Raw genomic sequence first — 70,244 nt, forward strand, 5'->3', positions numbered from 1 at the left:
CCCCTGGCCAGCGGGAACCCGACCCTGTCCACCTGTACGGGGGGGGGTTGGGGGGAGCAATTTATTTTCCTAAGTTTCCTCTTGGCAAGAATTATTCCAAATCCCAACCGGCTTTAGACCAAAGTGTGTCACTTCGACATCACGAAATTGTGAAAAGGGGCAAGAGTGACATTTGAGTTGTGACAGGCACTCCCATTATGCAATTACCGTGCAATTATTAAATATCACCAAATCACGTACAATGCCATGATGAATCACACAATACATCTATTTAAGTGAAGGCGAGGGAAGCGCTGCCCATCAGCGGCCCCCCTGCCTGTTCCAGGGGCCTCCCGAGGCAGGCAGACGGTCTCACCAGCCCCGGAGACCGCCCGCGGCCGAGGCGGGCGAAGGCGCGCAGAGCTCGGGAGCTTCACCGACGGAAACGCGCGAGAAGCGTCCCAGAGCATCCAGCGCGGCCTGTCTCCCGAGCCCCACCGAGACGACAGCTCATCTCGCGAGAGCACCGGCAGCGCCCGGCGGCGGCGGGCGGCGGCCGGCGGGCGGCGGCGGAGCGCTCTAGACCGCGCCCCCTCTGGCGCGGCCGGGAGCGGCGCGCACGCGCAGGGGCGGCGGGCCGGCGTCGGGGCACGAGGGCGGGGGGCGGGGCCTGCGTCGCGCCGCGGGCACGTCGCCGCGCGTCCTCGGTATTTAATGTGTCTGTGTTCCCCCGGCCCGGCCGAGCACGTGGGGGAGCGGCTGGGGCGCTGCGCTGAGGGGCCGCGCGGTAGAGGCGGGGGCCGGGGGCCGGGGGGGCGGCGGCGGCGCGAGGACTCTGCACCCTGACGGGGGCCGAGGAGCGGTGAGTGGGGGCCGCCGGTGAAACGGGGAGCACCTGCGGGGGCCCCGGGGGCGGCGCCGTCGGGGCGGCGCTCAGGCGCCCGGGCCGTCGCCGCCTGTCAGGCAGGCCCTCTCCTTCCCGCCGCCCGCGCGCCCCGCCGTCCCCTCCTGACGCGCCTCTGGTGACCGCCGCGGCCGCCCTCGGCAGCCTCGCGGGCCCCCCGCGCGCGTCCCCGTCCCCGGGGGGCGGGAATCGCGAGCACGGCGCTCCGTACCCCTCTCCGCGGCTTAACTTTCCCCGAGCTGCGGCTCACACCCTCCCGGGGCGCGGACGCCGGTGCGTCCCACCCAAGGTCGCCCGGCCTCGCGCGCGTTTCCCTTTCAAAGGTCGCGTGCGCCCGGCCTGCGCCGAGAGAGGCGGCGGCGGCGGGCAGGGCCAGGTGCTCACAAGGGCGCGGGAGTGTCCGAAGGCCCGCGGGCGCCCTTCCCCCGCCTCCTCCGGGGTTGGAGCTGAGCTGGCCACTTCAGAGAGCTCCCCCAACTTCTGGGCTCCCCCGTCGTGCCCCGGGTTTCGCCGCACCGAGGCCCCGCGGTGGCACACCCGAGCGGGCAGCCCAGCCCCTGGGAGCGGCACGCGGCAAACTCAGGGCACGGGGTCTCGGTCTGCGGGACCGCGAGGCTGAGCTCGGAGATCGGCTGTGCTTGGAACCCTGTTACGGGAGGAGGAAGGTTTAGGGTCCCGGTATCGAAGGCTTGGTGTCTCTCTCGAGGACAGTCTCTCCCAGCCCCTTTATAGGGTGTCCGGGGAGGCGGAGGCGTGCGGTCCCGGGCTCCCGCTGACCTCGCGCCCCAGGGCGCCTGGCTCCCGCGCCCCGCTCGGCCCGGCGGGAGTACGCTGGTTTCGGGGTCACAGGTCCCAGTGTGCGTGGGCAGGCTTTGGTCTGGATGCCTCGGGGGCGAGCTTTCACCAGCTCTCCTGTTTTGTGCCACCTTGGGTACGTTCGCTCCTATTTCCCACGCGCGGAGGAGGCCCAGAGAAGGACAGGAGCTGTTGGTGGCAGGTGGTGCCCAGTCGACTGGCTGGGAAGACCGCGCGTTTCGCGGTCTCCCTTTCCCGCGGAGATGACGAGGTTGGCGGGCGCCTTCTTGCCCCCTCGTCCTCAGCTAACACCAGCCCGGTATAGATAACTCCAGGTGTCAGAGGAGGCCTCTCAAGCCGTGTCGGGTGTAGGGGCAGAGCCCTGAGGTTGAACTAGCTGTCTTTCCCCTGGGGAAGTACAGGCTGTCTGGTGTTTAAATGTATCTCCTGTAGGTTAATCTGGGTTGCTGGACACTCGGTACAGTCATATCTGTTGGTTGGTTTGCTCTCCAATACCCCCACCTCCTTTGTCGAAATTATTGATCAAGAAACCCCATTCACAAAAAGCTGTCAATTCTGGGAACTAGTAACCTTACCTCGCTGCCATATTCTTTTAAGTCCTTCCCAAATAATTTTCTTTTAAATTCTAGTTAGAAGTTTGAGCTCTTAGCACTCACTGCCCATCCCCTTTGCTCTTAAAGGTACAGAGCATCTTTGAAGTGCAGAGAGGGGAGCATGATGTGCCCGTCTGTCAAATTCCTCTGTTCTTGAAGTTCAAGGGATTCACCTGCTGATGATTTAAGACATTCTTAGCACTGGAGACAAGTGAAGTAGTCTTGGGGGAGCTTTTTTTTGACTTGTGTTGAACCTTTTCTCTTTAACTTCTGAACTTCCTTTATGGGTTCTGGGTAATAACTCCTGGGTGTGTGTTTAGTTGAAGAATGGCCTTGGGCTATAGTAGGTTCTCTGGATCCTACAGGTATGCAAATCTTTGAAGCCGTGGTGCCTGTCTGAATTAAATAGGCTCTGTTGTCACACGAATTTTCAGGTGATGGCCCCCTGAAGTCGCAGATAACTGATCCCCTCCCAGCCTGTGAGTGAGACTGGTCTACGGTCTAGCTCTTTGTTTGACTATCTGTTCTTCCTTGACTATCTGTTTCTAGGAAGTACTTGGCCACTGCATGGTGTCAGTGAGGATGTCTGTTGAAAGTGGCTGCTCAGGTGCCAAGGAGATATGTCTCCATTTTAAGATTGCTCAGCGTTAATATTTTAAAGTAATTTATTCTACCTAGTAATGCAAATTATTCTTGGGCGTTGAACCCAGGCCAGGTCAAAATCATCATTTGTGGGTGTAGGCTAGTTTTAAGCTTTTCAGTCTTCTTTCATCCTCAAAACAAATTGAGATAATATTTGTGGGGCGCGGCACATGTACCCAGGGCACATGTTGGGTACTCACACATAATTTTTTTTTCCCTCCTTCTAAAGAGTCTCTGAGACTGACTTTGTTTCTCTTCAATCTGTTAAGTGACTTGAATATTAATAAAAGGTCTCTATTCCCCAACCTCTCACCTGGAAACTTGGTTGGAAGGAGGAAAAATTGGCTTCCTACACATTGCCCGCCAGCCTCCTGGCTCAAGCCACGTGCCTGGTGAGCTGGTGCTTTCCAGCCCATTCTTCCCAAGTGCTTCTTTCCTAATCTTCCCTGTGAGTCTTGAATGAGGGGTCTTCTCTGCAGTGTGGACTGTTGTGCTCTGGTGGGGAAGTTTGGGTGTGAGTTAATGCCTTCACTCTGCTATCTAGGGAGTTTCTCTCCTCTGGGGAAGAGGTTGGTCCTTATGGGCCTCTTAGCTCCTTGAAATTGTCTCATACTATTTGAGTTGCTAATCTGTGTGGGATATATTTTAATCCCAGAGCTTCATTCCTAGGGCACGTCTTTTCATCTACATCACTTTCTGCCTCACACAGATTTCACCTTTGATTATTAACATCAAGTACCGATTGTGTGTGGCATTCTCACTGAGCAAACCACCTGGCCCTCGTACCTAATTTTAAATTTGGGCAGTGCAGAAGAAGCACAGTGCTTTGGGTAGGACAGAGGGGCTGGAGAAGTCACTTGTGGAGACAGAAGCTAAAATTTAGGGGACGCCTTTTCCTTGATAGTTACTCTGTGAGGTGAGTTACAAGCAGGTGCCTCCCTAACCCTTTAATCCTCACATTTCTGAGTACAGTTGAGGAGGGTGAAGCTGGAGGTCTTTCGGGATTGTTTCAGTGGCAAATAGAAATACAAATTGAAGGATAGAGAAACTGACTAAATTTGGGTTTGGACTTACACTCGGTCCTCTGGAGGGCTTTTGTGAGGAGAACAAGGGGTCGTCAAGTCCATGGGGTTTTCACCTTTTCTGTCTGTTGCTTCCTAAGCAGATTCTTGCAGTAAAAAGAGTGTGTGTTACCGTTCAGCATTCTGAGGACTGCTTTTAGTCTTAAGGACCTTTCAAGATGTCCTTTTCCTCTCCTGTATGGTTCTACTAAGTGGTCTTTGTTCTGTTCAATTCTTGCCACTTGAATGTTTCTACAGCTCAGTTTGATAAGTTTGCAGAAGTTGATGCTAAAACTTGCTGTCCCCATCTGGCAGTACAGGTTGGCTGCCTCCGCTTAACTGGTCCTCACTGAGGCCCATGCACTTAGGAACAGAACAGGGCCCCAGGAAAGTTCTGGAAGTAAAGCTGAGCAGTGCTGAGGGCTTGTTTCATCCCTGAGGGTTTAGCTAACAGGAGTCTTGATTGGGGGTGGCAGGGTGGAGTGGAGGTTGAGGTCTCTACAGCTTTCAAGGCTGAAACCTGGCTGGAGTTCGGGCAGGTCTCCATTTCTGCAGCTGGGGAAATGAAGTTAGCATAAAATGCGTTCAGATCGTGCTTCTGGGAGCCCTGGAGTTAGTCTGCCCCTTATAGCTGCTGGGAGGCGGAGTTGCCTGCAGGGTGGGGTATATTTGGGCCAGGGATGCCAGGATAGTACAAGCCAAAGACTAAAAAATGTCAGTCCACTGTTTTAAGTGCATTTGAAGTTCACGTAGCTCTCAGGTGCTACTGTATTAAATGGTTTTATTTTTTTACTGTATCTTTATTTTCCTGAATCCATCCTTAGGGCTGAGGGTGTAGAGCTGCCTTGTCCTATAGATAGCTACTAGTTATGGGTGGCTAGTTAAATTTAAGCTTTTCAGAGCATTAAGAAGAATTTAAGAATTGGCTCCTTGGTGACATTAGCCACATTTCACATGCTCACGTAGCTTCATGTGGCCCAGGGCTGCGGTACTGGACAGTGCAGGTCAGGAACGTTTTCATCATCACAGAAAGTTCTGTTGGACAGCACTGGTCTTAGTTCTTTGCCCAACTCTAAAAGCGTCATTGTCTCACTTTGTAAAGCATCACATGTTTGGCCTTAGTCTTCTATATTCTGCAAACCCAACATCTTTGGTGACAAGTTATTTATCATCTCTCTCCATGGCATGTTCAGAAGCAAGTTCTGGTCTGCCAGTTTGGAGGGCAGTGATCAATTATGTGAGAGAGGCGTGTAGCAAGGGGTCTGGCGATGGGAGTGAGAAGCGAAGGGCGGGACGCTAAGCCTTTGGAAAGCCATCTTGGCTTGAGAGACTCTTCATCATTGTAAGGTCCTCGCTCCTCCAAGGCCCGTGTCATTGGCCTTGGCCATCCTGTCAGCAGGACTGCTGTTTGGTCCTTCAGTCGCCTGGTGACTTTTGCAGGGTCCCAGCGTGGGCCTTTCTAAGCCAGGTTGCGCGCACCTTACAGACGAGTGTTACTTTCATTCTGTCCCTGCAGCCGTCTCAGCGGTGGGAAGCCTCTCTTTACCGAAGGCTTTGGGAGAGTGGGTTCCCAGTGGGGATCCCCAAGTCTTGGTGTGGGTCTGGCTCTGGGGAGTGGGCTTTGTTTCCATATGCCCCTCATCTAGTCCTGGGTGTGCTTAGTTTGAACCCTGCTAGACTGGCCTTTGGCATATGTGAACTCTTCTTGGAGCCTGACAGTAGAAGATTTATAAGGCATTTATTGAGCATCTGCTGTATACCTGATAACTTAGAAGGGTTTTTGCAAATTATTCCCTTTTTATTCTCTCTCATCCCTATGAAGTTAAGAATTTCTAGTTTTGTGTATGTGGAAGCCAAGGCCCTGAGAAAAGGAAGCTGATTTCAGAATACAGGGCTGGGCTGGGTCAGACCCTTTCAGGCGCTTTCTTATTAACTGCCCTGTCGTTACCCTTCCATCCTCATCCAGAAAGTGAAACCAGGCTTTTAAAATGTAAATTTATTTATCCCACAAACTGAGTCAGACTGTTAGATCATTCCAGCCTCATTCAGCCCTAGGAGGGAGGTATTTGTATCTCATTTCTTTCAGTGTTATTTTATGGGAAACGGGAGTTAAGGATCTTTAACGCCCTTGTATTTCCAGTGTTTTTATCATCAGAATTATGCAACCATCCAGTGCCTTCAAGCTGTACAATAATGGCAGTGACTAAGAGGAGACAGCCTCCTAAGCGAGGTGGCCCTGCCTTAGGGCCTGGAAAACTGCTCTGAAGACTCTATGGCTTAGTTCAGTCACCTGGCTGAAAAGGCCATCATGAAGCCACTCAGTCCTTGGCTAATAATAGTGTGGTCTGTCAGACCTCGCACAGGGTCACAGGACGGTCCCCTGGCCCTCAGCAGGCTGCAGCCCAGAGCAGCTTGGTCCCTGTTGGAGGAGGCTGCCCAGCCCTCTGCCCCAGGCCGCCCCCATCACTTCCCTCCAGCCTTGGCTTGGAGGACAGGTTTCCACCCCCATCTCCCACCCTGTGGATTTCCACCCCCCTCACCTCCCCCTTCCTGTCTCTCCAAAGAGAAAGGAGTGGCTTGCCCAGAGCTGCATGGGCTGGGCCTGAGCATAGCCTCCTCGCTTTGTCCTTTGGCTTTGGTGCGGCCGCCTGGCCAGGCATGTGCTGTCGTGCTATTTTTAGCAGGCAGTTCCTTTAGGAGGGCCAAGTGCATGCGGCTTCAGTGTGTGGGGCAGGTCCTAGCGCCAAAGCCTCCGCCTCTTAATCAGGGAGGAAGGAGAAGAAAGCCCCCTGGAGACCGTGGGGGGGCTGTGGGGGTGGGGGTGGCCACTCCTGGGGCTGCCGCTTCTATCCGGACCTGTGGCAGGGACCCAGCCCTGTCTCCTGGGCAGGCAGACATGTGACCGAGGCAGCCCTCTGAGCGGACGCTTGTAGGTCAGGACTGCCATCCTGGGGAAGGATGGCCCAGTGCCTGGGTTCTGTTTCCATGGGAAGTCACCCAGCCTGAGGACTGGCCACTAAAGAACCGCAGCCTGGAAGCTGGCATCCTCTGGCTTAAGCCAAAAGAAAACCACGAGAGAAGGGAAACTCATGCCGTTCACGGGGAGTTCTTCCTGGGGGAGTCACTGAGGCCCAAAAGAGAGGACAAAGGGGGCTGACGAATACGTTTTGTCCCTCATCGCCCTCCTTCCTCACCCTGCTCCCTCGTTCCTTCTTTCCTCTGACTCGGAGCTGCCGGCTCCAGCCCCTCTCCCTGTTTCTGATTAAGGAAGCTTCGGGCCATATAAGGTCCTCTGTTGCCTATGGTTTATGTTGGCTGGAGAGCAAGATTGTTTTCGCAAAGTCTGATTGAAAAAAGCGGCAAGGGCTTCTGTGGGGCTGCGTGTATGTGTGTGTCTGTCTGTGCCTGTGTCTGTCCGTCGCTGCCCTCTGTCCCCAATCCCCCTCTGCAGAGGGGGTCTGGGCCCCCTTATTCTGACAGATTCGTTTGAAGGTGTGAAGGGCTGAGGGTAAGAGCTTAGCTCCAGTTCCCCAAGGGCAATGAGGGGTGTGCCCCCGGGGCTTCCTGGCAGATGAATTTGCTGAGGGAACCTCTTGTCACACCCTGTGGGTCCCTGCTGTGCTACCAGCCGCAGAGGCGCTCTGTCCTGGAATGGATTCTGCAGTCGGCTTCTGTTTATTAAGAACCTGCAGTCCCGTGGCTCTTGGGGTGCCCTCTCTGGAGGGAGTTGGGTGAGCCTGTTCCCCCAGGACCTTAGCCTTTAGCTCAGCGTCTGCCCAGCGGTGCCAGAAACGGCTCCTCGGGCAGCGGCCCGCAGTCCTGCCCTGCCCTCCGCTTCTGGCTGGCTCTTGAGTCAGCCAGGCTTGTGACTGCCGCAGGACTCTGGCTTGGCTTCTCCCCCTCCTTTCCCATCCTCTCAGGTCTTGGCAGAGCTACTCCTTGCTGGTCACGCTGCTGCCACTTCTGCAGAGACCTTCTCTGACCATGCTGTCTAGAGCTAAAGCTCCCCCTCTCCGGGGTAGGCTTTATCCTGCTTGCCTCAGCCCGGGCTCCTCGTTTAAACTGCTCAACACTTTTCTCAGCTCTCCTAGCTGGTTCCGTTCAGGATGCAGTTCAGTTCAGTCACTCAGTCGTGTCTGACTCCTTGCGACCCCGTGGACTGCAGCACGCCAGGCCTCCCTGGCCATCACCAACTCCCTGAGTCCACCCAAACCCATGTCCATTGAGTCGGTGATGCCATCCAGCCGTTTCATCCTCTGTCGTCCCCTTCTCCTCCTGCCCTCAATCTTTCTCAGCATCAGGGTCTTTTCAAATGAGTCAGCTCTTCGCATCAGATGGCCAAATTATTGCAGTTTCAGCTTCAGCATCAGTTGTTGCAATGAATGTTCAGACTGATTTCCTTTAGGATGGACTGGTTGGATCTCCTTACAGTCCAAGGACTCTCAAGAGTCTTCTCCAACACCACAGTTCAAAAGCATCAATTGTTGAGCACTCAGCTTTCTTCACGGTCCAACTCTCACATCCATATGTGATCACTGGAAAAACCATAGCCTTGACTAGATGGACCTTTGTTGGCAAAGTCATGTCTGCTTTTTAATATGCTGTCTAGGCTGGTCGTAACTTTCCTTCCAGGGAGTAAGCGTCTTTTAATTTCATGGCTGCAATCACCATCTGCAGTGATTTTGGAGTTCAAAAAAAAACAAAGTCAGCCCCTGTTTCCCCATCTATTTCCCATGAAGTGATGGGACCAGATGCCAGGATCTTCATTTTCTGAATGTTGAGCTTTAAGCCAACTTTTTCACTCTCCTCTTTCAGTTTCATCAAGAGGCTCTTTAGTTCTTCACTTTCTGCCATGAGGGTGGCGTCATCTGCATATCTGAGGTTATTGATATTTCTGCTGGCAATCTTGATTCCAGCTTGTGCTTCTTCCAGCCCAGTGTTTCTCATGATGTGCTCTGCATAGAAGTTTCATAAGCAGGGTGATAGTAAGGATGCACAGGAATGTGGTTAATCCATCGCACGGGGGATGCCCAGGCCTCGGCGCTCTGAACTTGTTGAGAGGCTGTGGGTTTCTTACACGCGTTCCCACATCTCTGCAGTGTTATCTTGTTCCTTGAAATGTGACTCCCTACCCCTCCCTCCATCTTTGCTTCCTGAGGGCTCCCCCATCTGCAGTGGAACCTGGCTCCCTGTGGGTATTTAATCTTTGTTAAACTGCTGGCTCTGAGGGGTTCTGCTGCCTGAGGCTAGCTTGCCCTCAGTAAGCATGTTCTCTTTCTGATTGTTGCTGTGTGTCAGGGGGCAGTTGGGGATTTCTTGAAGTGAGATTGCTATCAGTTAGTATTTGAAAATAAAGCAGTATAAGTTTGTACATAGTTGGATTAGCACTAACACATATTAATCACATAGGTAAAAGTTGTATGGTAATAGAACATCCATTGTAGTTAACACTTAGGGATGTATTAATTTTTTATCATAGGGTTACTTGTAGAAAGATTTGACTTGACTCTGCTGAGGTTTGAAAGAACAGCCCTTTGCCCAGCGTGCTCGCCCACCTGTCCTGACCCCTTCTGGAGGGGGCTGGCCTCCCTCCCGAGTACTTCTGCACAGCAGTCTCTGGGTCTCCTGGGAGTCGGATCCAGACCTCTGCAGATCCAAACCCGCGCACATTCACGGCCGTGTAGGCTCTGTCCTCGGGTTCTGCGTCCACTACTCTGGAAGATATGGACTTGGCCCATTCCTACCCATTTCCCCCCGTCATCGTCTCAGTAGAGGGGCAGCTCAGCATTTGGTCACGTTACAGAGTTGTGGTATTTATATTGCCATGGCTGCAGAGTTCTTGCTTCTCCGAGTTTCCTCTCTGGTCGTCTCCCTTCCTCCTCTTCCCCTAGTTGATTTCCTGTGTTTCTGTAGGTTGGTGTTCTTTGAATCTCTCCAGCCCCTGGCTCTCCCCTGGGCCTTGGCCACTGCGGTCTGCTTGTGGGAAGCTCTCATGCACACCGCGTGCTCAGCATCCCCGGGCCTCTGCGTCCTGGAACCTCCTCCTCCCCTTCTCTTGTGTTGCTTCCTTCCCCTCCTTTCTGGTTTTACTCCCTTGTCTTGGTGAGGACACGTGTGAAGGTGGGCAGCCAACCAGAAGCAAGCTGCTCTGAGCACAAGGACAAGCCCCTTTGAAGGCAGGAGTTGGGGCTGTGCGGCTGAAGGCGCAGGGTTGGTGGAAAGACGGCAGAGAAAGCCAGGCCCTCGGATCCCTTCTATCAGTCCTCGCCTGCAAAAGACCGGCTTCACTCTCGGAGTAGTTGAAATGAGAGGGGGTCCAGATTTGGGTACCGGGTAGTGGCGGGCATGAAAGTCTGTGTGCTGAACGGGCACCCCGCCCTGCTCGACTGTCTCAGTGCTGCCGTTCATGCTCGTGGCTTCCCTTACCCCAGGACAGTCAAGTTTGGGACATGTGGCCAGATCCACCCCCAACCTCTCGAGCTGAACTTGTCAGTTGGCCAGTGGCAGTACCAGACCAACTGAGGAAGAGGTCACTGGGGGATTTTCCCCTGAAGAAACCAAAAGGCTTGGAAGAGGGCCGTGTTTCTGTCTGGTTCATGTCTGTGCCCCGCTGAACTTTGTACCTTGTTGGCACCAATGAATTTTTTGTTGAGTAGAAATTACCTTATGCGTTTGGGTCATTTCTGAGTTGGTCCTGTCGCACTGTCTGCCATTTGGGAAGTCAGTGTCTTAGCCCTCTGTGCGACTGTTGCCTCTCCTCAGCATCTTTTCTGCTCCCTCTTGCAGGCGTGTGCCGTCCTTCCTGGCTTTTGGGTGAGCTTGCTATCCACGCGCACCTGCATATCTTGGGGCAGTCTTGCGTTCTGCGGTCATGGGTGGGAGCTCCGCGTGCCTGGGGGCACTACCCTGGCACCTGATCTGTCACCGTCCTCAGAGATCTGTCAGAATTCACTGGTAAAGCAAGAAGGTTGCCAGAAGCCAGGGATGAGGGGCAGGATGGGTGTGACATCGTTGTTCAGGGATGCAGTGGGAAGGTTTTTGTAGGAGATGCTGATTTTATCTCCTGAAGCTGAGAGACGCTAGATGGTTGTGGGTTTAGTCAGAGGAGTGGGGGGATTTGGGGTGTTCCTTGCGTGGGTTTCTGAAGTTTTGCAAACTGGAAGTTTAATTTTGAATTGAGCTGGAGGAGGGCTTGATTTGAGACCATGTCCAGATGGGATGTTTTGCTTCTGACTTCTTACTGGAGCTCTGGTACCAGATCCCAAGTTTCTGCTTCAGCAGGAGAAGGCTTCCCTGAGCAGATCCTCTCACCCAGACATTACTGGGAGAAGGCTCCAGTCTCCTGGAGGGCACCCGGGATGCGCCCTGTGACTTGTGGGACCGTGGGTCCCGCCAGGGTGGGCAGTGTGGTGGGGCTGGCCACGCTGGCTGCCTGCTGCTGCGCTGGACCATCACAATGGAGGGTGTGGAGGCAGCCTCTCTGAGCTAGTGTGGAATCTCTAGGGTGCCGACATGAGTCAGCCCAGCCAGTCCCCCTAAGGATGAAGGTAACAACCCTGTGAGCACGGGCTGGGCGAGACCAACCGCCTGAGCATGGCCGCGGCACTCTGATTGCGGGGCCTCAGTCATGCTGCTGAGGGTCCGCGGCCCAGCGCACCATCATCCCCCACCCTCAGGGGGAGGATCACACTCTGCCCGGCAAGGTAGGCGCTGGCCATTGTGGCATTGATCCGGCCCTCGTGTCTCCTTCAGGCCCTTGAGGACGCCCTCTAGCACCGCGTCTGTGCTCAGGACGCTAGGTCGCCACTCGCTGCACGTGGCTGTTTGGGTTTAAGTTGACATTAAATTTAAGGTTCAGTTCCTCTGTCGCCCTGGTCCCATTTGCAGTGCTCAGGAGCCCCTTGTGACTAAGTGGCCTCCAGTCCTAGCCTGCGATCGCCCCTCGGGGATGGCCCAGGCCTTTGCGTCTTGCCACCTGCTGTGCTCTGGCTGAGTCTCAGCTGCCACAACTTCTTCCTGCCTTCCTTGTCCTCACAGCAGAGGTCACAGAGGTGTCCTCCCCCACCAGCTTTTGGCTCTGGCTCCTGACTCTTTCTTCCCCTCTCTGCTGCCCCCTTCACCTCCCAGCGTGTGTTGGTTTAGAAGCTGTTTCTCTTGTTAGCCCCATTACAACCTAAGGAGATCCTGGCCTTCTTTGAGACAGCCTCCTGGGGGAGTTCTCTTTGCTCCTTCTGAAGTGGGCTCAGCTTGGTGCAGTTCTGTGTGTGAGAGACACCCAGAGTCTTCCATCGGCATTGTGAGCTTCTGGTGACAGGAAGTTTTTATTTGCATGGTTTAAATGTATGTGCATAACCTCAGCCTGGTGAGTAATTGGGTAAGTCCGTCCTGTACAAATCCAGAGACACCCTGGTAGTCCTATACAAAGACCTCTGTGTGTGACCTTTCCCCGGGGTGGAGGGTGGTGAGTGGGGCGGGACGGTGGGGGTGATGTTGGCCCAGCCAGCAGCCTGCTGTTCTGTGAAGGTGGTGGCAGCAAGTGCTGGGTCATGTAGCTATTTCCTGTCCTTGGAAGGGACCCCTTAAGAGGAGAAGCTCCTTAGCAAGGGTTTGATGTGCTGGACACTCTATAGGTGGGGTGTCTAACGCCCCCTGTTGGTGAACACCCCGGGACCGTAACACATCATGCTGGAATAAGGGAAGAGACGTTCTGGTTTCCACTTGGAGAGTGTATGACAGTCCATTCAGAACCCAGGAGTGGGTCTAGGCCCAAGCCCACACTGGACTTGTCTCTCGGTGTTCCCTCGGCTCTTGCGTTACGATCAGTTCCCCCGCCCCACCCCATCATGAATCACATGCCACTCTTTTTCTAACAATAACCGCAGCCAAGTTGACTTAGTTACTGGGACCAACGCTTGTTTTCTTGTTTAATAAATCTGGAAATTTGCCTTCTTATTTAGCAGAAGGCTCTAGACTGCAGTGACTGGACTGGTCATCAGGCTTGGGGGTGAGACCAGTATTTCTCCAGGGGTAAGCTCTTCTGTGGAGAAGGAAATGGCAACCCACTCCAGTATTCTTGCCTAGAGAAACCTGTGGACGGAGGAGTCTGGTGGGCTGCTGTCCATAGGGTCACACAGAGTCAGACACGACAGAAGCGATTTAGCATGCATGCATGCATTGGAGAAGGAAATGACAATCCACTCCAGTATTCTTGCCTGGAGAATCCCAGGGACAGAGGAGCTGGTGGGCTGCCGGCTATGGGGTCGCATGGGGTCGGACACCACTGAAGCGACTTAGCAGCAGCAGCAAGCTCTTGTGAGAAGCTGCAGGTGCCTCTGGGAGAAGGAAGAACTCTCTTCAGATCCTAGGGCTGCTGCTGCTGCTAAGTCGCTTCAGTCGTGTCTGACTCTGTGCGACCCCATAGACAGCAACCCACCAGGCTCCGCCTTCCCTGGGATTCTCCAGGCAAGAACACTGGAGTGGCTTGCCATTTCTTTCTCCAGTGCATGAAAGTAAAAAATGAAAGTGAAGGCGCTCAGTCGTGTCCAACTCCTAGCGACCCCATGGACCGCAGCCCACCAGGCTCCTCCATCCACAGGCTTGTCCAGGCAGGAGTACTGGAGTGGGGTACCACTGCCTTCTCCGCAGATCCTGGGGAGTCCAAGTGAATGCTGCAGTCTTGGGCTGTGGCACGTGCCCGCCTTGGGCTCTGTGTGACCACTGGGAAGCCAGCCAGCCTGCATCTATTCCCTAGCAAATGGACCTGCTAAAAATAAACAGGCAGTTATTCAGTTCCACCAGATTCAAAATAGCCAGGCCGTCCTCCCCACCAGTGTTAAGGTCCCTTCTGCATTCTTCTGCGAGCCTGTTTCCAAGGGGAGCCAGTGTCCTTGGCCTCCCAGATAGGAGGCCCTAGGGGAGGAACCTGCCTTCCCAGTGAGTGAGTGTGAAGGCCGCTAGACCTACGGTGCTAAATGCTACTTGTATCCTCAAAGGTTCAGGTTAAAACAGCAAGTCACACATGCACAGAGCCAGGGCCCAGAGAAGGAAGGTAGCGGTGGGCCGGCGGAGGCTGCGGAGCGTGTCTGTATCTGTGTGCGTGTGTGTCCGTGTGCAGGTGGTCGGTGTTCAGGAGAGGCTGGCGCTTCCTACACCACCTGTCCAGGCCTGTCAGGCCTTGTGAAGCAGGGAAAATCGGCACCTCACTGATTCACAAGCCCATCCAAGTGACATTAGCTCAGGTAGGGCCCTTCCAGACTGAAGAGCCAAGGAAGTGAGGGACAGTTCTTGACTGGTGGGAAGTGGGGCTCCTTGTGAGGTGCCCCCAGGCCGCCCTGCCCTTGGTGAGACCCACTTGCCTCCTGAGCGCGCCGCCTTTGGGTGGAGTGGCTGCTGGCCCAGGGGCTGCTGGCTCTGGTCCCAGTGCCCTAGCTGCTCTGCGCCCTGCTTCTGTCTGGGGGTCTGCTCGCTCTGAACTCAGGAGCCGGGAGCGGTTCCTGCGGGGGACGGGGCAGTGCAGGGCCAGGTGCTGCTGCTCACGTGGAAGCCGTGGCTCCTCGGCTCGAGGGCCCGGTTGAGTGGTGGGCGCTGGGGCTCCGCTGGGACATCCCGGGTCCTGTGGGGCGGGTGACATTGCTTCACGGGAGCAGCGTTTCCCGCCTTCTCTGAGTCCGGCTTGGCAACGTAGAAAGTGTTTCCTGAGCTGTCATTAACTGAGTGGCCTCTTGGGCTGAGTGGGGCTATAGGTGGTGACTCTGGCTGGGAGCTTGGGCCGCAGTGTGTGCGGACCCAGCTGGGCTGGAGGGTGAGGTAGGCAGGTGGCAGTGGTGTCCCTGAAGGACAGAGTGGCAGGCACGTGGCGCCTGTCGTGGCCCCAGTCTGCACTAGGAAGGAGCAGAACGGGGAGGCGGCAGGGGAGGCCTGGCACGGGGCGGGTTGTGGTGTGCGTGTCCAGGGTGCAGGACCAAAGCTCGACGGGGGTCTGTGTCTGACCTCTGCCTCATGGTAGCACAGATCTGATCCAGGAGTGGGGCGGGGCCTGCGGGAGAGCAGACCCCTGCCATCAGCTTCAGTTCCAAGGGAGTGGGGAGTGGGTTCTCCCAGCTGTTTTGAGAAGCAGTTTGTATCTTGGATAGCAGCTCCCCACTTACACCCTAATTTTCAAGACTGTAAAAGTTGGGCCCCTGGTATATAAAGTGAGGAGACTGCCCACTCTGAGTTGTTAAGACGTAGGATTCTTTTTTTTTTTTTAAGACGTAGGATTCTTTTTCTTCCTCTCCGTCCCAATCCATTTAACCTCTTACCTGGGAGTAGAGAATGGCTAGAATACGATGGGAATCACAGCTATGAACTTTGGGATTGCCGAATTAATGAAGAAGTAGAATATGAATTTGCTGATGAGAAGAAAACCTAGGTTCATACCCCAGCCCCAGAGTCCCACTTCTTGTTGCATGCGATCTGTTGGGTGGGACTTGATCTGATAACAGGCCAGGGACGGACTGCCTTATCCTGAGTACCCCCTTCCCCCCTAACCTGTTTCCTTTCTTAAATTTCATTTTTTAAATTTTTTATGTGAAAGACATTGAACACAAAGCAGTTCTCCTTAATCTCTCACCTTTTTTGGGGTGTGCGCAGGTTGTTAGGGAACAGTGATTCCCCAACTTGACTGCACATTGAAATCACCTGGGTTGATTAAAAAACAAAACCTGACATCCAAGTCTCACCCTGAGATTCTGATTTAATTGATCTGGATGCCACCTTGTGGTTTTAAAGCTTCCCAAATGATACCAACAGGCAGCCAAGTTGGAGAATCTCTGTTAAAGAAGTTTAAAATTCTCTTCCTGAAAGAAAGAAGACTGTCTCTACTTACAGATAAGGATAAATAAATAGACAAGTCTGGGAAGATTTGCAGGATGCAAGATCAATGTACAAACCTCCCCCCTTCCACAACCAGGAGGCCTGATGTGGATCTTCCCCAGGTCTTCCTTGAGATTATGTGAACGTAATCACAAAGGCATAGTGGTCTGCAGCTTTTGTTTTCTGTATCATGGCAATTTTCCCATGTCAGTACATGAGATCAGCTTCCTTCTCCAAAACTGGTATATGCGTAGGTTCTGCTATATACTTAGCAGTCATTCCTCTGAGTTTTGCTTCAAATGATACCCCAGTGAACGTTCTTTTTTCTAACCTTTTATTTTATATTGGAGTATAGATGATTAACAAGCAATGTTGTAGTAGTTTCAGTTGAACACCTGTGAAGAGTCTCCACCCTTCATATACATGCATCCGTTCTCTCCCAAACGGAGGCTCCCATCCAGGCTGCCATATAGCACTGAGCAGAATTCCATGTGCTATACAGTAGGTCCTTGTTGGTTATCCATTTAAAATAGAGCAGTGTGTATGTGTCGATCCCAAACTCCCTAACTATCCCTTCCTCCCACCCTTCCCCCCCAACAACCCTGAGTTCCCAGTGAACATTCTTAATACATACAGACGTCTGCCTGTGTTTTTTTTTTTAAGGAAAGATTCTGGGTGTGGGATTTGGCCATCATAGGGTAGGATCATTAAGTTTTAAGAGAAGTACAAACTTCTTTCCTTGTTCTGTACGATGCCTTGTTTGCACACACCCTTGGGTTCTGGATTTAATGTGGAGTAGACCCAAGTTCAGCCCCTTGAGGTATTTTGACCTTTAGGATGGTAATATGTATTCCAAACCAGGTAGTTGAGGATTAAGCAGTGCAGGGGAAGGCATCTGGTGAGGTTGTGTTTGAAGCTGAAGCTCCAAGGTAGCATCTTTGAAGCTTTCTGCCTGAAGGGATTAATAGTCTTCTGAGCCCCGGCCGTTGCTTAGCTTTGCTTTTGTGTTTTCCAGTCCCATTGCTTCATCTTTGAATATTAGCAAGGTTTCTCTTTATAGACACGGGAGTTTCTGGAAATGACTGGTCCCCAGCCCCTTCACTTCGGAGCAGAACACTCTTTCTTGGAGCCCTTCCCCGGCTGCCGTGTGCGGGGGAATCCTTGGTGGTCCTGTTAAATGACAGCGTGTGATTCAGTGGGGCCAGGGTGGGCAGCAGGTTCTCAGGTGATGCTCAGTGCTTCTGGTCCATAGACTACACTTCGAGAAGCAAAGTTTCCAGGCCTGTTTTTGCAGTGGTTGAACTTTCTTTGCCTTGGCTGAACATTAAAACCACCTAGGAAACAAGAGCATGCTCTGGTATTTCCAGAGTGCACTGATGTAAATAAATTCAACTAGTTGTTGTTTAGTCACTAAGTTGTGTCTGTCTTTTTGTAACCCTGTGGACTGTAGCCTGCCAGGCTCCTTTGTCCTTGGGATTTCCCACACAGGAATACTGGAGTGGGTTGCCATTTCCTTCTCTTGGCCATCTTCCTGTCCCAAGGATTGTGACCCACATCTCCTGCTTTTCAGGTGGATTCTTAACTGCTGAGGCACGGTTCAGTTCAGTTCAGTTCAGTTCAGTCGCTCAGTCGTGTCCGACTCTTTGTGACTCCATGAATTGCAGCACGCCAGGCCTCCCTGTCCATCACCAACTCCCGGAGTTCACTCAGACTCACGTCCATCAAGTCAGTGATGCCATCCAGCCATCTCATCCTGGTCGTCCCCTTCTCCTGCCCCCAATCCCTCCCAGCATCACAGTCTTTTCCAATGAGTCAACTCTTTGCATGAGGTGGCCTGAGTACTGGAGTTTAAGCTTTAGCATCATTCCTTCCAAAGAAATCCCAGGGCTGATCTCCTTTAGAATGGACTGGTTGGATCTCCTTGCTGTCCAAGGGACTCTCAAGAGTCTTCTCCAACACCACAGTTCAAAAGCATCAATTCTTCGGCGCTCAGCCTTCTTCACAGTTAAACTCTCACATCCATACATGACCACAGGAGAAAACACAGCCTTGACTAGACGGACATTAGTTGGCAAAGTAATGTCTCTGCTTTTGAATATACTATCTAGGTTGGTCATAACTTTTCTTCCAAGGAGTAAGCGTCTTTTAATTTCATGGCTGCAGTCACCATCTGCAGTGATTTTGGAGCCCCCAAAAATGAAGTCTGACACTGTTTCCACTGTTTCCCCATCTATTTCCCATGATGTGATGGGACTGGATGCCATGATCTTCGTTTTCTGAATGTTGAGCTTTAAGCCAACTTTTTCACTCTCTACTTTCACTTTCATCAAGAGGCTTTTTAGATCCTCTTCACTTTCTGCCATAAGGGTGGTGTCATCTGCATATCTGAGGTTATTGATATTTCTCCAGGCAATTTTGATTCCAGCTTGTTTCTTCCAGCCCAGCATTTCTCATGATGTACTCTGCATAGAAGTTAAATAAGCAGGGTGACAATATACAGCCTTGACGTATTCCTTTTCCTATTTGGAACCAGTCTGTTGTTCCATGTCCAGTTCTAACTGTTGCTTACTGACCTGCATACAGGTTTCTCAAGAGGCAGGTCAGGTGGTCTGGTATTCCCATCTCTCTCAGGGGAAGCCCCAATTAAACTAGTCCAAATTTAACAAAGAATTGTTAAAGCATTCACTTATATCCACAACAAAGCACAAACCACATTAAGGAATAATTCACCATAACAGTGGAGGATTTTTCGTTTTAAGGATTCTTGTCATTTTTGCAGACAAAATAAATTTTGCTGGTAGGGAGGCAATGCATGCAAGTGTGTATTGTAGAATACGTTAGTCACGTACCTCTCATGAGAGCTAACCCTGCTTTACCAGCATTTCATGTCTGTCGCAACTGATCTTATACCAGCTATTCCTTACAAAGCGTGTCCCCATCTTACAGGTGGAGAAAGCTGAGTTTTTTTCCTGTCTCTGGTCTACTGCCTTCTTCTGGGCTCTTATTCCTCTTTGCCTGGATCTGACAGACTAGGTATTCAGCTTCCTTTCATTTGACATGCTCCTGTAATAAGCTAGAAGCACAGTTTGGGAGTGTGTGTTCTTTGCAAACCAAAGCTGGTTCTCTGTTGACTGCAGAACAAAGTGCAGCCTCTGCAGTGGGTGCAGGAGCCGCATTGAACCCTTGGAACAGCTTGACTCTCAAATGACTTGATTTCCACAGCCCTGTGTGTGTTGCTGGTCCCTCGCCTTGGGGCACCCCCATCCCTTGAAAAATCTCACTCGTCCTTTGTTCTGACTTAATTGTGGCGTAACTACTGTTTCCTTGGCTGGTGATTTGGGGGATGCTTGCCAGGGACGTGTCCACATGGATTTCCATGGGTATTTAAAAGTGCTCCAATACCACCTGAATAGAAGTGTTCTGGGAGTTCAGAGAATGAAAACACTAAACACAGCTAGTCCCTTGGGGTGGGGGTGGGGGGGCGAACCTAGGGAGAATTGGGCATCAAGAAGTGATGCAGGAAAGGATTTGGTTTCAGGAGCTGGCTCAGTGTGTTTCAGGGGAGTGTGCCTGGATGAGCGGGCAGCAGGCCGGGGGCAGCGCCTCCACCACCACCCCCGCGTAGGTCACAGGCCGGGGTGCGCCCAGAGGGAAGGCCGCGCCTTCCGTGGGCCGTGGGCGCAGCTGGCCTCCCTGGGCGGAGCCCCATCAGGAGCCCTCGCCAGCTCTCACGGCTCCCCCTTGCTCTCCTCTCCCCACAGGTGTAACTGCTCCACGCCTCCAGGATGACGATCCAGTTCCGCTCACTCTTCCCCCTGGCCCTGCCTGGAGTGCTGGCGCTCCTCGGCTGGTGGTGGTTTTTCTCCCGTAAAAAAGAGCCCCTCGACAGCCACGACAGAGCAGCGGAGGCCGGTGCCGTGGCGCTGCGGGCCGGCCCTGTGGCCCAGGAGGCGCTCGCAGCAGAAAACGCGCGGCCTGGAGTAGCCAGCCCGCCGCCCGAGAGGGAGCTGTGCGGCAGCGGCAGGCCCTCGCCGGAGCCGCCGGCCCTGTTGCGGGCACAGCCGGCGTGCCGGAGGTCCGAGTCCTCGGGCAGCCTTCCCAACCCCGCGGACACGAGACTCCGCCCGGGAGCGCGCAAGGAGGTGGAGCTCGCCCTTTCGGGCGACGAAGCCAAGGCTGTCCCTCTGGAGTGTCCTCTGCCAGCTCCCAAGGGCCTTCCGTTCCCCCACGAGGCAGTCGAGGTGTGTAAGCGAGAGGCCGTGCTGGGCCGGCCGGGGGGACAGGGCCTTCAGGGCCAGCCTGCAGCCCCCGTGGAAAAACCATGCATCGGAGAGAAGGCCCGGGAGACAGGGGGCACCGAAGGCACCGGGGACGCAGTGCTGGGAGAGAACGTGCTGGAGGAAGGGCCGGCGGCCTGTGAGCCAGCCCCTGAGTTAGAGTTACAGAGTGGCCGGGAGGCCAGAGCGGGAGAGAAGGGCCCGGGCTGCCTGCTGGATGAGGCTGTGGCGGAGCCGGTGCCTGAGGAGACGCTGGCGCCGAGGGGCCAGGCGGGCCGAGCCTGGGATGGAGCCTTTCCCCAGGAGCAGGGCGGGGAGGAGACCTGGGACAGAAGCGAGAAGATCGAGCAGGCTGCCTTCCAGATCATCTCCAAAGTGATCCTGGAGGCCACTGAGGAGGTGCTGGCCACCACCATGGGCAGGATCGCGGGCCGGGTGTATCAGGCCTCAGCCGCCCAGCCCCAGGGGCCGAAGGAGGAGAGCTGTGCCCCCGCCAGCCAGAAAACCCCCCTGGGCCTGGAGGCCTCGGAGCCCACCCTGGCTGAGGCGGAGGCAGCCGTGAGTCTTGGGGACACGGCTGTCCCCTCCGCAGAGCCTCCGGCAGGGGGCCTGCCAGCACCAAAGACCTACGTGAGCTGCCTGAGCAGCCCTCTGTCCAGCCCCACCAAGGACAGGAAGCCAAAGAACTCTGCACACCACATCTCCCTGGCCCCCTGCCCTCCGCCGGCCGCCCCCCTCCGCGAGTTGCTGGACAAGGCAGGCGGCCCCGGGGAAGAGGCCACCCGTGTCCCCTGCGTGCCTGATGGCGGCCAGGCTGTCCCTGGAGGGGACAGTGCTGTCACCTCCGGGAAGCACTCAGATTCTGCCAGCACCTCGGGGCTTGAAGACTGTTGTCCGGAGACTGCCCCCAGCCCCAGGGGCGAGGCCGCCACCCCACCGCTGCCTGAAAGTACTGTGCCCGTAAGCAATGGGGTGCTGAAGGGGGAGCTGTCAGACTTGGGGACCGAGGACGGATGGACTGTGGACGCGGAAGCAGACCATTCGGGAGGTAGGCGGGCCTCGGGTGTCCCCTTCATTCAGCCGGGAAAGGTGCTGGTCGGCCTCTGCTGCTTCTGTAGCCACGGTGCTCTTCCATACTGTGTCCCAGCGGCTTGCAGAAATCGGGGTACAGTGGAGAGCTGGTGGGCAGCTGAGAAGTGAATGCTGCCCCGAACCCCAAAGCCGCGGGAGCTGTAACTTGGTTCCGCAGCCAGGGACCCTTCCCAGCCCTTCCGAAGGAACCAGCTCCAAGTTGGGTTCGCCCAACTCAAGTATACTGATCTGTCTTTACGCACTAACTTCCTAATAGCTTTTTTAAAGACGGAGAGGCCCCTTCAGCTTTAATCCCCTTGAGTACCAAGAATGGGCGAGCTTTTTCAGTGGATTATTTCCTTTTAATTAATGTGCCTGTTCCCATGTCTTCACCTGCTTTCCTTCTCCAGAAGCTCTTTCGGGGTTAGTGCCCAGAGATGGCCACAGCCTCGAATCCTTGCGGGAGGCTCACGCCTTCCTGCCTGTTGCTGTCACCTATTCCTTCACAGAGAACCTCAGCCATTTCCTTTCTGTGCAGCTGCAGTTCCACCCCCGGGAAAGGGGCACTTTGGTAATGAAGTGTCCAGTGGGTTTTTCGAGTGCTGACCCCAGCGTAGACAGTTCAGACCGCTCACTTACAGGTCAGCAGCTCCTGACCCTGGTTTTGCAGCTTCCCTAGGGTATTTGCACTTGTCTCACAGAAAGAGGCCGCGGGTTCCTCTGCGGGCCTCCAGCCTGCTTGTCCTGGAGGTGTTCCCTGTTGTTTCAGCCCCAGGACGGTTGGGGCCCTTGCTGGGGATTTTAGTGCTCTCAGCATCTGCTGTGCCGCACATGTTGCCACCTGTAAGGTGCTGTCACTGACTGAGACACTGCTGTTTCGTGTGTACCTGTGATAGGAAGGTGCTGCCAGCCACCAGTGTAGAAAAGTCAGAGGCCGTAAGATGCACCCGACTTCAGGGATGTTAAATTACTTTTAAAAAGTTACTCTAAAGCATCTTAAAATGGATGGAAATCTTTTGGAAATAGAGGAGGCCCTCAGCCTCGTCATGTGGACCCCAGTTTGGCAGTGGCGGCTGCTGGGATGAGTCTAGGCCGCAGAGGAGGGGTGGTGGGCGGGAGTGGGGCCTGGGCACAGCAGGTGGGGGCTGGTGGGAGTCGCGGTGTGGTCTGAGCCCCCTCTAAGTGTCATCAGGGTGGAGGCCTGTCCTGCTTGGTCGGTCAGCAGTTGGGGGCCGGGTACAAGCCGCGCCTGCATCGGCCAGGTCGGCTAAGCAGACTTCTCTCCAGAAGGGTGGTTTTCCCAGCGTGAAGCCCCTAGTGTCGAGGGAGGCGCCTCGCCGTAGCTGGGAGGAGTGCCTGCTTCCTCTGTCCAGGCAGGGCCGGGGTCGCTTTGTAGGGGATTATGTCCAGGGCCTAGAGAAACCATGTGGAAGATAGCCTAGTTAGTAGCCTCTCAGGAATGACCTATTTCTGGCAGTCGAGTCTTCCATACTTCAGCCAGAGCCACTTTTCTGAAGCCGTCTGACCCGTGCCTGGGTTGTGGGCCCCCTGACAGACCCTGAATGGGGGTGTCCTCTCAGAACTGAAGACCCACCGGGAGCCCTGAGAGCCTTCAGCAGTGCGCGAGTCAGGCCTCAGCAGAGGGAGGGGCCCTCCTCCTGTCGCCCACTCTTCCCGGCCTTGACTGGGAAAAGGGAAAGTGGGGACTCTGTAGTTCTGCTCGGCTGAAGGCCCCCGCCGGAGTGCCCGGGCCTGGGACCTTGGTGCCCAGGGGCCCTTCATCGGAGGGGCCGCTTGGTTGTGTGTGGACCAGCTATGACCAGTTGGGCTCCACCAGGACTTACACCAGGCACAGGCCACCGAGACCTTGGGGACCGGCTGGCCTGTCCCCTCCCCCGCCCCATGGACTCCCCTTGCTGAGCCAACATCAGTTTCTTCCCAGTTCACCACTTGTCTCTGCTCCAGCAGCTGTGCTGGGCGCGCCTGCCAGTTCAGCAAGTGGGGCTGTAAGTGACAGGCTAAAATTAGGTGTGTCTACACCCCCAGTCCGCCTTTCACTGGGGCTGTTCTGAGCCTTCTAGACTGCGAGCTGACAGTCACCTGCCAAGCCTGAGGAGGGGGCGTGGGGCGGGGGCCTCCGGGGAGTGCACGTTTGGAAGTAGTACGTTATTAACTGCTCTGGGCCCGTGTCTGTGCGCGCTGCTTCCTCCCCTGCAGGTTCAGACGGGAACAGCATGGACTCGGTGGACAGCTGCTGTGGCCTCAGGAATCCTGACGGTTTCCAGAATGCCCAGGCAGGCTCCAGTCCCAAGAAGGTTGACCTGATCATCTGGGAGATCGAGGTGCCAAAGGTAAGGGCTGCGAGCACTAAGTGGCCCCGGGCCCCGGGTCAGCAGGCTTGGGAGAGGGGGCCAAGGGTGGCACCTAAACCAGGAGAAGCCCCTGGGGAGCCGGAGGCCGAAGGGGTGGGAATGCTCTGCTTTGCCCAAGTCTGGAGAGCTCCTGCAGCGCGGAGTACCTTCAGCTGCCCTCGGGGGTGGCGTTCTCACACTCCCCGGCTCCTCCCCTCCTCTGGGCTCTTCTTGGTGTGCAGGGCTCAGATCAGTTTGGAGATGCTAGCAAAGTGAGGCTGAGGGCAGGGGCTGGCCAGGAGTCCCCTCAGCATGCTCTCCTCGCGCTCTCCAACGCAGACTGCATTTTATAATTGAGAACAGCATAAATCCGTATTTTAGAGAGCTTGAAGAATATAGCAGTGTAGGAAGAAAACAAAAATCAGCTTAACCCTACCCCCGGGAGTGACTAGGAAGACTTTTATTTCCTTCTCATCTTGCACCCTGTGGTTTTTAAACAAAACTAAGATTATGTTGCTTTAATTAATGCTTTTAAATATTTAACAACTTAATTTTCCTGTGTTATTCTTTGAAAATGGAATTTTAACTGCATGATTCATTGTGTGAATGTGAGTTTACTTCACCAGTCCCCCAATTCCTGGGTACTTAAGTGATTTCTAGCTTCTTGCTTTTCTAACTTACATCTTATTAGCTTGATCTTGACATTTGTCTTAGGGGCTCAGAAACAATTGCCCAACTGCATTCTCCTGGGCTCTTAGCCTCCTGCCGAGGTGGAGACTTGGCCTGGTGTGACCTCGAGGACAGGCAGGCTGCTTTGACCCACATGGCTGGCCCCCTTGGTTATGCCTTTCCCCCAGTGACCCTGAAGGCAGAGCTGCCCTCTTTTCTCTCCTTCAGGGCTTGCAGAGGGCACACCTCGGCAGCTTTGGGTGCAGAGTGACTGTGTCTCTAGCAGCTCCACCGGGTGGGGTCACTGGGGATTGCTTCAGGGTTTGTCTTATATTGGGCTGAGTTTGGCTCCTCTGGCCCGCAGGGTACGTGTGCTCGAGTTGGCAGCAGGAGCCCAAGGGTTTTAGACCTTTGTTTTCGATCTGAGGCCATTCTTTGGACCTGAGCAGACTTGGAGAGGTAGAGGCCTCAAAAATCCAACCTTGTGCTTAGAAACATCCCAGTGTCTAGGAGGAGAAAATGCTGCCTTTGCAGCCTCTGAGTGTGAGCCCCATTGCTGGGGAGGAAATGGAAACTGCCTGTTGCCTGGTGCAGCTGCTCAGTAGCTGTGTGCAAGGGAAAGGCGCTCAGTTGAGTCCGAGTCTATGCGACCCCATGGACTGTATCTCCATGGATTATACAGTCCATGGGATTCTCCAGGCCAGAATACTGGAGTGGGTAGCCTTTCCCTTCTCTGGGGGATCTTCCCATCCAGGGATTGAACCCAGGGCTCCCACTTTGCAGGCAGATTCTTTACCAGCTGAGCTATCAGGGAAGCCAGTAGCTGTGTGAGCCTGGCCAAATTAACTTAACCTCTCTGGGTTTGTTCCATCAACTGTAAAATGGTGATAAACTGATGCTGTTTGTTTTGCACTCAGAACAGTGCCTGGTGAGTGAGTGCCGAGAATACGTGTGAGCCTGACCTGGTGTGAAGCAGGGACGGGTCTTGGGGATGCTCGAGTTTGGCTTCTTGTTAACCCTCTCACCTCTCTCTCTCTCCCGAAGCACCTGGTTGGTCGGCTGATTGGCAAGCAGGGACGCTACGTGAGTTTTCTCAAGCAGACATCTGGTGCCAAGATCTACATCTCCACCCTGCCTTACACCCAGAACATCCAGGTCTGCCACATCGAAGGTCAGTGGCAGCCGCTGCCTGGGTTTTATGACAGTTTTCTTACCTGGAACATAAGTGACTTGAAGCATTTGAGTCCCACTTGCTCCCTTTTGAAATCTAAGTCTCTGAATAGAAAACCCTGCTTCTCACCCCAGGTGAAGGGAGTGGGCGAGTCTTCCTGTTAGCCTCATCACTTCCGGGATTTGAAGGAGACTTGTGATCCCCCAGATCTTCTGGCGGGAAAGGGGTGGGCACTCGGGGACTGGCCAGGGGTCCTGGGCTGATGGTGGACAAAGGCCGGCCCTCCCCGTCAGCTAAGCTCCTGTTGCATTAGTGCAGTCATAAACAGTAGAGGCCAAATGTGAAAGGGCGACAGGCTTCCAGCCTTAGATGTGTTTCACCCTAAGGCGAGGCTTGGCATTTTGGCACCTTAAAGGTGCACCTGAACTCTGGGGAAAGTCCAGTGCGGTGCGGGGTGGGCCTGAGTTCAGTTTTGCTCTCTGTCTGAGCCCTGTGACTGTGGTCTGGCCCCACATTCAGGCTCTCAGCATCATGTGGACAAGGCGCTGAACTTGATTGGCAAGAAGTTCAAAGAACTGAACCTCACCAACATTTACGCTCCCCCGCTGCCTTCGCTGGCACTGCCTTCTCTTCCAATGACTTCCTGGGTGAGCATGCCCCTTCCTCCAGGCTGGCCCTAGGTGGAAGCCCCCGAGGCCGTGGGCAAGGAAGGCTGGGGCACACTGCGGCCTGCCCTTTCACCTCTGGCCATCGGTCAGCTCTGCTTTTAGTTCTCTGGGTTGGGCTGGGGGCCAGGGTGCTGTAGGAAGCCAGAGGCTTCTCGGTCCCTGCTTGGAAGGACCGTTCTCCCCACCTCTGCCACCTGGGCAGTCTGTTCTCTAGGCAGTTGCCTGGAAAGGACTACTCCCTCCTGACTGGCCATGTGCAGGCTGGCTTGGGATGCCTTTGAGCTGTGCCTTGTCCTGATAACCCTGAGACCTGGTTCAGGGACCCCTCCGGTGGAGTCGGGTCCAGTGGTGGCCCTGGTGAAGGAGGCCCTTCCCCTTGCATCCTCACGAGGGGCACCTGGGTCATAAAGGGAAAGAAGCCCCGCTCCCCCTGCACCCCCGGGAGCCCTCGCAGAGGAGCTGGCACTGTGGGGCCTCTGGGCCTGTCACCCCATCCTGCTGTGCGCCTCCAGCCCTGGGAGCCTCGTCTCACTGGGAGCAGAACTGTAGGTTTCTGAAGGCTAAGAACACTGCATTTCACATGTAGGGTGGGTGTGCGCTCCAAGAAAACGTTTAGGATGCTGGCCTTTTCATCCTGTGTCTTTCCCCCTCCCAGTACCCTTGTGCTTTGGGGGAAGGGGTGGGTGTCCCTTCCTTTCTTGTGGATATCCGGGAGTAGGCTGAGCCCCACTCCACGCTTCACTTCTGAATCCTCGGGGTTTCCTGTGAGGCTTGGCCCCAAGCCCGCGCTCTCTCTTTCAGGTAGTTGAGCGGTTGGTGAGGCCTCCTCTCCTTGGGCTCTGAGTGGCTGGAGCCATGACTGTTGGCCCGCGGGGCCGGGGGTCAGCGCGGAGCTCTCACCCGAAGCTCTTTCTGTGGCCGCCTGGCTGGGAGGTGGCGTGGATCCCCTTCTGTGTCCATAGCACCTCGGTGTTGCCTTAGCTTGGAGAGAGGCCGACGGTCACGCTGGCGCTCCTGGGGTCAGCTGCCGTTCCAGGGAGCTGGCGGAGCGGCCCTCAGGCTTGACCATCTCTTACTCTTGTTCTCAGTGGCCACCCCATTCCTGTTTGCCTTCCCTGGGCCTTACAGAGTCTGGAGAAGAGGGGGACTGGGCAGAAGCTGTGCCCAGGCCCGTGGGCGGCCAGACGCTCCATCCACTGTGGACGCCTGGGGGCCTCCCTGCCCAGCTGAACTGAGGCCACCTCTTGTGGTTACGTGGGGTGTTGCAGGGCCAGGGCCACAGGGGAGCCAAACACTTTGAACGGCGTAAGAGAGCTTTCCTTACACCTCTGTTGTCTAGGAGCCACGTTGCTTTGGTTTGCTCTGCCTTTTCCGAAGATGTGCCAATTCGGAGTCTTGCCCTGGGGCCTCAGTTTATCCCAGGTGTGAGAAGGGTTGCTGAGTGCACACGCCCCTCCCCTCTCTGCAGCTCATGCTTCCGGACGGCGTCACTGTGGAGGTCATCGTGGTCAACCAGGTCAACGCCGGGCACCTGTTTGTGCAGCAGCACACTCACCCCACCTTCCACGCGCTGCGTAGCCTGGACCAGCAGATGTATCTCTGCTACTCTCAGCCTGGCATCCCCACCTTGCCCACCCCGGTGGAGAGTAAGCGCTGCCCTCGGGGCCGGAGTGGGGCGCCTGCACTCTGGCCAGGCTCGGGGAGAAGTTTGGGGAGTCTCCTCTTGTTCTGCCCATGGTTTTAACCAGCAGGAGGCTGTTCTGGGGCTCTTCCTGGGAATAGCGTCCCTGAGTTCTTGGTGTCAGCCTGGGGTGCGCTGGGCTCCATTTCCTGGCTAGCTCAAGCTGGTGTTTCCACAGGCTGATGGAGAGAAGGGGTCAGAATAGAGTTGGCACGAGGGTTCTGGTCTCAGCTCTACTGCTCGCCTGTTGAGGGAGGTGGAGCCCATGGGGTCTGGGAATCGGGGTGGCTACTGTGTGTGTCAGACATGCACAGTGCCTGCTGCGGACGCCGCTCTCATAAATGGTCCCAGTCTGGTGACGGCGGGTTGGGGCATTTCCAGTCAACGGGTGAGAAAACAAAGACTCTGGAGTCAGTGACTTGCCCAGGTGGCCCCTGCCCCAGAGCTCAGTTTCCTTTGTCGCCCTCATTAGCAGAGATCTAATGTCTCTAACCTGCCCCATCAGAGACTCCTGACCTGAAGCCCCCAGTGGGCTTTAAGACATAAGGAACACTTGAACTTTGGGGGGCATTTTATATTAAGGTTTTCCTTTTGGAGGAATAGTGTCAGGTTCCCTGATGTTGCTTCAACCCAGAAGTGAAGACAGAACTGGAGGCCAGGAGGCGACTGGGCTGTGCTGGAGCCTGCCCTTCAGGGTCAGGACACAGCGTGGCCAGCCGTGCCACAGGTCCCGCCCTTGCCCCAGGCCGGGGTTGGTGGCGCTCAGGGGGCACTTACTCCCTGGCCTGGTTGGCTGCCCCAAGCATTCCTGCTCTCAGCACCGTCCTGAAGCGAAGGCCAGAAGTGGGCTTTGGGCTTGGGAGCCCTCGGTCTGGTCTGCGGTGGGCCAGAGCAGGCCCTGGCAGCTAGCCAGGGGTCTGCTGCACTGGAGGCTCTGGATTCTTTCTGGGACATTCCCTTCAGAGTAGAAGGCAGGTGCTGGTCCATTCCCTGAATTCTGAAATTTACCTGGCTTAATATCTGGGAATCTGTGTCTGCCTTTGGCCTCAGAGAACGTCTCAGAGAAAGAGGTGCGGATGGGTACTCTCTGGTCTGGGGGCGTTGGGGGCAGCAGAGATGCACGGCTGGCAGGCCTTGCCCTTGGTCCGTGCTGGGCCCGGGAGGGCCTGTGGCTGCCCTGCCCTGTGCTGGCTCTGGGCACACGCTCTCGTCTGCCCGCAGTAACGGTCATCTGTGCTGCCCCCGGTGTGGACGGGGCCTGGTGGCGAGCCCAGGTGGTGGCCGCCTACGAGGACACCAATGAGGTCGAGATTCGCTACGTCGACTATGGCGGCTACAAGAGGGTGAAAGTGGACGTGCTGCGGCAGATCCGGTGAGTCCAGTTGGTGTCTGCAGAGCGGGCGCCTGGGACGTGGGCGGGTTCTTCTGCTGCTGCCCACTCTGTTTGAAAGAGGATGATGCAAACGAATCCCGTCCTCGCCTCAGCGAGACAGAGCAGAGAGGCCCGTCCGGTGGAAGAAGTCCAGGTGTTGTTGGGCACAAGGGAGGCGGCTTCTCTTGGGGCGCTCAATGCAAGCAGCGCCTCCACGGCCAGGCCTGCGCAGGCGAGGCCGTGTGTGCCTCTGTGTGGCTTCACTGGGTTTCGGGGTCACGGCGCTGAGCAGGAGGGGCACGTCAGCCTGGGGTGAGGCAGCATGGCGTCCAGGCTGAGCTTGGGCCTTGCTTGTCTTTCAGGTCTGACTTTGTGACCCTGCCGTTCCAGGGAGCAGAGGTGCTTCTGGACAGCGTGATGCCCCTGTCAGGTAACAGGTGGGGCCGCGGGCCTGGGCGGGGTGCAGCAGGTGTTGAAAGGAGGTCTTCTCTGTGAGACCCTTGTTCTCACCTTCCAGGCTTAAGCAGCGCATGTTGCGGCCACTTTGTTTCCAATGGACTGGTCTGGGTGGAGGCCCGAGAACTTGCGTTTCTACCAAGTTCTCCTGTGGTGCTGGTCCCTGGACCCCCGCTTTCAGGCCCACTGCCCTGGCCTCCACCTGGGCCTCCGGCTTTGAGAGGCTTCCTGCAGAGACTGCTCCCTCCCTAGGTGCTCCCAGGCCTTGGCCCTGTGCCCCCGTCCTCCCTGCCTCTCACCCTGGGTGTGTCCTTGTTCGGGAGTGTTGATCCGACAAGGAGTGCTGTCCGCGCACCCTGCCCGCCTGGGATCGCTGTGCAAAGTGCACTGTCTGGCCAGCTGCCGGGGTCTGAATTGCACCTGCATCACTGTGGGAGCGGGCTGACCGTCAGCCACTGACCCGTGTCTCTCGTGTTCTCACCTGTGACGTGTGTTCCTGATTCCATGAGGTAGCAGTGTATTCAGCCCCCGATTCAGTGTTGGTGGCAGCGATACTTCACTGGAGGCAGCATCTCTGTCCCCCGGGGGTGGCGTGCAGCAGGCACCCCGAGCGTACCCAGGGAGGCCTGGGGCTCTGCACTCGGCACGGGTGTCGCTCTGTCCCGGGAGGTCCTGCTGCGTGGCAGCGCGTGACGTCTGCTTGGAGAATACTTGTGAGCTGTGTGGCAAGTGCCGGGCCTCAGTGAGAGTCGAACGCTGCTTTTCCCTCTCCTCAGATGATGACCACTTCTCCCCCGAGGCAGACGCGGCTATGAGCGAGATGACGGGGAACACGGCGCTGCTGGCTCAGGTGTGTGGTGCAGGCAGGCTGGCGAGTCTGTCCCGGGAGCCCCTGCCCGGTGCCTCCAGCTTCTCTGAGCTCTCCCGGCTTCTTGGGAGCAGACCTTCAGTGCCTGCCTTCCCGTGGCCCACGCCCTGGGTCGGCCAGCAGTCTTGAAGGAGAGGGGCCTGGGGTAGCTTATTAACACCATGGGGGGTTTTGTTCTCTCAGGTGACGAGCTACAGCCCAACCGGCCTTCCTCTGATTCAGCTGTGGAGCGTGGTTGGAGATGAAGTAAGTCCTGGCCTCCTCTCCCCCGTCACGCCCAGAGACGCTCTTGGTGGGCACAGTTGGAGTGGGCATGCCGCTGTCATCTAGGGGGTGGCGGCTGGAGGTGCAGCTGACGATCCCCGCAGAGCTGTGGCGGCCCCGTAGCAGGACGTCCCGGGGCTCTATTGGACCTTGTCCCTTGGGGTTTTCCCCTCTGTCTCTTGGTACTAGAGTGTGGACAGCCTGCTCGCCCGCTGGCAGAGCCTGTCCATGAACCCCTGGCGGGCCCGGCCCGGTCATTCAGGCGCCGGGGGTAGGGCCTAGGCTGAGGGGGAACCGCGCCGGCCCGGTGCTGTGGCCGCACTCTCCAGGACCTTTCTCTCCTAGGTGGTATTGATAAACCGGTCGCTGGTGGAGCGAGGACTCGCTCAGTGGGTGGACAGCTGCTACTCAAGCCTCTGACCTGCCCCACACTGCCTCTGGAGTCTGTTTTGCACTGTTGGAATTGGGCTTGGCACTCAAGGCAAAGACTTTACAGCAGAATTACAAACATTTGTCGTCTCCAGAGAGTCCTTTCATTCTGTACTGTAGTCACGTTGAGCTGTTTCCGTCTCTGAGACGAGGGAATTGTGGGTTCTTTTCAAAGCCATCAGATGGCGTGTTACAAGCCAGTCGGCTTAACCTGGTTCCAAGCTGTTTATAAAACAAAAAAAAAAAAAGAAAGGAAAACTGCCTCAACTAGGTTGTCCTGCCCTCCACCCCCCCAACCCCGCCCCACCAATTCCCTTCCTCCCTTCTTCCTGCCTGTATTCTATTTCCTCCCAAACCCAAACCCCTGTAAGCAGACAGGCCAAGGGGTGTTCTTGCTTTTGGGGAAGGGATTCTTTTACCTTCAAGTCTTTCTTCAGGGAGCAAGACATGAACTGACTGATGGGCATCAATCGCTTGTATAGCTTACAAATGAATTTATGATTGTTTAACCATTTTTTATGAACTCCATCTGGGTCTCTAAGAAGACAGACTTTTTAATGCATCTGTAAATACAGAGCAATCGTACCTCTGGCCTTAGTCAGTGATAGAGGAGAGGGGAAACTTATCTTGCCAAGCCTAGTTGTAATTTGTAACCATTTTCTATTTGTGCAAACTCTGTAAATATGTTTAAAAAAATGTAATTATTTTGTACAAGATACACTGGAGAACAAAGGGAACTCGCGGTTTTTCCACATCCCGGGTCATCTATGGCCGCTGCCTGTCCCAGCTCCCATCACTTTCTGCATAACCGGACAGGGTGAGCGTATGGTAGAGAGTGTGACCCGGGGATTTTTTTTTTTTTTTTTCTGTACAAATTTGTTAAAAAAAAAAACCAAAAAAAAAAAACCTCATTGGATTACCCTGCAGTGGTGTGTGTTGATTCTTTTTTAGACTGAGTTCAGGCATCATTGTGCAATTTAAGTAACTTAAACATACAAACATAGACATCTCAAATTGTATACACCGTAGCTTCCGTTTCTTCCCCTGGTGAACACAGCTGGGGAGTCGTGGGGTGGTTGTGAGTGTGGTGGGCCCTAGGGTGCCACTTAAACTAGGAGACTCATGGCTTTCTGAAGACAGTTTAGCCAGAAATTTCCGTCCGGCTTTTTCCTCCCCTTTGCTCCACAAGGTGGCGGCCAGCCTTCCCCTGGCTTCCTCTTGTGATAGTCTCAGACAGCCAGGCTTGAGGAGAAAACACTGGTTGCCCAAATTCTTTGTGCATTCTTAATAAATCTGTGAAGTGATTTAAGAGCAGAACCAAGTCTTGATCGAAAGGCCTCTCCTCTTAAACATAGGCTCCGGGCCTTGAGCCCTGGCCTCTGGGCCTGCCCACCCCTCCAGGGTCTCTGGAGTGCTGAGAGAGCCCCAGGGCACAGAAGGCATTTTTCCCAGAGCTGCAGCCTCTCTCCCTGGCTTTGGGTACCAAGTGGGTAAAATACAGGCTTCAGTTTCCATGATCAGATACTGGTGGTGGTGGTGGTTTGGTTGCTAAGTCGTGTCCGACTCTTTGTGACTCCATGGACTGCAGCATACCAAGCTTCCCTGTCTTCACTCTCTCCTGGACTTTGCTCAAACTCAAGTCCATTGAGTCAGTGATGCCATCCAGCCATCTCATCCTCTGTTGGCCCTTTCTCCTCCTGCCCTCAATCTTTCCCAGCATCAGGGTTTTTCCCATGAGTCAGCTTTTTGCATCAGGTGGCCAAGGTATTGGAGCTTCAGCATCGGTCCTTCCAGTGAATATTTAGGGTTGATCTCCTTTAGGATGGACTGGTTCGATCTCCTTGCAATCCGAAGGACTCAAGAATCTTCTCCAGCACCACAGTTCCAAAGCAGCAATTCTTTGGGGCTCAGCTTTATGGTCCAACTCGTGTCTGTACACTACTACTGGAAAAACCGTAGCTTTGACGATATGCACATTTGTTGGCAAAGTGATGTCTGTGCTTTTTAATTCGCTGTCTAGGTTTGTTATAACTTTTCTTCCAAGGAGCAAGTGTCTTAGTTTCATGGCTGCAGTCACCATCCACAGTGACTTTGGAGCCCAAGAAAAAATCTGCCACTGTTTGGTATCAGCCTCATAAGGCAATGAAATGGAAATATCCCTGCTGGAATGGAGCTTGGCCCTCAGCGAGCTCTCATGTGGTCTTAACCGCCAACAGCCCTCAGTCCCAGCCATAAGTGGGTTGTGACTTTAGTCAAGTTGGGTTATACACAGGGCTAAGCTTTTTCTTTACAGCTTGCATCAATGGAATGGAAAGTGGTGTGTGGCAGCCTTTAGGCTAGTCTGAAGAGGTCTGTCACCGCTGGGGGTGCAGGCGTGGCTTCTCTCTTGGGGGGCAGTGGAGGGATTTTGACAGCCGGAACCCATGATTCTGTGCAGGGCAGAGGGCAGGGGAGGTGACGGAGTGGAGGCCAAACCAGAGCGGTCTGGCCGAGACAGGCTTCCTCTGGGAAGGCTCTTGGGCTGACAAGTGATGGGGTCAGGACCAAGGGCCCGGGCTCATGGTTGGGAGGTTGTGCTTGGTGTCTCAGGGCTGGAATATTGGAGAAAACATAAGTTACTGAGGAGCCTGTACGCTTTGGATAGATACTGTTTAGGTTGCCATGGGCTTTGGATTAATTTCCAGACTTCTGAAAAAGTTAATTTTGACCATTTTGCTGCTACTCATGTTGCTTTTACCGAGGAGCGGATTTCTGGGTTCATGGAGGTCCTTATTCTGCCAGGCCAGATGGCATCCCTCTGGTTGTTGGTATGTTCTTGGAATTACCCGAGGGAGTCTGGTGGGCTGCCGTCTATGGGGTCGCACAGAGTCGAACACGACTGAAGTGAGTTAGCAGCAGCAGCTTAAGTGTAAACTTGAACTCTTAAATGGGAGAAGCTGGGGCTGGAGATCTACCCCAGGGATGATCTGCCCTGGGTGTGGGCGAGGTGGATGGCTGAGCACGGGAGCCGGAGAGCCAGCCTGTTCTCGCTGCAGGTGCTTGTGTGGGCTGTAGCCCCTCTCTGGTCCTTGGGGCGCTGCTGTGGGAGAAAGAACTGGACCTAGTAGGGTGTCGGTGTCTGTTCTGGGGTTACTGCTGCACCACTGTAGGCTTAAGATCAAGGTTGAGCTGGAGTTGTGGAGAACTTACTGTCAGATACCATGCTGCTTTACAGGAATCCTTGGTCCTCAAAAGGCTCAGTGGTGAAGAATCTGCCTGCCAATGCAGGAGACACAGGTTCCATCCCTGTCTTAGAAAGATTCCCTGGAGGAAAAAATGGCAACCCACTCCAGTGTTCTTACCTAGAAAATCCCACGGACAGAGGAGCCTGGTGGGCTACAGTCCATGGGGTCGCAAAAAAGGTGGACGTGACTTTGCGGCTAAACATCACTTGGTCCTCATGCCCACCTCTGGGGTGAGCGAGGGTTGACCCCAGAGATAGACGGTGGGGACTGTGGTTTGTGGGTGGAGCGGACGTGAGGCTGAAAGCCAGGTTCTCGACCACAGCTCCTCTGTGACAGTGAGAATGATCATTCCCCCTCCTGTGTCCCCAGACACCACAGTGGCTCACTGACCAGCCTCTTAGGAGAGTTTCAGAACTGAGAATTGGAAAAACACGGGAGAGATCCATCATTTTGCCTCTTAGAAAAATTAAAATTTATGTAAACAAACCCAGGAGAAACTCATGGCACCTAGGCCAGACAGGTGATCTAAGAGGCCAGACAGGTGATCTGAAAGGAAAACAGTCTCTGTGGGCATCAAAGAATGCGGACAGAAAATTGGAAACCCAGACCCGTTTCTAGACCAGCTTTGTCCAGAGACATGGAGTGAGACACGTGTATAGTTTGAAATTTTCTAGGCGTCTCAATAAAAAGGAAAGAGCAGATGAAATTAATAATGGTTTATTTAACCTATTTCAGCGTGTAATGGGTGTTGGGAATACTGAGATATTTGGGTGTTTTTATATGAAGTCTGGAATCTCATGTGTGTATTTGCACTCAGAGCAGCTCGGGTGTTCCACAGTCACTGGGGGCTGGAGGGGCTGCTGGTCTGGGCAGCTCAGGACTGGACTGTCGCCTTCATCACTATCACTCCAGTACTGACAGCCTCATGGGTATATTCTTACTCAGAAAATTCTGGGTTCTTTGGTGCATTTATTTCTCCAGATAAACTCTAGAATGATTTTTTTGGGGGAAGGGGACTGTGGAAAATGTTGTGCCACCCCTGAAAATAATGATGCTTTATTGTTGGTTTGGTATAAAATTTTATGTGACCTATTAAATTCAGCTTGTAAATTCAATCTGTTTCCCTTTTTTGCTGTCTCCCTCCACCCCCTCCCCCAGTTTTTCCCTTTTTTGCCTGTACTGTCCATTTCTAAGAGAAGTACATTAAAGGATTTTGTATGTATTGGCATCGTGGTTTCCTGTCTTTCCTCGACTGCTTTCCTTTTTGGTGAAATCTGGAAAGTCAGTAGGTGGATTTCACTTGAGTGTGATCACTGTTGTAACATTATTAGGTGTTTAGTTCATTTTCCTGTTGCTTTCTGATTGGCTCTTTTTTTTTTTTTTGCTTTCATCGTTTGCTTGGTCAAAAATTTTCAGCTCATCAGTGCCCTCTTTCTAGATTCCATATATATGGGTTGATATACAACGTTTGTTTTTCACTTTCTGACTTCACTGTAATAAGCTGTAGGTTCATCCACCTCATTGGTACACACACGCAGGCACCTTAGCATTGACAGGAGGCAAGAGCATACAAGGGGGCAAAGATAGTCTCTTCATTAAGTGGTGCTGGGAAAACTGGACAGCTACCTGTGAAAGACTGAAATTAGAACACTTCCTAACACCACACACACAGAGAAAATGGATTAAAGACCTAAATGGAGGATCAGAAATAATCAAACTGTGAGGAAAACGGGCAGAACACTCTTTCTTATGTACCTGTTCCTGAGTAATTTTGATTCACTTTTAAAGTTATCTTGGGTTGTGCTGGCTCTTTGCTGTGGGGAGTGGGCTCTCTAGCTGCAGCGTGGGGGCTCGCCTTTTCTGCGATGCCCAGGCTCCAGGGCGCGCGGGCCTCAGCAGTTGCCGCACGGGTGCCGGTGCCCAGGCTTGTGGGATCCTCCCAGACCAGGCATGGAGCCTGTGTGCCCTGCGTGGGCAGATGGGATTCTTGTCCACTGGGCCACCGGGGAAGTGCTTTTGATTCACTTCTGATTGTTGTATTTCTTCTGACTTGTGTGTTTTCAGAACACGTATGACTCGTTGGTCATTGGAACCTCTCTTTTTGTCCTGAGGTCAGCCTTAGTGTCTCTACTGGAGCAGATGCCTGCCAAAAAAACTGCCCTCCCTTCCCCTCCGCACAGTAGGATCGCACATTCTGACACCGGGTGTCGTTAGCGAAGGGTGAGTCGAGGTGCCCTTGGTCCCAAGGCTGAGGCTTCAGGAGGCAGCGTGTGCCCCGCTGGCCCAGCATCCGCTGAGTTCCGGGTGGAGACTAGCCGCTTGCCCGGGGGCCCACAGGAAGATGGTGAGGAACGGAGCTGCAGTCACCCGCAGAGGGAGTGTGGGGTATCCCAAGTGGGTCTGTCGTGAGTCAAGAGGTCTGGGGGCTACATGTGGCTTATCCTGATCAGTGGTGTCGTTCTGGCCCCAGACTTTCCTCTGAGAACACTGAACTCTGGCCGTGGCCTTGGGGGCAAGTGCCTTACTCCCTAGCCCCCGTCTGTGAAAGAGTGAATTAGGTGCGGACAGAGGTGTCTGCCAGGTTTGACTTTACACTGATCTCTAAGGACCTTCCTGGCGATTCCTCTTAGGGGGCTAACTTACTTTGTATTTTTACAAAGCGCATTATCTAGGAGAGATCTTGGCTGTTGCTTGCAATAGGCCCAGCTAACATAGGGTGGGGACAGATGGCCCCCTCCTGTTTCGACCCGGGGTGGCTATCTTGTCTTTCCTGGCCTCTGGCTTGGTGATGGACAGAAGCTCTGCCGGCTCCCACTGGTCTCTTCTCTCCATTGAGCGCCTGCTGTATGCCAAGCGTTCTGCTGTGCTGTGCTTAGTCACTCAGTTGTGTCTGACTCTTTGCGAGCCTTCCAGGCTACTCTGCCCTTGGGGATTCTCCAGGCAAGAATACTGGAGTGGGTTGCCATGCCCTCCTCCAGGGGATCTTCCAACCCTAGGGATTGAAGCCAGGTCTCCCACACTGTGGGCAGATTCTTTATCTGTTGAATCACAAGGGAAGCCCAAGAATACTGGAGTGGGTAGCCTATCCCTTCTCCAGGGGATCTTCCCGACCCAGGATTCGAACCGGGGTCTCTTGAATTGCAGGCAGATTCTTTACCAGCTGAGCTGCCACATAAGCCCAAGTATCCTGCCAGGAGGCTGCAAAGATGGAGCACATTCTGGCCCTTTGGAGGCACCTCTACCTGGGGAGGCGGGCTTGGTGGAGCCACCCTCCCGCACTTTGTATGGGATCCTGACAACTGCTGGTGAGGTGGGCACCAGGGGCTGAGAATCAGCAGAGCTGGACTGGAACTCAGGCCTTCCAGACTCCAGGTTGACCTTTTCTCTGCATGTGGTGCCTCAGCTTCCCTTTTTGAAGCCAACTCGCCTGTGCCCAGCAGGAGGCGGCCTCCACCAGGCTCTGCTGAAGGAAGGGGAGGCCAAGGGAGGTGGGCAGCGGGCCGGGGGGGAGAAGCCGGGCGTGCTGCTGAGACGGAGTTGGCCCGCGGGACTGGCTCCCGGGCACGAGGAACGAAGCTGGTAAAAGTGAGAGCAGAGGAGGCCTCACTAGAGGCAGTCTGCAAGTACGTCCTATGTGCAAGTCTTGTCTGTTTTTTGTTCTTTAACAGGTGATGAACACAATACACGATTCCAAAGAAAAACGGAGAGAAGAGGGCACGGCCACCTCCTGTCCTGTCCCCCAGACACACGTCTCCTCTTTGGGGGACTGTTAGGAGGTTCCCTTGTTCCTGCTCAGCACATGTGAGCGATAGGGCGATGCAAACCGCAGTCACAGGGCAGGCCTGAGTCTGTGAACGGTGTTATCTGCACAGAGCAGCAGCTGTGTGGATGCTGTCTAGGGCTGCTTTGCTGCTGCAGCCACGCAGCTGAGCACCTTGGATAGAGGCCACCCCGCAAAGCCCCCAATACCCAGTCCTTTATAGAAAAAGTTGGCTGACCGCCCCCCACTGTAAACATTTGTGCATTGTTCCCCCCCACCCAAAATTTAAGTCACTATGTCCTGCCTCTTTCAACTAGAAATTCCTTTGTTGAGAATTCCAGAGCCTCAGTTTCCTTGGGATGGTGTCTTGGCGGCGGCCCCTGCTGAAGGTCTTGTTCCTGAGCAGGTGACCAGGCCAGAGCCTGGGGTGGAGCAGGCAGCAAAGACTGGGCCACCCCTCAATGCGCTGGCAGCACCTGAAGGGACGCTCAGGCCCCCCACTGACCCACGTCTTCCTCTTAATAAGACTCCCGGTGATTCGTGTGTACAGCAGGGTCTGAGAATCACTGATCCAAGGGTTGTCAGTCATGTCCAATCTTGGCTATGTATTTGGAATCGCCTCAAAAGCCACCTATGCCTGGGACCCATTCTCAGAGATGCAGATTTTTAAAAATTGTTTATTTGGCTGCGCTGGGTCTTGGTTGAGTCACACGGAATTTTTCCACGCGGTGCACGGAGCCTCTCCAGTTGTGGCTTGCGGGTTTTGTTGCTCTGCAGCATATTAGAACTTTGTTCCTTGACCAGGGATCGAACCCTCGTCCCCTGCATTGCAAGGTGGATTCTCAACCACTGGACCACCGGGCAGTCCCCAGAGATGCAGGTTTAATTGATCTCAACAGCCTGGGCATTTATTTTATATATATTTAATATTAAATATATATTAAAAAATATATATATATATAATCTTCCCTGGTGGCTCAGCTGGTAAAGAACCTGCCTGCAATGCAGGAGACATATGTTCGATCCCTGGAGACGGGAATGGCAATCCACTCCGGTATTCTTGCCTGGGACATCCCTTGGACAAAGGAGCCTGGCAGGCCACAGTCCATGGGGTTGCAAAGAGCTGGATGTGACTGAGCGACTAACACTTCCACGACTTTCACTTTCCGTATTAATATATATATAATATACAAACGCACATATATAAATGATTGCCTTTAGAGTATAACGTATACACTATATTTGTCTATAGAGTGCACAGATCTAGAGTAGAGAATGCAGACATTTTTTGCATAATCACACCTAGGGTAGCCATTATCCAGTGAAGAAAGAGGAACGCTTTCCGGGCTTCTCTCGCAGCGTTTTCTGGTTGGGACCCCTTTCCGAGTAATCATCATTCTTCTGTCACCCTAGGGTTAGTTTCACCTGTTGTGGAGGGGTCACGCAGGAGGTGCGTGAGGTCGCGGTGCTGTGTGAGAGGTGACGTGCCTCGGTGGTGCCTTGCTGTGCGAACTCCTCCCCGTGAACACGCCACAGCTCTCTGATCCAGCCTTTGGACGACTGTCATTCCAGTTTCCACGTTCAGGCTGTAATGAATTGAAGTGCTGGGATTCCTTCTTGTGTTTTTAGTGGCCACGTGTATCCATTTCTCTTGAGCCCGCACCTGGGAGGGTGCTTGCTGGGCCATGGGGGAGGACCAGGTTTAATTTCAGTAGTTACTTGTAGGCTGCTGCTGCTGCTGCTAAGTCGCTTCTGCCATGTCCGACTCTGTGCGACCCCACAGACGGCAGCCCACAAGGCTCCCCCGTCCCTGGGATTCTCCAGGCAAGAACACTGGAGTGGGTGCTCAGCAAGTGACTCTGATGTCCTGCTGTTGATTCCCAGTCACCTTCCAGTAAATTCCTCATCCACGTCTGTTTCTTGCCACCTGTAAGCCCTGTCTACCAGACGCTGGGCAGTTCCCACCCGAGCCCTGAATCCCCTTCAGTGTTTAAATCTCTCCCCATCACCCCTAACAACGGGATTCTGTTCAGCCTCCCTCAGGTATCTCCCCTGCCAGCAGCCTAGCTCAGACTCTTGACACAGTTCTTCCTCCTGGGCCCCCCAGGCGTGGACACAGTAGCAGTCGACCCCAGGGATGTGGTATCTGTCGATTCCCAGCACCCTCCCTGTCTTGAGAGCCCTAACACTGGGTTGACAAGAGGGTGAGCAGGCATAAAGCCTATAAAGCGCTTTGCACAGGCACTGGTGGATAGTACTCAATAAATGATGCCCAAATGCGGATAACAGAACATTTCTGTCCTCACTCCAAGTTCTGATGGACACTATGACGTTGAGAGCCTCACGATCTGATGGGGCAGCCTCTGACCACAGGCAAAGAGCTCTTGAAAAGTGACTTGTCCAAACTGAGGTGTGTTGTAAAACATATACTTTGTGAGAAAAATGATTACATGTTGAAATAATATTCTGGATGTAGTGGGTTAAAGAAAATATACACCCTGTACTTTTTTTTCTTAAATTTTTTTTTTTGGTTTTTCTTTTTAAGTTGGATAATTGCTTGATTTGTTCTTCCTAAACATTTTTATGTTCTTTGTTTTTGGCTGCGCTGGGTCTCTGCTGCTGCGTGCGGGCTCTCGTTGCGGTGAGCAGGGGCTGCTCTCTGGCTGCAGAGCACGGCCTTCTCACTGCGGTGGCTTCTCTCGCTGTGGAGCCCAGGCTCCAGGGCGTGCAGGCTCGGTAGCCGTGGCGAACTGGTTTCATTGCTCCACAGCATGTACAATCTTCCCAGACCAGGGATCGAACCCGCGTTCCCTGCATGTCAAAGCGGCTTCTTAACCGCTGACCACCGTGGAAGTCCTGGTGTTTTAAAATTTTTAATCAATTTTTTTTCTTTTTGTCTTTCTCTTCTTTCTTTTTTTTGTGTTTGTAAATGGCTGATGGGCACGTGAAGGTGGCTCACGTGATCACAGGTTTCTGTTGGACCGCGCTGGGGAGAAGCACGTCGTTACAGGAGGTCACTTTTTCATACAGTCTTTCTCAGATTAGGGGCTCATGTCTTTTGCTTCAGCATTTATCTGGAGTGACTCTTAAAAATGCAATGTGCGGGGCCCTAACCAAAAACTCTTATTGAGAGTGAGACTGGGAATCTGCATTTTCCACAACCTCCTCAGCTAATTCCTGCCCTCTTAAATATGAGATCCACTTCTCCTAGAACTTGGGGCATTCAATATTCCTCTTTAACAGGTGTGCTCCCTTGCTTCAGATTGTGAAAATATGGAACTCTTATTTCCTACTTTGACTTAGCTGCCAGGAAGTGCTGAGGACTGCTTTGCGTTAGATTAAATCAGCAATTAATTCCTGTGTAACCCAGGTGGCTGTTTTGCTGTCTGCCAGCATGTCGGAACTGTCATGCCTTAGGTTGGAAGCATCTGGGGGACACACACCAAAGTTTGTATTGTTGAGATTCTGGCTTCAGAAGACTTGTCTTCCTGTTGCTTTTCTGCCTGTTGTTGTTTGGAGGATGAAAAGAATCACTGAACTTAAATAAGAAGTTTACCTAAAGAAAAAAAAAAAGGAAGAAAGAAAGAAGAGTTAACCACGGGAAATGCACTCCACACAAGTCAACAATTTCTTGAGTCATTTACAAGGGTCTGCAATTCATCCTGCACAGATTGCTGCCACTGTGGCCTTAGACCACTAGATGGCACCATAGCACCAGTTTCTGGAAGTGTTACCTCCCTCCTACTTCCTCTCCCAACTGATTGTCTCTGAACAGTGGTTCTTCAAGTAAAGTCTCAATCTCAGAATTTATTAGAAATGCAAATTCTCAGGTTCTACCCCAGATCCAAATGGCATCCCACTCCAGTATTCTTGCCTGGAGAATCCCATGGACGGAGGAGCTTGGTAGGCTACAGTCCACGGGTCGCAAAGAGTTGGACACGACTGAGCGACTTCACTTTTCTTTCATTTTCACCCCAGATTCACTGAGTCAGAATCTACTTTAACGTACCATCCAGGTAGCTCTGCTGCACGCTAACGTTTGAGAATCACTGTCCTAAAATCTACCTTGGGGTTCAGTTCAATTCAGTTCAGTCGCTCAGTCGTGTCCGACTCTTTGCAACCCAATGGACTGTAGTACACCAGGCCTCCCTGTCCATCACCAACTCCTGGAGCTTACTCAAACTCATGTCCATTGAGTCGGTGATGCCATCCAACCATCTCATCCTCTGTCATCCCCTTCTCCTCCTACCTTTAATCTTTCCCAAACGACCCAGAGGGTCTTTTCCAATGAGTCAGTTCTTCGCATCAGGTGGCCAGAGTATTGGGGTTTCAGCTTCAGCATCAGTCCTTCAAATGAATATTCAGGACTGGTTTCCTTTAGGATGGACCGATTGGATCTCCTTGCAGTCCAAGGGACTCTCAAGAGTCTTCTCCAACACCACAGTTCAAAAGCATCAATTCTTTGGCACTCAGCCTTCTTCACAGTCCAACTCTCAGACCCATACATGACTACTGGAAAAACCATAGCTTTGACTAGACGGACCTTTGTCAGCAAGGTAATGTCTCTGCTTTTTAATATGCTGTCTAGGTGGGTCATAAATTTTCTTCCAAGGAGCATGTGCCTTTTAATTTCATGGCTGCAGTCACCATCTGCAGTGATTTCCGAGCCCCCAAAATAAAGTCTGACACTGTTTCTGCTGTTTCCCCATCTATTTGCCATGAAGTGATGGGACCAGATGCCATGATCTTCATTTTCTGAATGTTGAGCTTTAAGCCAACTTTTTCACTCTCCTCTTTCACTGTCATCAAGAGGCTTTTTAGCTCCTCTTCACTTTCTGCCATAAGGGTGGTGTCATCTGCATATCTGAGGTTATTGATATTTCTCCCGGCAATCTTGATTGCAGCTTGTGCTTAATCCAGCCCAGCATTTCTCATGATGTACTCTGTATAGAAGTTAAATAAGCAGGGTGACAATATACAGCCTTGACGTACCCCTTCCCCGAATTGGAACCAGTCTGTGGTTCCATGTCCAGTTCTAACTGTTGCTACTTGACCTGCATGCAGATTTCTCAGGAGGCAGGTCAGATGGCCTGGTATTCCCATCTCTTTAAGAATGTTCCACAGTTTGTTGTGATACACACGAAAGCTTGGGCGTAGTCATAAAGCAGAAGTTTTTCTGGAATTTTCTTGCTTTTTTGATGATCCAGTGGATGTTGGTAATTTGATCTCTGGTTCCTCTGCCTTTACTGAATCCAACTTGAACATCTGGAAGTTCACGGTTCATGTACTATTGAAGCCTGGCTTGGAGAATTTTGAGCATTACTTTGCTAGCATGTGAGATGAGTGCAATTGTGCAGTAGTTTGAACATTCTTTGGCATTCCCTTTCTTTGGGATTGGAATGAAAAATGGACCTTTTCCAGTCCTGTGGCCACTGCTGAGTTTTCCAAATTTGCTGCCATATTGAGTGCAGCACTTTCACAGCATCATCTTTTAGGATTTGAAGTAGTTCAACTGGAATTCAAATCCCTCCACTAGCTTTGTTCGTAGTGATGCTTCCTAAGGCCCACTTGACTTCACATTCCAGGATGTCTGTCTCTAGGTGGGTGATCACACCATCGTCGTTATCTGGGACATGAAGATCTTTTTTGTACAGTTCTTCTGTGTATTCTTGGCACTTCTTCTTAATATCTTCTGCTTCTGTTAGGTCCATACCATTTCTGCCCTTTATCGAGCCCATCTTTGCATGAAATGTTCCCTTGGTATCTCTAATTTTCTTGAGATCTCTAGTCTTTCCCATTCTGTTGTTTTCCTCTGTTTCTTTGCATTGATTGCTGAGGGAGGCTTTCTTTTCTCTCCTTGCTATTCTTTGGAACTCTGTATTCAAATGAGTATATCTTTCCTTTCCTCCTTTGCCTTTTGCATCTTTCCTTTTCTCAGCTATTTGTAAGGCCTCCTCAGACACCCATTTTTCCGTTTTGCAGTTCTTTTTCTTGGGGATGGTCTTGACCACTGCCTCCTGTACAACGTCACAAAACTCCGTCCATAGTTCTTCAGGCGCTCTGTCCATCAGATCTAATCCCTTGAATCTTCTACTGCATATTTGCACGGGGTTTGACTTAGGTCCTACCTGAATGGTCTCGTGGTTTTCCCCACTTTCTTCAATTTAAGTCTGAATTTGGCAATAAGGAGTTCATGATCTGAGCCACAATCAGCTCCCGGTCATGCTGAAGAAGCTGAAGTTGAACAGTTCTATGAAGACCTACAAGACCTTCTAGAACCAACACCCAAACAAGATGTCCTTTTCATCAGAGGGGACTGGAATGCAAAAGTAGGAAGTCAAGAGGCATCTGGAGTAATAGGCAAATTTGGCTGTGGAGTACAAACGAAGCAGGTCAAAGGCTAACAGGGTTTTGCCAACAGAATGCACTGGTCATAGCAAACACCCTCTTCCAACAACACAAGAGAAGACTCTACACACTAGCAAAGTTCTGGTCAAAATTCTCCAAGCCAGGCTTCAACAGTACGTGAACCTTGGGGTAGTTTGAGTGAATGAAGGTAAGTGGAAGTGGCTAGAGGCCTTTCTGGAGAAAGGTGAGGTGAGTTGGGGGAGTGGGGAGGCTGGGAAGGGAGACAGTGAAGGTCAGTGGTGCAGGGACAGGTCCACACTGTCCATATTTGGATAGGGCTGGTCCAAATAGGGGAACAGTTAGGGAAAAGGGAATGGGTGGCGATTTTATATCTTTCTTTTCAGGTTAGGCATGTCAGATGGTATCAGCTGGATGGGGGTAGAAAGGGAGTCACTAGGGAACCCCCACCTTAGATGAAAGGTCCTGAGCAGCGAAAAGAAGTGCAGGCTGCTCAGCCTAGGTCTCCATTATGGATGGCTATTTGTTTCTGCCCATTCTGAAATTTCACCAAAGCAGCCACTGTTAATGAACTAAAATCTTGCAACCCTCTCGAGATGATCCACAAAAATGGATGCTCAGAAATCAAAAAGAACCTTGAGACGAGGGGGAAAGGTCACTAGTATATTAAAATCGTGTCTCTATCAAGCCTATCAGTATCCTAAGGGGAGGCCAGTGCCAGAATTAATTCATATCTTGTTTCCTTTTTTTGAACGCAGACAAAAATTCCTCTCGCAGGTGGTTCCTGCTCTTTCAAAGGAGCACTGCATCATGCAAATAATTTTTTTTTCAGCTGTGACGTGTACAGTTTAGTTTGATTTATTTTTGATGTCAGAAACAAAATGGAAAGTTGGCGCTTTAAAAACGAGCGTGGCTGGCTGAATAAATAAATAATCTGCTCTTGGCCAGAACCTGCCAGTGCCTCCTTAATTGCCCATTGATTCTTTAATTCTCTGCACTTTAACATCTGCGGAAATTAAGAGGCCACAGAGCATGGCGATGTCTTTTGTTAAACAAATGAAGGAAGCTGGGTTTTAGAAGGTGTAGCTCTTCCCGAGCTCTGACCTGGCATTTAAAGGCGGGAGGGGGAAAGCCAGGGGCCCTCCGGTGGTTTCTTCCGGAGCAGGCGGGCCTCGCTTGTTTCCAGCCATGAATATTTATGGTCCGTTTTCAGCCCTGAGAACACGGAGCGACTTAGTACCGGGACATCGTGCGTGCCTCCTGGGGTTTCCTGGGCACAGGGAGGAGGCCTGGCAAGGTCTCCCTCTGGAAGGTCAGGGATTGATGTTTTACCCTCACCCACTAACCTGAGCGGACAGGCCGCACATCCCGGGGAGCCACCTCCATTTCTCGCAGGAAGGGAAACCTCCCCGGAAGATTTCTTTATCCTCATTTCCAGGCTGGATGGAGACACCAGCCATTCTCACCACCCTCAGGAGAGACCCTTGGTGTGTCCCCAAAAGGCTTCCAGAACCCCGTGGCCTCCAGAGCATCCGAGCTCACCACCACCCTTAACCTTCATCGGTTATTCCAAACTTTGTGGAAAGTTCGAGCGTTCTCTCTCCTCCATGCCTCTGCTAAGACGGTCTCTGGCGCTGCTTGTCTCTTCTCCTGACACGTGAGGTTCTCACTTCTAGGAAAGTATTTCTGGGTTCTTCCCATCCCCGGACTCCCAGCCTCCTACCCAGATGTGGAATGGAGGCCTTCCCACCCCCGCTGGGCCACTGAGGCACTCGGAACACCCTTCTGCTGAGACATTGCCTCTTACTATTTGCGAGTCCCTAGGGAGCAGGGCCCATCTTCTATTTCTGCACCTGGTCTATGAGACGCCCCAGAACGTCATCGGCACTCAGAAGTGTTTGGTTGAATGAATGAATGATGAAGTGCATCAGACCTCAAGTGGATACTATAGAAACTCAGTTAACAGAGGATGGAACCCTCCAAAGGGAATTCCATGGCTGTTTTCTAGCTTTTTTGGCTGAGACTGGCTAAAAGCTGTGTGATCTTAACTCCCTGGGCCTCAGTTTGCTCATCGGTGAATTAGGGTCAATAATAACAGCACCTTCTCAAATTGTGGGAGTTTAACATAGTTTCTGGCATCTAGGATGCACTTGATATTTTGTTTATTATTTATACCCTTCAGCTGTTAAATGGTGTACAGGCAGCACCAGCTGAGTGATCCTCTGAAGAAGTCTCTCAGAAGACAACACCATTGTCAGCTGCTTCTGTGGGTTCTTACAGGGTGCAGTCCACCCACTTTCCCTGGATCCAGGGGACCCATCGTTCCCTTCCACACTCAAGACCCAGCTCCTGGTCCTCTCGCCACTCCCCCCTTGAGCCACCGTGGGATGCCTCCTGGGCCGTAATTATGGCTCCAGGGGGACCCCGCTTCCAGATGCCCTTTCCTTCTCAGCTGGGAAGCCCCCCATCCGGGCACACGTCCTCAGCTGGCTGCCTGCAGAAGCCTCCCCTTTCTCAGTCCCAATTCCCCTTTCCATCAGCGTCTCCATTACATTCGAATTCTCGCCCTTCCACTTATCAAATCAGCATCGCACCTGCCTGTCTCTGCCACTGTCAACATCCCTGCCTGTGTGCCGCCTGCAGCCTGGGGCCCACCGCTCCCCCCTCTCCAGCAATTATGATTCCCTCCCCAGCTCACGTCGAAAGTCTTTGTTCTTCTCCCTGAACGTTCAAGTTAATTTCTACCGACTGTTTATTCAGCCTTTGTACTGGCGGGCTCCCTACTTACTCAGGAAGCGAAGCCCCTGGAGGGAGAGAGTGGGGGCGCTGCACAGCACTTTAGGACAGGAAGGAGACACTTCAGAGAGAAGGGAGTGAGGCAGGCGCTGGGGGGGTGCCCGGACGCGGGCGAGGGGCCGGGAGATGGGCCCAGGCACTGCTTTTGGGGTTAGCATCCCAGTGGTGGATGAGGGTGTAAGCGTGTGTGCATATGCACGTGGATGCACACGCACGTGCGGTTACCAACCTGTGTGTATCTGTAAGAGGCTGCAAAGCATAGCTGTCCGTGGCCACAAGTGCCTCTCAGTTGCTCTTTTGTTCCACCCAGCGTTTGGAGTTTGGAAAGGGATTCTGGGCAGGCAGCCTCACCCTGCTCTGGAGCAGAGACGAGGTGGTCCAACAGGGAGGGGTACAGAGGCGAATGGGAAGCCGTGATGGGGGAGGGCTGGGCGGGGTGGCCCAGGAGAAGCCCCGAGCAGGGCGGCCTGAGGAAGAGGAGGCCTTTTCAAGCTGCCTGCTGGGAGACGCTGCTGAGACGCTGCAGCCTTCACTGAAGACTCAGTTTGGGGAGCAGCAGCTTTGTATTTGAGGTTGCTTGGAGGGTAGCTGTGTGTGCAGAGAAGACGTGTCTCATTTATGAACTAGTGCCGGGGTGCGGATTCAGCCACAGCCAGGGCTGGAAGCCTACAACTTCCAACAGCTGGGAATTTTGAGAAATCTTGGTGAGAGCTTCGGCCTGTGCGATGAGGAGGTTGAATCAATGTCACCCCTTAGGGAGCCTGGGATGCTCTCTATAAACACATGTGTACACATCAGAATATGTTAATATAGAAAATGAATAAATGCAGAATTTTATATAACATGTATGCACACTAAGTCGCTTCAGTCGTGTCTGACTGTGCTACCCCGTGGACTGTAGCCCTCCAGCCTCCTCTGTGGGATTCTCCAGGCAAGGATACTGGAGTGAGTCGCCATGCCCTCCTCCAGGGGATCTTCCCGACCCTGGGATCGAACCCGCATCTCTTACGTCTCCTGCTTTGGCAGGCGGGTTCTAGGCACACTAGCGCCACTGGGAGGCCCTGTATAACATAGTCTGTATAAATTAAGACCTCTCTGGTGGCCCAGTCAAGAATCCGTCTGCAATGCAGGAGACCTGGGTTCGATCCCTGGGTCTGGAAGATTCCCCTGGAGAAGGGAATGGCAACCCACTCCAGTGTCCTTGCCTGGGAAATCCCATCAGCAGAAGATACTGGCAGGCTACAGTCTGTGAGGTTGCAAAGATTTGGACACAACCACCACCACCATGTATAAATTATACACAGCATGTTAAATATAAATGTACAAACTCATATATGATAAAATATAAAATACATAAAAATCAAATATATTTGTATAATACAAATATGTCAAAGTTATAGATATTGCAGTATATAATCATGTCTATAATTATACATGAAATACAGAACGTGCAATCATGTTTTAAATATGTATAAATGTGGATATATACATAAAATATAATAAAACCTTGGACCATAAAATAAAGTCACTCTTTGTTTTTCCCCTTCTATCTCTAACTTTTATTTGGAGTGTTTACTCCGTTTACATTTCCCAACTCTGTGTATAATTGATGCATGATTGGTACGCAGTAAGTTGCACATGTTTAAAGCACACAACTGGATAAATGTTAACATGTGGGCACACCTGCGAAGCCATTGCCAGCCAAGATAATGAACATGCCCATCACTCCCCAAATTTTCTCCAGCCCCTGTGTGACCCCTCTGCTTGCTCCCCACCGCCCTCCCATCCCCAGGCGATCAGCAGTCTGCTTTCACTGCAGATCAGCTTGTGTTTCCTGGGACTTGTACAGTGTGTGCTCATTTCTGCCCGGCTCCTTTCACTCAGCCCCTTTGTGGAGACCGTGTTGGTGCCCGCGTCAGGGGCTCCTTCCTCTTTGTCGCTGAGATTCACTGAACAGATGGACCACACTTTGTTTATTCAGCCACGTGCAGGAGGACACTTGGGTTTAATATTCACGAGAAAGTATCTCTACCCCTACCCCACCGTGCAATGAATTGTAGGAAGTTCCTCTCGCTTCCCAAGTTTCTCTTTATTTCTCAAGGGCCCGAAGAGGTGCAGACTTCATTTCTCCAAGGTAAGTTCAGGGCCTGCCGCCAGCCCAAGGGCACCTGCCTGGGAGGTGCCCCGTGTCACTTCACCCCCATCAGCTCCTCCCGGGGGCAGGCTGGCCATGGGAGGCTGCCTAACACCACGCCTTGCGTCTGCAGCTCCCCAGTCTCAGGGAGCCGGGTCAGGAGAGGTGCCAGCGGCTGGCCTGGCATGGTACCCAGGTCACTCCTCCTCTCCCGGCTGTCTTCATGCAGGGACATATCTGAGACTCCCCACTGTGTGTCGGGGTGTATTCTGGGCTGTACCCGGGAGTCACACGTGGTTACACTCATGTGAAAGCTCACACTACGGGTGCTCAGCCCCTGCTGCTGACCTAGAGCCTCAGTGCGGCCCAAGAGTCTCTAGCTGTTGTTTCTGGAAGGCTCCGGGCCGCCCCTCACGTTCCATCCAGTCTCCTAAGTGGCTCCCCGCCCCCACCCTCCCTGCAGCCTCACGAGTGCTCTTGCTGTTTCTCAAGCACACGGGCGAGTTCCTGCCTCAGGGCCTTTGCACCTGCCATTCCTTCTGCTAGAGCGTTCTCCCCCTGACATCTGCTCCTCCTTTGCCTAAACTTTCACCCCCACAGCTTTTCATATCTCCTTTCCCACTCTTTTTCCCTCTAGGCCTCACCATCTAACACGTCGTGCAGTTGGCTTCTCTCTCTCTTGTTTATCATTGTCTCCTGCACTAGATTCTAAGCTCTGGGAGGGCAATGATTTGTCTGCCTGATCCGTTGGTAGCCCTAGCTCCCAGACTGCCGGGCACGTAACAGGTGCTTAAATACTTGTTGAAAGAATGAACAAATAGGTGGATGCCTGGCTCATGTCTATTCCACTGGAGAAGAGCATCCCAGTCCCTTCAGGACGAATAGCCTGAAGAGGCAATTTCAACTAAAAAGGGTGTGAAGCTTCCACACTAAAGAGCTGGGGACTTGGCTCTTTTTAGCAAGTCCTGGTAGAGCCAACAGTGCCGGAACTGTGCCCCCTGGGGCTGCCAGGGTCGAGTCAACTCCATGGGTCAGCTCCTCCAGGTGTCTGCAAACTGTTTACAAAAACAGTGAAATCTGAATAAAATCTAGCTTTCACTCAATAGTAACACACCCAGGTTGGTTTCTTATTTCTGACAAATATGCACTGCAATGCATGATGGCAAATATTAGGAGAAAATGAAATTAATTGGATGCACGTATTCAGGAACTCTTGGGACTATAAGTCCTCTGTGAATATAAAATTAGCAAAAGAAAAAGGTTATTTTAAAAAATTTTATTGCGTTAGTAAATGTGAGTGAGTGTTAGTGGCTCAGTTGTGTCCAACTCTTTGCAACCCCATGGACTGTAGTCCGCCAAACTGCTCTCCATGGGATTCTCCAGGCAAGAATACTGGAGTGGGTTGCCATGCCTTTCTCCAGGGGATCTTCCTGACCCAGGGATTAAAACTGGGTCTCCTGCATTGCAGGCAGATTCTTTACCATTTGAGCCACCAGGGAAGCATTAGTAAATTAAATTCATAAAAAATACAAATTTGAAATTATGGGCAACCATTATCTTCTACAATAGGGAACTTATTGCTATCTGTTGCTTTGGTTACACAGCACTGGAAAAAAACCTCGACTTCCTCACTGGAGCAGTTGAAAAACGGCAACAGATTTAACAGCTGCTGCCCTGCGGTCTCAGGATGTACTGGGCTGAAAGGAGGAAGGTGGGGATCTCACTCTGAGGTCAGTGAAACCAGCGGCCTGCGAGGGGTTAATATTTTGTACAAAGCACACTGGAGTATGCTTGTTGTTTCCTTCAGTTTCAAAACAGTTTAAAATCTCTTTGAAAGGTGACATTTGCATCTAAATTTGTAGAGCCCACCTGAAGCCTCTCTAGGGCTTTGCCAAAAGCACACTTTGAAAACCACAGGTCTAATCACAAGTTCCCATTTTACAGAATAAACTGAGGCCTGCAGAGAAAGGACTAAGGTCTTACAACAAGTCCAGGGCCCATCCAGGTTTTCCTTTTTCCAGCCATGAGGTTTATTCCTGTGGATGGATGTGACCAGATTATTCTTTCTAACTGCTGGATAGAAAGTCTTTGAATGCTTCAGCTTATGTTTTTCTCTTGATGTCATTGACTCTATTTCCATTTTTTCAAAGCTTCAGTGAAACATCTTAAGCATATTTCCTCATTCACACGTCTAGAGCTTCTCTGTGTGTGTTAGTTGCTCAGTTGTGTCCGACTCTTTGCACTCCCATGGACTACAGCCTGCCAGGCTCCTCTGTCCAGGGAATTCTCCAGGCAAGAATACCAGAGTGGGTTGCTGTTTCCTCCTCCAGGGCATCTTCCCAACCCAGGGATCGAACCCGAGTCTCCTGCATTGCAGGCAGATTCTTCACTATCTGAGCCACCAGGGATAGAGCTTCTTTCTGTAGGACTCAATTTCTAAATTGCAGGATATACATACTCTCAACTTCACCAGAAAACACCAGATCATTCTCTGAGTGCTTGTAAGAATCACACCTCGGGACCTCCCTGGCCATCCAGTGGTTGAGACTCTATGCTTCCAGTGTAGAGGGTCTGGGTTCAATCTCTGATCGGAGAACTAGGATCCCATAGCCTGCAGAGCCAAAAACGAAACAAAGCAAAAAAACAAAACAAAACAAAAATCTATGCCTGTTGTAATAGTTGCACAATTCTGTAAATACACCCAAAATCACAGAATTGTGCAAATGAAGCAAGTGAACTTGCTTGCTATGGTATGCAAATTGTAACTCAAAAATTTAAGAAGAGAAAAATTACATGCCTCCAGAGCAGAGCACACCCCCTGACTCCCCCTCCACCTGTATCGGAGTTGTCAGGAAAGAAGGGAGCAGAGCCCCCCAATTCCTCTAGTGTGATACCTTCCCTCTTGAAACCTTGATGGTCCCAGGGCTGAGCTCTTGCCCTAAGCTGGTCCCCACTTGCTGGGTGGCCTTGGGTGAGTCAATTCCCAGCCCTCCAAACCAAGTCTGACTCTCATTTGTGATGTGGGGACGAAGGCCTAGCTCAGAGACTCATAATCTGAGTGTTTTCACTCAAAATTAAAACGTCACCACCTTCCCCATAAAAACAGACATACTTACGGATTTCCATGATTGAGAAAATACGCCACCATCCTAGGCTATTCTGAGCTCATGAATGATTTACAATGAATTTGTATTTCATTAAACACGGCAACGTGCATTACATTTTGAAATGGTCATAAAGGTATCTGTGATCAACTTGTTTCTTCATCACCATGTTTTATACACACCTGCACCCCTGTGCCAGCGTCCTCAGTCACCTCTCCATCCGTGGCCGGAAACTGTTGGACTAGAGACGTCAGTGACGGGGAAGCTGGCCTCATCTCTTCAGAGAGGACCTGAATCCTGCTTTTGCCGTCTGCCATGTTGCCTAGCTTCCTGGGGCCCTAGTTTATACTCACGTGTGCATGCGTGCACAGGGCACTATTCTGAGCACATGTCATGTACTAAATTACACGCGGAAAGCAGTCTCTGACCCCGTGACCTCTAAAGGCTAGTTCTTCTTATTATTGCAATTAATCCTCCCAACAACCCTACAAGGGAGTTATCATTCATTCATTTATTTGGAGATTTATATCTCATTTATTTGTTAGATATTTATGGAACGTGACCGTGTTCCAGGCTTCGATTAGGCACTGGAGAGACATCAGGGAACAAAAACGGTCGCAAATCTCTGCCTTGACGGAGCATACCATTATTCTGGTTTTACACTTAACGATGCGGGAGCACAGGGAGGTTAAATGCCTTTTCTGAGTAAGAGAGAAGGTAAAATCCCTTCACTTTCACCCGGGAACTGCTTCTCCTCACACCCAGTCCGTCCATGTCCTGCCTGCAGGAGCTGCTCTGGTCTCTCACGGTCCCGCTTATGGCCCCTGGACCAGGCAGAGGACAGGAGTTCAGGTCCGTGGGGTTTTGGACCTGGGATCAGAGAAACACAGAGTCAGCCCCTGGAAGCAATGAGAGAACTTGGGGACGTTTTCTTCTGTGTGGAGAATGTCACTCTGGAGGGACCCGGAAGCAAGGCATGGAGAGGTGCCAGAGAGACAGACAGACACGCCGGTGTCATCTCTCCAGACTCAGCCATTCCTGAGACCCGGCCATATTCCTCTCTGGATTCCCGGACACCCCAGTACTTTTAGACCAAAATCTCCCTTTTGGCTTCAATTTGCACCCAAAGCGCTCCTAGTTAGTTAGCAGACCGGGAGCAGCCAGGGCCTGGAGAGAAGGTGCTCCAAGCCTCTGTGAGCGCCTGCCACACCCTAGCCTTGCCTTTTGGCATCTGGAGCTGAGATTGTCCTGTTCTTAGATAACTTTGCAATAGATTCTCTACCTCCGGAGCATGTGGCTGCCACCTAACTCTTAATAAATCAGACGGGCGCTTTCTGCATGGAAAAGGGCCTCAGCCATACATCATTTTTGTTTTCCTCTTGGGGAGAACAGCCATGCTACAGCAATAACCTGCCACGTATATGTCTCAGAGCCCTATTTATATAGCCATATGGATAAATGTATATAAATAGGACTGTGGAATAATAGATTAAGGGATCTGCTCATCCATAGAAGACTTATGGGGCTTTCAGGACCTAATGGCGGCCTGATTCAGTAAGAAAAATGGGTCTTCAGCAGGATGTGGCCAAGAATTAGATGAGCTCGTAACCTGATGGAGAGCCCGCCCAGGAGATGGGGAGAAGGGGAGGACCGGACGAGGACACAGAAGCTCCGGCAGGACGGACTGCGGGGGCTGGGCCACGCAGGGCTGCAGAGAGCCACGGGCCCTGAGCTGTCTTCCCAGCTCAGCCCCGAGTTTGCTTTGTGACCTTGGGCAGGTCGCTTGCCTTCTCTGAGCCTCGGTTCCTCCTTCCAGTGGTTCCCAGCCTTTGTGGCACCACGGGCCAGTTTCCTGGAAGATAGTTTTTCCACAGATGACTGAAGGGGGTGGGGAGTGGTTTGGGGATGACTCAAGCACATCACATTTACTGTGCACTTCATTTCTATTATTATGACATCAGGGATTACATCCCAGAAGTTGGCAAGCCCTGCTCTAAGTCCTGTTTTTCCCGCTGTGACATTAAAATGCCTCTGAGCTGCAAGGTTGCTGCCCTCGGAGGTTGGGCCGACCTCAGGAAGGTGGAGGTGTTCTCCCAGGCCTTGAAGCATCACTGGTGCGTCCCCTGAAGCTGTATTTCTCAGTAGAGACCTGCAGCCACAGGCCCAGATGCCCTGGGGCCATCTAAATGGCAATAACAACAGCTGACACTGCTATTTGTCATTTAGTTGCAAAGTCGTGGCCGACTCTTTTGCAGCCCTTCGGACTGTAGCCCACCAAGCTCCTCTGTCCATGCATTTCCCGAGCAAGAATACTCAAGAGGGTTGGCATTTCCTTCTCCAGGGGCTCTTCCTGACCCAGGGATTGAACCCGCATCTCCTGCATTGGCAGGTGGATTCTTCGCCGCTGAGCCACCTGGGAAGCCCGACGCAGCTACTACAGACTCATTATTCTGCAAGACTGTGTCTGGGTGCTCTATGCTTGTGCTCAGCAGCAAACATTTATTGAGTACTTACTATGCCAGGCACTGTTCCGTACATATATTACCATGCTCACAAGAACCCGGGAGACAGGGGTCAGAATCTCCTCCATTTAGAGACGAGGAAGCGGAAACACAGGGAGCTCCAGTGCCTGTCCCGGGCCCAGCAGCTGGGAAGTGATGGTGTGAAGACACCCCCTGGGGTCTGACTCCAGCATCTGCATTCCCAGTTTCTGCCGGCTGTGTCCCTCATACAAGCGGAGAAGCAGAGGCTGCAAGACGTTAATGAATGTGTGAACAGCCGGGCTCCTTGGAGTTCTCAGACCCATCAGTTCCATGGGAGAGGTTAGAGAGAAAAAGTATTTCTCCCCACTCCTCGTCTTTCTTTCAATTTTTCCAAGTCAGTCATTTTTTAAAAAACAAAAGTCTATTTACAGAAGCGACATATAGGACCCAAGATAACCACATGTCCGCCATGCTTCAGCGAACCTCCAAATCAGAGATGGGCTGGATAACGTGTACCTGGAGCTATCGGCTTTTTCAAGATTTCAGGCTTTTTTTTTTTTTTTTTTTTATCCTGTTCCCTCTGCAGGTTGAAGCCAGGCTTTTGTGACTTGATGAGGACACATTTCTCCTGGGGTGTAATAAGGCAGCCAGAGTTAGACCTAACGCCAAAGAGAGAACATTTGCTATTTTGGAAGAGTTAATCCTAAAGCTTCTTTCTTTGGCTCCTGCCTTTAGAAAAGGCATTTCTAAGGCAGGTCCAGGCAAGACTGCACCCACAATAATCCGCCCTCAACCATCTTAAGGCTAATCAGGAAACTTTACTGAGCACTTGTAATGTGCCAGGCCGGGTGCTGGTGGCGGATTTAACTCTCCTGACACCTTCTCTGGGGTTGTTTAAACTGTTACCCTCATGTTGCAGCCAAGGAGCTGAGGCACAGAGGTTCATAGCTCAGCTGAGATGCCTTAGCCAGCATGGGGCTGAGCTGGGACTGGAGCCCAGACTGGCACCCCAGGGCACCCTCCTGCCCCGCAGGGCCACCGCGCGGGCGCTTGGGCAGAGCCTGCCCCCTCCCCGCTGCCCGTCTCCAGCTGTGTGCTGGAAGTCCACAGACCTCTCCCGCCACCTTCACCTGTCCTGGGTCTGCATCCAGCACAGACCTCCCAGAGGTTCCCAGGGGCCCTTTCTTTAAGCTGTGGTTTATTACCCAATGATGACATGTCAAAATGGCTTGTAAACATTGTAGTGTATTTCAAATGTAAACATGTTTAAAGTTAAGCCCATTAGCACAAAAAATAATATAAAGCAATTTAAAAGTGCTTTTCCAAGACAGTTACTGGATTTATTTGTTCACAGCTCACACAGACAGTAGAATCTGGTAAAGGAATATAAGCATTCTTTTGTTTTTATTGGAATATAACACAAATAGCAAAGTATTTGTGAAGTACACTAATCTGAGGGATACTACTTGATGGCGTGCACACACACACACTCACACACGTATATATGTTTCCCCAGTGGCTCAGCAGTCAAGAATCAGCAGAAGACACAGGAGACGCCAGTTCAATCCCTGGGTCAGGAAGGGCATGGCTACCCACTCCAGTCTTCTTGCCTGGAAAATCCCGTGGACACAGGAGCTTGGTGGGGAGCAGTCCATGGGGCTCACAAAAGAGTCAGACACGACTGAAGTGACGGCGTGAGCACGACATATCCCCGTCACCCTACCAGATCAGGATGTTTACAGCACCTAGAGGGTCCTCTGTGCCCTACCCCCCAAGAGATAACCACCATTATGACTGCTATCACCATTGACTGGTTTGGCCTATTCTTGAATTTCATATAAACTGAGTAATGCAAAGTACATTCTCCAGAGTCTGGCTTCTTTCACTGAACATAATGTGTGCGACCATCCGCGTCTTTGTGTGTAGCAGTGGTTTATTCTTATTGTTAGCGTTCCAATCGTATGAAAGTGCACAATTTATCTACCCATTCTCTTGTTGATGGGCATCTGGGTTATTTCCGTTTTGGAAATATTACAAATAAGCTATTATGAGCACTTACTGTACATTGAATGTTTGTTTCCCCCAAAGATTCGATGCTAGAACTGAACCCCCAACATCGTGATGTCTGGAAGTGGGGCTTTGGAAGGTGATTATGCTGTCGGATTAGTGACCCTATAAAAGAGACCCCAGAGTCCCCTTGCCCCTTCCGCCACGTGAGGGTAGAGCAAGAAGATGGCTGATCACGAACCAGGAGACAGGTCCTCACCAGACACCGTGTCTGCAGAACTGTGAGGAATAAATTTCTGCTGTTTCCTCAGGGTGTATGCTCAAAAGTGGGATCGCTGGGTCATATGGTTGTTTTATTCCTAGTGTTTTAAGGAATCTCTATTCTCCTTAGAGGTTCTACCAATTTATATTCCCACCAACAGTGCAGTAGGGTTTCCTTTTCTCTGTATCCTCTCCATCATTTATTATTTGAAGTTTCTGTGGGTTTTTTTTTTTTTTTATGATGGCCATTCTGATTGGTGTGAGCTGATATCTCATTGTAGTTTTGATTTGCATTTCTCTAATAATGAGCAATGAAGGAATGGAGACGCAGAAGCAGAGAAGTAGAGAACGGCAGAGCAGGGGAAGGAGAAGGCGGGAAGGATCGAGAGCATGGCTTGGACGCGTAAATGCTACAGCGTGTAAAGCCGAGAGCTAGAGGGAGGCTGCTCTGTGACGCTGGAGCCCGGCCTGGCGCTCTGCGATGACCTAGAGGGCTGGGGTGGGAGGCGAGAAGGAGGCTCAAGAGGGAGGGAATATAGATGGATTTAATTATGACGGATTCACTTTGTTGTACGGCAGAAGCCAACACATCATTGTAAAGCAATTACCTTCCAATTAAAAAAATTTCTGTTGTTCATGAGCCGCTTAGTCTGTGGCCTGATCAGACTAATGTGACGTTCTTGCCTGCCTTTTGGTGGCCCTCTGCACTCGTTTCCCATGGACAGGGTGTGTGCGTGTTCAGTGTTATACGGCGCTATCATTCTGACAGCCGCGCGCGAGCATGGAAGCGACATTTAGAGATGGAGGGCGGATGCCACGTCCTGGGTCGCGTCAGTGTCAGGATTTGAACTGAACATTTTGGAGAGATGTCCAAGTTTACACAAGACTTCCTTGAGGCCTGGGCCTCAAGGTGCCCCCACTGGGTCCCTATCTGTTAAGAAAACCCCACTGAGGCACTGCTTTGTTTTAGGGATTGGCTGTGTTATGATTCTCCTGAGAACCAGAGTTGAACGGATGTTGCTCTATGTTTGTCACAGGTCTCAGCTCCCATGAGGCACCCCTGGCTGCTCTCTGCCTACGGGAGGCGGAGGGCAGCAGGCGGTGTAATTCAGTCTGAGCCCGAAGGCCTGAGACCCAGGAACACTGATGTCTCAGGGCAGGAGAAGATGGGTGTCTTGACTCAGGCAAAGAGAGCACGTCCACTCTTTCTCTGCCTTTTTGCCCCACTAGCGCCCTCAGTAGATTGGAGGGTCCCCACCTCCATTGTGGAGAGTGATTTTCTTTACTCTTGTCTACTGATTCAAATGCTAATCTTTTCCAAGACACACCAAGACGTGATGTGGTTTTTAAAAATATTTATTTACTTATTTACTTATGATTGTACAGTGGAGGTAACGAATAGATTCAAGGGATTAAATCTGGTAGACAGAGTGCCTGAAGAACTGTGGACAGAGGTTTGTAGCGTTGTACAGGAGAAGGTGACCAAGACCATCCCCAACAAAAAGAAATGCAAGAAGGCAAAGTAGTTGTCTGTGGAGGCCTTACAAATAGCTGAGAAAAGATGAAAAGTGAAAGGCAAAAGAGAAAGGGAAAGATACACCCAACTGAATTCAGAGTTCTAGAGAATAGCAAGGAGAGATAAGAAAGACTTCAGTGAACAATGCAAAGAAATAGAGGAAAACAGTAGAATGGAAAAGACTAGAGATGTCTTTAAGGAAATTGGAGATACCAAGGGAACTTTTCATATAAAGATGGACACAGTAAAGGACAGAAATAACAAGGACCTAACAGATGCAGAAGAGATTAAGAAGAGCTGGCAAAAATACACAGAAGAACTGTACAAAAAGGGTCTTAATAACCCGGATAACCACGATGATGTGGTTACTTACCTAAAGCCAGACATCTTGGAGTGTGAAGTTGTGGGCCTTAGGAAGCATTACTACAAACAAGGCTAGTGGAAGTGATGGAATTCCAGCTCAGCTATTTCAATTCCTAAAAGATGATGCTGTTAAAGTGCTGCACTCAACATGCCAGCAAATTTGGAAAACTCAGCAGTGGCCACAGTTCTGGAAAAGGTCAGTTCATTCCAATCCTAAAGAAAGGCAATGCCAAGGAATGTTCAAACTACCACATAAATGTGCTCTTTTCACATGCTAGCACAGTCATGTTCAAAATCCTTCAAGCTAGATTTCAACAGTCCGTGAACCAAGGACTTCCAGAGGTATAAGCTGAGTTTGGCTATCTGATGCAAAGAACTGACTCGTTGGAAAAGACCCTGATGCTGGGAAAGATTGAAGGCAGAAGGAGAAGAGGACAACAGAGGATGAGATGGTTGGATGGCATTACCAACTCGATGGACATGAGTTTGAGTAAGCTCCGGGAGTTGGTGATGGACAGGGAAGCCTGGCATGCTGCAGTCCAGGGGGTCACAAAGAGTCAGACATGATTGAGCGACTGAACTGAACTGACTGAAGCTGAGTTTAAAAAAGGCAGAGGAACCAGAGAACAAATTGCCAACATCCGTTGGACCACAGAAAAAGCAAGGGAATTCCAAAAATATCTACTTCTGCTTTATTGACTATGCTGAAGTCTTTGTGTGGATTATAACAACTGTGGAAAATTCTTAAAGAGATGGGAATACTAGACCACCTTTCCTGTCTCCTGAGAAACCTGTATGCAGGTCAAGAAGCATCAGTTGGAAACTTACATTGAACAAATGACTAGTTCAAAATTGGGAAAGGAGTACGTCAAGGCTGTATATTGTCACCCTGCTTATTTAACATATATGCAGAGTACCTCATGTTAAAAGCCAGGCTGGATGAAGCACAAGCTGGAATCAAGACTACCAGAAATAACAACCTCAGATATGCAGATGATACCACTTTGATGACAGAAAGCAAAGAGGAACTTAAGAGCCTCTTGATGAGGGTGAATGAGGAAAGTGAAAAAGCTGGCTTAAAAGTCAGCACTAAAAATACTAATATCATGTCATCCAGGCCCATTGCTGCTGCTGCTGCTGCTGCTAAGTCACTTCAGTCGTGTCAGACTCTGCGACCCCACAGACAGCAGCCCACCAGGCTCCGCTGTCCCTGGGATTCTCCAGGCAAGAACACTGGAGTGGGTTGCCGTTTCCTTCTCCAATGCATGAAAGTGAAAAGTGAAGGTGAAGTTGCTCAGTCGTGTCCAACTCTTAGTGACCCCATGGACTGCAGGCCACCAGGCTCCTCCATCCATGGGATTTTCCAGGCCCATTACTCCATGGCAAATAGAAGAGGAAAAGTGGAAACAGTGACAGATTTTATTTTCTTGGGCTCCAAAATCACTCTGGACAGTTACTGTAGCCATGAAATTAGAAGACGCCTGTCCTTGGAAGGAAAGCTGTAACAGCCTAGACAGCATGTTAAAAAGCAGAGACATCACTTTGCCAACAAAGGTCCATATAGTCAAAGCTACGGTTTTTCCTGTAGTCACATACGGATGTGAGGCTTGGTCCATAAATAAGCCGGAGTGCCAAAGAATTGATGTTTCGGAACTGTCGTGTTAGAGAAGACTCTTGAGTGTCCCTTGGACAGCAAGGAGATCAAACCAGTCAATCCTAAAGGAAATCGATCCTGAATAGTCTTTGGAAGGACTGATGCTGAAGCTGAATCTCTGGTACCTTGGCCACCTGATGGGAAGAGCTGACTCACTGGGAAAAGACCCTGATTCTGGGAAAGATTGAAGGCAGGAGGAGAAGTGGGTAACAGAGGATGAGACGGTTGGATGGCCTCATCGACCCAACGAACATGGGTTTAAGCAAACTCTGGGAGATGGTGAAGGACAGGGAAGCCTGGCGTACTGCTGTCCATGGGGTCGCAAAGAGTCGGACAATGAGCAAAGTTGCATTGTAGTCCATGGAGTCACAAAGAGCGACTGAACAAAGACAACAACAGCGTTACTTCCTTGGCTGTGTAGGGTTTTAGCTGCGGCGTGTGGAATCCTCCTTGTGTTTGGGGGATCTTTCGTTTCAGCGCAAAGACTCTCTAGTTGCGGCTTGCGGCTCCAGAGTGTGTCTCAGTAGTTGTGATGCATGGGCTTAGTTGCTCTGTGGCCTGTGCGATCCTCTTGGATCAAGGATTGAACTTGTATCCCCTGCATTGCAAGGAGGATTCTTAACCACCAGACCACCAGGGAAGTCCCCAGACAGTTACCTGGGCCTCCCTCTGCCCAGGCAAAATGACTCATAAAATTAACCATCACATCGCTGTACTTCAGACTTTCCTCATCCTCCAGCCATCCAAGTGATGGTGAGAACACCCAAGGGAGGTGTTCTCCTAGTTAGTGAGGTCGGGAAAGGGCTATGAACCCCAGAAGGAGACCGCCGGAGGAAGGAGGGAGAGGAAGCAATCCCGCTTTGCCATTTCTCCATGTGGGATCAGGCAAAGCCCCACAGGATTCAACTCAGGGTCCTCAGCTCCTCTCAGCAGACATCTGGGGGGCAGCTTCCACATGCCGGGCGCGTTTCCTACTTGGTGTGGCCATCCTAGCTACCTTACCCATTTGCTCTGATTAGCTATTACCCTGTGTCAGGCACCTCGTTAATTTTCATTATCACCCATCTTCACGACTCCTCCAGGCACAAAAGAGAAAAAGGCGCAGCAGAAAGACAAGGACCTCGTGCGGGGTCGCAGAGCAAGGGAGTGCCATCACAGGGCCTCCCCTGCAGCGGGGAGGCCATGCGGTTCCTGGGCCAGCGGGCCCCCCTTACTGTGAGCTGCACGTGCGCACAAGACACACAGATGTGTGTGTGTGCACACTACTTCCCATGACAGACATGGCTGTTTCTGAAAGACGAAGCACAAGGGATGTTTTGCGAATTGAATTACATTATTTACCTGGGGAGTTGACTTCAAAAAGAAATTTAGTGGGTGATAATAGGATGAGGCTGTTGGAAAATGTGACCCTGTCTTCGGTGTGAAGCTGTAGTTTTTTATGGTTGAGATTTTACTTAAAGCAGGAACTGCACGGCCCCACCTCCCCCCGCCCATCCCACCCACCCACTCACGTGTCCGCTGCAGGAGGCTGGGTGTCCTGTCGTTGTTTGCAGTGGGGCAAGGCCCTCAGCTGGCTCTCGGCCTAGGCCGGTTGTGGGGGTTGGTTGGAGGCACCAACAGTGCTCAGGACTGGCGTCAAGGTGGTGCCCGGGGGCCAGGTTGCTTTCTCCCTGCTGCTCAACAAGGCCCCCCAGCTCAGCACCCACGGAGGAGCTGGTCTTTTCTGCCCGGCCTGATAGTTTGAGAGACTGCAGGGTGAGCTAACATAGTAAACCTAGAGAAAGGGGTGCTTCCAGGTCTAGAAATGTGTCCTTCGGTTTGTTCCCTCGGATGGGTGGGAGGAGCAAGCCACCAGCCCAGTGTGGGTTTCCGTCAACCCCGGGGGAGTTAAGCGGTCACCCTGCCCGCCTGTCAGCTCGCCCTCATTCCTGGGGAGCAGCTATGGGGCCAGCGGCCCAGCCACGGGCTGGCCTTTGCTCTCTCCTATGGTCCAGCCTGCCCCTCCCAGAACGTCCCCACTGGGACTACCCAGGCAACAAAGGGTCCCTGGAAGGGGGTCCGCTCCCTCACTCCTGGGAGCAGCAGAGCCAGCAATCTGCAGCCGCTGGCAGCTGAATGCTGGGCTGGGAGGGCTTTGCCGCCAGCTCCCAGGGGGACCAAGCTCGAGGGTGAGGACTGGGGCCATGTACCAGAAAGCTCCCTCCGAGAGGTAACAGATGGTGGAAAAGGAAGGTAAGATTTTAGGAGGGAGGGCTTCCTGGGTGGGCCACTGGTTAAGAATCCACCTGCCAATGCAAGGAATGCAGGTTCGATCCCTGGTCCGCGAAGATATCACAAGCCCTGGGGCAACCAAGCCCGTGGGCCACCACTACTGAGTCTGCGCGCCTAGCACCTGTGCTCTGAAGCAAAGGGACCTCCTGCAGAGAGAAGCCTGGCACTGCAGCTAGAGAGTAGTCTCCACTCTCCACACAGCCGTAAATAAGTGATAAAGGAAATTTAAAAGTTACGTAAGGAGGGACAGTCATGTTTTCAGCATCTACTCTATACCAGGAACTGTATAAGGCGCTTCCCCATGCTGACTGATCTTCACAGCAGCCTAATAAACCGGATACTGTTTATTATCACACCCAGGCCCAGCAGCTCGGGCATGCAAACAGTGGCGGCATGCAGGGCCCTGGGCTCAGAAAGAGCCCTGCACTCAGTTTAATACTCTGCTGTCAACACCTGGAAATCCATCATCGTTTTTTAGCAGGGTGTTGTGTGTTTTTTTGGGCTCCAAAATCACTGCAGATGGTGACTGCAGCCATGAAATTAAAAGACACTTACTCCTTGGAAGAAAGTTATGACCTACTTTGGACACCTCATGTGAAGAGTTGACTCATTGGAAAAGACTCCGATGCTGGGAGGGATTGAGGCCAGGAGGAGAAGGACGACCCAGGATGAGATGGCTGGATGGCATCATGGACTCGATGGACGTGAGTCTGAGTGAACTCCGGGAGATGCTGATGGACAGGGAGGCCTCGCGTGCTGTGATTCATGGGGTCGCAAAGAGTCAGACACGACTGAGCGACTGAACTGAACTGAACTGAACTGAACCTAGATAGCATATTCAAAAGCAGAGACATTACTTTGCCAACAAAGGTCCGTCTAGTCAAGGCTATGGTTTTTCCAATAGTCATGTATGGATGTGAGAGTTGGACTGTGAAGAAGGCTGAGTGCCAAAGAATTGATGCTTTTGAACTGTGGTGTTGGAGAAGACTCTTGAGAGTCCCTTGGACTGCAAGGAGATCCAACCAATCCATTCTGAAGGAGATCAGCCTTGGGATTTCTTTGGAAGGAATGATGCTAAAGCTGAAACTCCAGTACTTTGGCCACCTCATGCGAAGAGTTGACTCATTGGAAAAGACTCTGATGCTGGGAGGGATTGGGGGCAGGAGGAGAAGGGGACGACCCAGGATGAGATGGCTGGATGGCATCACTGACTCGATAGACGTGAGTCTGAGTGAACTCCGGGAGTTGGTGATGGACAGGGAGGCCTGGCGTGCTGCAATTCATGGGGTTGCAAAGAGTCAGACACGACTGAGCGACTGAACTGAACTGAACTGTGTGTTTCCATGTGTGCTTCTTACACTGGGCCCTGCAAGTTTGGTACCAGTCCTGACCATCCTGTTTACAGTCAAGGAAACCCAGGACTGTCCCTAATCTGCCCAAGGTCACAGCTGGGAAGGGGTGGACTTAGTACTCGGACCCAGGGATGTCCGACTCTCAAGACCACCCTCTCCAGCTTGCCGTGGGGTTGCATCCAGCAGGGTCTGTGGTACATCAGCCAGGTCCCTGGATGGGCAGCAGCAGTGTCGCTCAAGGGCTTGTTAGACCCTCTGGGGGAATGGCCTGTATTCTAACAAGCCCTTCAGATGATGCTGATGTAACTCAAGCTTGAGAGGCTCTGAGCTCAAAGACGGTAGCTAACAGCGAAAAGCAGGGCACAGTGAGGGAAGGATATGCAGATGGAGAGGGTGTGCATGGTTTGTGGGGGCTGTTCTGCTGTGAACAGGCTGGTCAAGGCCCAGCTCAGTGAGAGGCGATCCTTGAACCCAAGGGTGGAGGAGATGAGGGGTGCTCTGTGGACTCATGGTGGGGGGCAGGAGCCAGGAAGAGGCAAGGACCAGCCTGAGGCCTGAGGGTGGGAAGGTGCCCGGTGAGCCTGAGGCACAGGATGGAGGCCCTGGGGTCCCAACACACGTGGCCACGGTGAAGCCTCATTCTCTGTGCCACCAAGCCTTGGCCCCCAGCCCCCCCTTTCTCGTTTATTCCATCCATGTGACTGCTGCCTGGGGAGATAGTTTCTGCACAGTTACCCAGAAGAACAGGTGAGGGGCCGTTTCTCCCGACAGGCAATCTTGCTTTTCAAGGGGGAGGCGCGAAGGCCCACCTGGAGGTGGGATTCGTGGATGAATCAATCGAGACTCAGTTAGAAATGAGGCTCCTTGGCCTAGGTCTTCAACGTGACTTTCTCACTTTCTGGCTGGGGGAGCGGGGGAGCTGCTGAGAAGAGGCCAGGAGACGTTTCCAGCAGGTCTCAAGACTGCCTGGGGCCCCAACAAGTAACTCAGGGAGTTCCGGCTCTGACTCTGCGGCTTGGGCAGCAGGTCTGCAGGCGTAAGGGTTTTCTTAAAATTTCAGGGCCGAACTTGTGCAGCAGCGTGAAATTCCAGAAGGAAAGGGCTGACAGAATAGACCGGCGTTGGCTCAGTCTCTTCCTCGGGAGGGACTGTGATTCTGGCGTCCACAAGGCTCCTTTGTCTCGCTCCCTTTGTCATCTTGTTGCTAGCATCAGCCTTTGTGCAGAATCTGCTTCTCCCGTCAGTGCAGGGTGATGAGATCTTGGACTTAAAGGCAGTGGCGGAGGAGTGACGGAGTATTAGAGTGAATGATAGAGGACTTCCCTGGTGGTCCAGGGACTCAGACTCTGCCTCCCAGTGCAGGGGACGTGGGGTCGATCCCTGGCCACGGGACCAAGACCCCACACGCCTCAGGGCGACTAAGCCCAAGTGCTCCAGTACTGAGCCCAGGTACCACAGCTAGAGAGAAGCCCAGACATCGCAATGGAAAGCTCCCACGCACTGCAGCAAAGACCCTCTGTGTGACGACTTAGACCCGACGCAGCCAAGTAAGCAAATATAAAAAATGAGTGAAAGACGTTTAGACTTGGTTAAGGGTTGGTGTTGGGAGGGGGCGTGATGGGGAAGGGAAATGGGAAATAAACCTCCAAGTTGGAGACCTGGATGATATTCAGTTCAGTTCAGTTCAGTCGCTCAGTTGTGTCCGACTCTTTGCGACCCCATGAATCGCAGCACGCCAGACCTCCCAGTCCATCACCATCTCCCGGAGTTCACTCAGACTCACGTCCATCGAGTCCGTGATGCCATCCAGCCATCTCATCCTGGGTCGTCCCCTTCTCCTCCTGCCCCCAATCCCTCCCAGCATCAGAGTCTTTTCCAATGAGTTACCTCTTCGCATGAGGTGGCCAAAGTACTGGAGTTTCAGCTTCAGCTTCATTCCTTCCAAAGAAATCTCAGGGCTGGTCTCCTTCAGAATGGACTGGTTGGATCTCCTTGCAGTCCAAGGGACTCTCAAGAGTCTTCTCCAACACCACAGTTCAAAAACATCAGTTCTTTGGCGCTTAGCCTTCTTCACAGTCCAACTCTCACATCCATACATGACCACTGGAAAAACCATAGCCTTGACTAGACGGACCTTTGTTAGCAAAGTAATGTCTCTGCTTTTGAATATACTATCTAGGTTGGTCATAACTTTTCTTCCAAGGAGTAAGCGTCTTTTAATTTCATGGCTGCAATCATATTAGGTGACTTTTAATTGGGTGCTGATTCTATATTAGAAAGCATATCAAATGCACTCTGTGCACTGTCCCATTTAATTCCTCATTATACCCATTTTATAGATGTGAAAACCGAGCCTCAGCTAGGGAAAGCACTTGCCTCAGGTCCCGGAGTTAGTAAATGGTGGGCTTGAGAGAAACCCAAACCTGACTGAATCCATGACACCTGTGGTCCGCAAACCTTAGCATATATTAGAATCACCTGGAACGCCTGTTCTGCTGGAGATGACTGTGCCCAGAACTAGAGTTTCTGGTTCAGCATTCTGCATTTCTATCAAGTTCCCGAGTGATGCTGAGGCAGTTAGTCCAGGGACCACAGTAACAGCAGCCCAGTAACGAGGCCATGCTCTGGGATCCGGATCAGCATCTCATCCTGATGTCAGCTGGCTCCCTCTCTGTAAGTCTGGCCGAGTTGGTCAACAGCAGTGTCTGAACTTCAGCTTTTTCAAAAAAAGCCCCGAGTGTTTCTAATGTACGCTAAAGATGAAAATGACTGCCCTAAACCCTGTCGATAGGGAATGTAGGAGGAAGAGCAGGTTTCTGGGGAAAGAATGGTCCCTTTTCACTAATATACAGAAACATAATGACTTGTGCTTTCAAGCTCAAAATCCCCAGCATTACGAGCCAATCTGCTTAGGCCCAGCTAGATGCTAATAGAGTTTCCTCTCCGGGCAGGGCGCTTGCTCGCTCCGTACAGCCTTTCCAACGAGCTGAGTGTGGACTGACTGGGGCCACTCGGTTGGTGGGAAATGACAAGATGGAAATCCACTGAGGAACTGATGACAGGTATCCTTGCAACTGGGCATTTTTCTTACGAGTAACAATCTCTGGTGATTTCATTCAAGTTTGCAGCAGCATGTTTTATGACCAAAGCCCTTGCATAATTATGCAATGGAAATGTATTTGAAATTGCTTAAGTGGTTATATATAGGTAGGATTTGCTCAGGAATTTGAAGTACTTTTAAGAAGTCCATATTCAGTTGGATTACCTTTGAAATGTGCTTTGGAAATTGGCATTTACCGCTCCCAGTTCAGTGCTGGGAAAGAGGAGGGTGCTTTTTAACCTAAAAGCCATAGTGCTTTTCAGAGGACTGGCATTAATGGTTTTCAGGGATTATTAACTTGTACCTAGTGATTAATTTTTAGGAAATAACAGGGAGGCTTGTGACTACTGCCTGAAAGTACCCAGACAGTAAACAAATGAGCGAATAGAACAAGGCAAGTTGAAGGTCTCAGTTCACTGGCTCTCACCAAGACTAAAAAAAGTGATGATGTTGACTGGTTGAAGGAAAAAGAAGAGAAATTGGAAACAGGGAGTAGTGGAGCCGCAGGCTTGGAGCTGCAGAAGACATCTAGACCAGGACTGAAGTTCAAGGCCTTCAGAAGTCTAGGTGAGTGAGGGACCAATATACACCCCACCTAGAGAGGCATCTGACTGCTCCATCCATGAATGAGGCCCAAAGCTGCCAAATCACTCAAGTTTTCAAGATAAGGCAGAGATCAAGACTTTAATATAAACTTTCCCAATTTTCAAAGACTTGCTTAAATACAATACTGTGTCAGCCAAATCAATCTGTGGACTGTATTCAGACCACATCAAGGATCTTGTCCAACCCCATTATTTCACGAAGGAGGAAACATGGCCTAGAGGGTTTACTTGGTTATTGATTTAAGTAAAGACAGTCAACTCAGAGCTCCTTTGCCTTCAAAGCACTCACAGGCTGGTGAGAAAAGGCAGGGAACAGGGGTGGGCTCTGCTGAGTGGTCCGGGAGGCTGTGAGGATGGAAACAGGGTAGTCTTATGCAACCTGGGATCAGAAAGGACTTCCCTCTGGAGAGGAAGTCTCAGCTGAGTCTTGACGGAAGAATAAGGGTCAGTTACTCGGAATGGTGGTGTTGGGAGAGAGGTCAGCTTCAGCCAAGACCTAGGGACATGTCTGGTTGGAGAAATGCAAGAGGCTGTGAGACTGAACCCAGGTAAGATCCTGAGTGGGCAACTAGCAGATTTTGATGTAGCTGAAACTCTAGCCCACACCCCAAGATATGCCTTCACTGGCGCGAGAGGAAGATGATTCGAGTGTCCAAGCATCTGAGAGTGGAGGTTAGCCAAGCCCGGAGAGGATGGTGAAAATGTCAGGTGATGAAGTATAGTTTCAGCTTTTACTTTTTTCCTACTTGCTCTGAAATGAGCATTCTGAGCGCTGCCATCATAACCCCTGAAAGGCTGCCTGATTCTTCCACGGAGATGGCTCATTCTGCTTTTTATAGCTCTTGGCGCTTTGAGTGGATGGATCTTCACATTTCAATAATCAACATGATTTCCCTTCGGTAACCTTAGCATCCATTGCAAGAGATGCTTTCTTTTCCAGCCCTGATGCCTTAGAATTTGAACGAAGGGAAGATGAGGGAATTCAAATTGTTTCTCTGTGCTATCACGTGTTTGCGGCAGGGGTGGGGGGAAGTTTCTTTTTCTTCTCATACTGTTACTCTAAGACGGACCAGTAGATTTGGACGGGAACAAAGGTTGTGCTATTTCCCCCTTAGATCAGCTGTCTCTGTGGCATCTCTGAGTTTTTGAGGCCCCACTGTTTCCAGTGTTTTGTCGGTACTGGGATAGACTTCTGGGATTCAGGCTCCAACCCTGCCCTCATAAAGTTTACAATCTTGTGGAGAACCATGTGTGGTCAAAGTCATAACAGGGTTAAAAATAGGGGCCTCAAAATGTACATTCAGGGAATAGAGAGTTAGATTACCTTTATTCTTGGTGAAACTGAGTCCACCAGTGAACATCTTGACTTGCCATGTATTTTTCTTTTAAACTATAATGCAAAAGTCATCATTTCAACCACTTTCAAGTGTACAATTCAGTGATTTTTTTTTTAGCATCAATGTTTTGCGACTATCACCACCAGCCAATGATAGAACATAATCAGTACCTGCCAAAGAAACCCCACACTCATTAAACCATCACTCCCATTTCATCGTCTCCCAACTCCTGACCCACACTAATCTGCTTTCTATCTGTATGGATTTTCCTACTCTGAACGTTGCATCGAACTGTGTGGATTTTTGGCTCTGGCTTCTTTCACTCAGCAGCTTCCAAGTTTCATCCATGTCATAGCATGAATCAGTACTTCATTGCTTTTTATGGATGAATAATATTCCACTGCATAGATATATCACATTTTGATTATCCATTCATCAGTGATGGACATAGAGCTTGTTACCATCTTAGCTATTGTGAATAACACCGCTATGAGTATTTGTGTACAAATTTTTGTTTGGACATCTGTTTTCAGTTCTTAGGGAGAGTAATTACTGGGACACGTGGAAATTCTATGTTTAACTTTTTGAGGAAATGTCAAATTATTTTCCACAGTGGTTGCAACATTTTACATTCTCACCAGCAAATCATGAGGGTTGCAATTTCTTCACATCTTCACCAACACTTAATATTGTTTGCCTTTTTGATGATATATAATCATTCTAGTGGGGGTGAAGTGGTATCTCACTATAGTTTTGATTTCCCTAGTGACTAATGATGTTGCATCT

General features: G+C 51.8%; 1 protein-coding gene across 1 annotated transcript; it reads left to right on the forward strand.

The window, feature by feature from the left end:
- Positions 1–745: 745 nt before the first annotated feature.
- On the forward strand, positions 746–31,976 carry AKAP1 (A-kinase anchoring protein 1). The gene is made up of 11 exons (XM_068977717.1): positions 746–841; positions 19,610–21,173; positions 23,414–23,547; positions 25,261–25,387; positions 25,907–26,034; positions 27,524–27,701; positions 28,958–29,108; positions 29,471–29,538; positions 30,341–30,414; positions 30,616–30,678; positions 31,042–31,976. The coding sequence occupies exons 2-11, from the start codon at positions 19,634–19,636 to the stop codon at positions 31,114–31,116; spliced, it is 2,538 nt and encodes an 845-aa protein (XP_068833818.1). The 5' UTR covers positions 746–841; positions 19,610–19,633; the 3' UTR covers positions 31,117–31,976.
- Positions 31,977–70,244: the final 38,268 nt, after the last annotated feature.

The sequence above is a fragment of the Capricornis sumatraensis genome, chromosome 8 (assembly GCF_032405125.1).
Source record: "Capricornis sumatraensis isolate serow.1 chromosome 8, serow.2, whole genome shotgun sequence".
Classification (NCBI taxonomy): domain Eukaryota; kingdom Metazoa; phylum Chordata; class Mammalia; order Artiodactyla; family Bovidae; genus Capricornis; species Capricornis sumatraensis.

Excerpts from the sequence above, each read along its gene's own strand:
- AKAP1 (XM_068977717.1), top strand. The coding sequence starts at position 19,634 with ATGACGATCCAGTTCCGCTCACTCTTCCCCCTGGCCCTGCCTGGAGTG. Across the intron at positions 26,035-27,523 it reads CTCTTCCAATGACTTCCTGG|CTCATGCTTCCGGACGGCGT; the intron begins GTGAGCATGCCC and ends CCCTCTCTGCAG. Across the intron at positions 29,539-30,340 it reads CAGCGTGATGCCCCTGTCAG|ATGATGACCACTTCTCCCCC; the intron begins GTAACAGGTGGG and ends CCCTCTCCTCAG.